At 52.2% G+C, this 68,121-nt stretch overlaps 5 protein-coding genes and 1 pseudogene across 22 annotated transcripts in view; 1 reads left to right on the top strand and 5 right to left on the bottom strand.

Moving 5' to 3' along the window:
* The window catches only part of LOC116838216 (phospholipase A2 inhibitor and Ly6/PLAUR domain-containing protein-like), a 5,271-nt gene extending 3,967 nt beyond the window's left edge, over positions 1 to 1,304 (top strand). The window contains exons 4-5 of the mRNA XM_075071184.1: positions 1 to 32; positions 928 to 1,304. The exon at positions 1 to 32 is cut by the window's left edge and continues 109 nt beyond it. Coding sequence (XP_074927285.1) covers positions 1 to 32; positions 928 to 1,142 — 247 coding nt within the window. The 3' untranslated portion in view covers positions 1,143 to 1,304. The remainder of the gene's footprint in view (positions 33 to 927) is intronic.
* Positions 1,305 to 10,510: 9,206 nt separating this feature from the next.
* Positions 10,511 to 20,929, bottom strand: LOC116838217 (phospholipase A2 inhibitor and Ly6/PLAUR domain-containing protein-like). 11 transcript variants are annotated; one of them, XM_032803272.2, is made up of 7 exons: positions 20,623 to 20,929; positions 17,158 to 17,289; positions 14,050 to 14,315; positions 13,443 to 13,559; positions 12,554 to 12,706; positions 12,035 to 12,175; positions 10,511 to 10,872 (listed from the first exon to the last, which is right to left on the bottom strand). In XM_032803272.2, exons 3-7 carry the CDS (start codon positions 14,096 to 14,098, stop codon positions 10,661 to 10,663), a joined length of 672 nt encoding a protein of 223 aa, XP_032659163.1. In that variant the 5' UTR covers positions 14,099 to 14,315; positions 17,158 to 17,289; positions 20,623 to 20,929; the 3' UTR covers positions 10,511 to 10,660. The 11 variants fall into 11 exon arrangements, with proteins under 11 accessions (XP_032659163.1, XP_074927314.1, XP_074927313.1 ...); XM_075071213.1 differs by lacking the exon at positions 20,623 to 20,929 and adding an exon at positions 20,466 to 20,483; XM_075071212.1 differs by lacking the exon at positions 20,623 to 20,929 and adding an exon at positions 18,683 to 19,462.
* A 2,123-nt stretch (positions 20,930 to 23,052) lies between these two features.
* On the bottom strand, positions 23,053 to 41,443 carry LOC116838213 (phospholipase A2 inhibitor gamma subunit B-like). Of its 4 annotated transcripts, none has more exons than XM_032803266.2 (6): positions 27,542 to 27,864; positions 27,127 to 27,255; positions 25,747 to 25,863; positions 24,454 to 24,603; positions 23,654 to 23,794; positions 23,053 to 23,388 (listed from the first exon to the last, which is right to left on the bottom strand). In XM_032803266.2, the coding sequence occupies exons 2-6, from the start codon at positions 27,173 to 27,175 to the stop codon at positions 23,177 to 23,179; spliced, it is 669 nt and encodes a 222-aa protein (XP_032659157.1). In that variant the 5' UTR covers positions 27,176 to 27,255; positions 27,542 to 27,864; the 3' UTR covers positions 23,053 to 23,176. The 4 variants fall into 4 exon arrangements, with proteins under 4 accessions (XP_032659157.1, XP_074927309.1, XP_032659158.1 ...); XM_075071208.1 differs by lacking the exon at positions 27,542 to 27,864 and adding an exon at positions 27,392 to 27,497; XM_032803267.2 differs by lacking the exons at positions 27,127 to 27,255; positions 27,542 to 27,864 and adding an exon at positions 41,330 to 41,443.
* LOC142047546 (phospholipase A2 inhibitor and Ly6/PLAUR domain-containing protein-like) lies at positions 37,550 to 40,702 on the bottom strand (annotated as a pseudogene).
* Positions 41,444 to 52,439: 10,996 nt separating the features above from the next.
* Positions 52,440 to 66,648, bottom strand: LOC116838209 (phospholipase A2 inhibitor gamma subunit B-like). 5 transcript variants are annotated; one of them, XM_032803258.2, is made up of 7 exons: positions 65,058 to 65,103; positions 57,215 to 57,343; positions 56,050 to 56,182; positions 55,411 to 55,527; positions 54,110 to 54,262; positions 53,602 to 53,742; positions 52,440 to 52,724 (listed from the first exon to the last, which is right to left on the bottom strand). In XM_032803258.2, the coding sequence occupies exons 2-7, from the start codon at positions 57,308 to 57,310 to the stop codon at positions 52,510 to 52,512; spliced, it is 855 nt and encodes a 284-aa protein (XP_032659149.1). In that variant the 5' UTR covers positions 57,311 to 57,343; positions 65,058 to 65,103; the 3' UTR covers positions 52,440 to 52,509. The 5 variants fall into 5 exon arrangements, with proteins under 5 accessions (XP_032659149.1, XP_032659151.1, XP_032659148.1 ...); XM_032803260.2 differs by having other exon boundaries at positions 56,050 to 56,177; positions 57,215 to 57,348; XM_032803257.2 differs by having other exon boundaries at positions 57,215 to 57,348.
* Positions 66,649 to 68,071: 1,423 nt separating this feature from the next.
* LOC116838210 (phospholipase A2 inhibitor and Ly6/PLAUR domain-containing protein-like) overlaps positions 68,072 to 68,121 on the bottom strand; it is a 5,492-nt gene continuing 5,442 nt past the window's right edge. Inside the window, exon 5 of the mRNA XM_075071214.1 lies at positions 68,072 to 68,121. This exon is cut by the window's right edge and continues 279 nt beyond it. The gene's annotated coding sequence lies outside the window, so the exon portion shown is untranslated.

Raw genomic sequence — 68,121 nt, forward strand, 5'->3', positions numbered from 1 at the left:
ATGTTTGGACATCGCCGGGCCCCTAAAATCTGGTAACTTCCGTTCATTTATTTTGAGGTTATTTTTCCTCTGCTGCTTTTCCCCGTGTAGGGGAGAAGCGAGACACTGGGTGGAAGCCACTAGTGAAAGGTCTCGGCTGCAGATCAGAACGCCTGGGTTCTGTTTCCAGCGCTGGCCCTCAGTGTGACCTTGGGCCAGTGTCTGCCCCTTCCTGGGCCTCTGGTTCTCCTCCATCCATTGCGTGTCTATAGTTCAGTCTAAGCTCTTTGCGGTGGGGTCTGGCTTTGTATTGGGAGCCCCTGTCATGCTGGGACTGTGCAGACCCCCAGGGAAGAAAAGGGGCCCAGGCTGTGCTGGGCACTAAAAACTCATAGGGATATATAGTCTGTGCCCCAAAGAGCCTGCAATCTCTGTAGGCTTAGTGGGGATCATTCTCCCCATTTAACAGATGGGGAAACAGAGGCACTGAGCAGTGCCATGTCTTGCCCAAGGTCACACCAGGAGGCTGTGCCAGGGCTCGGAACTGAGCCTAGTTTTGCAAAGTCCAATCATGGTGCCTTAACTTGTTATGAAGCCCTCCTTCTTAGAGATCCCACTTCTCCCACCAACAGGGAGCTGCTGCTTTGTGAGATGAGCTGTGGGGATAAAACGGGTATGAGTCAATCCAGGTGTTGTTGGCGGGATCTATGTCGGGACTGCAAGTGACTTGTTCATGGGCCCAGTGAGACTGTGTCACATTAAAGGAGAAGGGGGAGGCCATCCAGGGCCAGACGTGCTGGGGACTGCAGGAGATGGAGGCTGGGGGGGGCCTAGATGGGGGTCACAGGAGCATAGTTGAGGAAGGGGGGTGTTATTTCTTAGTCCAGTTAAAGGAATGGAGCTGCACCCTTCACCCCGATGGGCTCCTTCATCCTTCCCCCCATACAGGCGGAAGCACCGCTAAGATCATCATGAAGGGCTGCGTTACCGAGTCCGTCTGCGCCCAGGTAAATGCGGGTTCTGGGACATTCCTGGGGATCAGTGGAGATCTACCCGAGCACAGATGCACACCAGCCACCAGCGCAGCCGGCACAGCTCTGGGACCAGCCGGGCTCCTCCTTCCCGCCCTCACTGGGCTCCTCCTGCTGAAATTTTTCTCCTGATTCCTCATTCAGTGCAATGGCCACGCCGCACTCGGTAACACCCCGGCCTCCTGTGTTAGCCCCTGTCGGCAGCCGCTCTCCCCTCCCAGGGGCCCTGGGCTCCCGGCCAGATTCACTTCCCCTTTATATTGTTCCGCTTAATAAAACTAACTGGAGACCAAAGTCTTTGGAAATTTTAAATTGATTTTGTGGGGAAATTTCAATTCTAGTGGGCGAGGTCATCAAGAAGCCAAATTAGTCTGAAAGTGGCCTCTAGTGGTGAAATAAGGCTGCACAGGGCAGGAGCTACAATCCCCGAGGGGACCACAGGCTCAGTCCGGGTCCAGCAGACACAGTAAAGAACTTCCCTTTATGGTCATCGCAGCCAAGCCCAGCCCCTACTGGCCCCGGCAGCGCCCCCTACAGCAGGTCCATACCAATTACAGGCTACTTTGGAAATTGTTGGCCAAACCTGTGAGGGAGATTATGTGGCCCAGCTGGAAACAGAAGCCTGGTCTCGAAAGCCCTGACCCAAGATGTAAGCACGTGCTTAGCTTTAAGCACATGGGGGCTAAGTCATGTGCTTAACCTTAAGCACCATGCTTCAGTGCCTCGCTGAATCGGGACCTGTGGTAGCAGGACCCACCTGTTGGCTCTGCACACTTGCATTCCTGCAGAATTCGGGGCATTTCTCAGGGATAAAGAGAAGGACTTGATCCTCCCGGCAGGGTCCCTCGAAGCAACAGAGGGAGATAGAGGGGGGTGAATGGAGAGAAGTGAGGACACTTCAGGGAAGCCAATCAAATACAATTGATTAATAACAGTGTTTGAGGATGGTTCTCAGGTTCCCCCCTCAGTCTTCTTCTCACCAGACTAAACATGCTCAGTTTTTTAACCTTTCCTCACAGGTCGGGTTTTCTAAACCTTTGATCATTTCTGTTGCTCTTCTCGAGACTCTCCAGTTTGTCTCCATCTCTCCTAAAGCGCAATGCCCAGAACTGGACCCAGTTCTCCAGCTGGGGCCTCCCCAGCACCGAGCAGAGCAGGACAACGACCTTCCGTGTCTCATATACGACACACCCATTACTACACCCCAAAATGAGATTAGCCTTTTTTTTCAGCTGCATCATGTTGTTGGCTCATGTTCACTTTGTGATCCACTATCACCCTCAGATCCTTGGCAGGGGTATGACCATCTAGCCAGTGATGCCCCATTGGGTAGGTGTGCATTTAATTTTTTGCCTTCCTGAGGGTCGTACTTTGCACTTGTCTTGATTGAGTTTCATCTTGTCGAATTCAGACCAATTCTCCAATTCAGCAAGGCTGTTTTGAATCCTCATCCTACCCTCCAAAGTGCTTGCAACCCCTCCCGGCTGGGTGTCATCTGCAAAGCACACTCTCCACTCCATTACCCAAGTCATTCATGAAAATATTGGAGAGTACCAGACCCAGGGCTGACCCTGGAACCCCACTAGAGACAGTCTGCGAGTCTGCCAGTGAACCGGTGATAACTACTCTCTGAGGGGGTCTTTCGACCAGTTGTGCACCCACTTAATATAGTAATTTCATCTCATCCTCATTTGCCTGTTTGCTGGGAGGATGTCATGTGGGACTGTGTCAAAAACCTTCTTCCAATCAAGATTTCTCATGTCTGCTGCTTCCCCCCGTCCACTACGCCAGTTGATCTGTCAAGAAGGAACCCAGGTTGGTTTGACATGATTTGTTCTTGATAAATCCATGCCGGCTGTTCCTTACAACCTTTCCCCCTGACTGAAAAATGGAAAAAGAGAAGGAAGGGGAACGTCAATTTTCAGTTTTCCTTATGGCTGGAACTGAAAATATTTTCTAAACTCGTGTACGATATAGACTCTGTCCGTCCTGCCTCAACTCCTCCGGTGTTAGTGACACCCAGTGTTTCCACTCCTAATTCAGTTCCACCCACAGCAGTTTCCAATATACCAGTGGGGTCCTTCCTATGGATTTTTCCACATACCATAATTTTAACCAGGCTGCCAAGAGTCTGTACATCTGGGACGCCTTGAGGTATGAGCACAGATACCTTTAACCTGGTGAGGTTCAAGTCAATTTGTTTTAGGGATCGTATTGGTGTTACGATAACTTGTTCCCTATAATTCAGTTTTACCCCACATGGTCCATTCGATGGGTGTCTTCTTGGGGGTTTTTTTTTTTAATATCAGATTCAGTTGCAAGTACCTTAAAGTTTAATTGTACCCAAATACTTAGCCATGTATATTTACCTAACTGGGTAGGGACAGTATGAAGAAGTGATCAGACACTGATATTGTAAGTGAACTTTAGGCTGCTTCTTAATACATTTACTGCCCTGGGTTTCTCTGATTCATTCTGGGGGTTCCATTTTTCCTATATTCCTAGGATCCGCTTGCCAACGTCCATTGGTACAATCCCCTAACACTCAAAACACTCCCAGATGGGAACCAATCCCATGACTACTCTGATGTCAGTGTCCCCTCCTGGCTGCCAAGCAAAGTCAATAACCTTCAGTATTTCCCACTGGGGTTGTATTGAGGCAGTTGTACCTGCAGTGCAGGGGTAGCAGGTTTGTATAATTTTTGGTGGTGCTCAGAATGGGTCCAAGTCCCGCCCCTGCACCACCTGCCTAAGGCTCTGGGAGGGGGGTTGTGTGCTGGGTTCAGGCTCCAGGCTGGGACGGTGGGTTAGGGTGCAGGAGGGGGGTTGGCTCTGGGGGTGGGCTCTGGGAGGGGGTTTGGGTGCAGGCTTGGTGCCTATGGTGATGCGTTTTTCATGGCCGTGAATTTGGTAGGGCCCTACACATCGGGTGATGTCCAGACACCAGGAATAAATCCAAGAATAAAACGTAAGTGGGGGTGGTGGGTGGGAGGGAACTTGGTTAACACTGGGTTAAGGCTGCCTGGTGATAGGTCCTGCCCTGGCAGAGCCTCCAGTTCAGCAAAACACAAACATCTGAAAAACAGGAATTTGTGAGTTAAGATAAACGCCTGCACCAGTGACGCTCCACATCGCCCTGGGGACACCTTCTCGCCCGCTGCCTTTTCACGGCAATGGCCAGGGGCTCCCCGCACTGCCCCTACCTCCCGACACTCAGCTTCTGCCCCAACGTGTGGAAAACGTCACAGCTGCTTCGTGCCCTTTTCCGGCCCCTCCACATACCAACTCGGGAACCCACCTAACCCTCTACCTGCCAACTCCCCTGGGCCCTGCTGCAGACCCCACTCTGCTCTAAGGGGTGCACGGTCCTCCCCACTCTGCAGAACCCAGGAGTCCTGCCACTCCCCCCCCTAGTGCTCTCCTCTAACTACTTCACCCCACTGCTCCCAGGGGCGGGAATGAGACCCAGAAAACCCGCCCTTAACCCACGTGCCTTAGCAAGGCAGAAATAGAACCCAGGAGTCTGAGTCCTGCCCCCCCGCCCCTGTCCATTGTGTGACTCGCTTCCCCACATTGCCCCCTCCCCCGATTGAAAGGGGAGGTGGTTTCACTCATCCCTGTGGGTTTTGTTTCTCAGCAGGAAGGGTGGCGAATTTGCCAACATGCTTCTGGGTCCAAATTGTGACACTGGTGGGTGGGGGCAGGGCTGGCGAGGGGACTAGGAACTTACGGGCTCAACCAAACAAAAGTGCATTACATCAGCGCATGTACCAGAGCCCTGCCGCTCACCAGCCAGTGGGTCAGGGCCCGGCTCCCCGTAGGGTGCATGGGGAGGGGGCGGCCCCTGAGGATGGGATCCATCAGAGCCAGCACGCAGAGCAGACAGCCACCTAAACCAGCCAATAGGAAATGCCGAGGAGAGGGGTGTGGCTTAAGCCCCGCCCCTCACCCCAAGTTAAGCCCCTAAGTCTGGGCTGAATGTAGGCGTCCAGCTCTGCTTGGGATCCAGACCCGGGAACCCCTCTCCGGGAATCCGGGGCCTGTACCGAGTCAGCCCTTCCTTGCTAATGACGGTGCCGGAGGAGGCGCTGCCAGGAGACCCCAGCAGCTGGGGCTCAGCTGGACCCTTAAGGAGACAAGTTCAAATCCCCACTCGGCCCGAATCGGGCTGGGGTCTTCAGCCCAGATCTCTCCCTCCTACAGTCGTGCCTGGCCCCCTGGATCCAGGTGGTTGTCTCAGGAGATTTGGGGCCCCCAGGGTTAGGCAGTAGCTGAGTGGGGAGCTCTAGGATCTAAAGGCTGGATTTAAGTGCTGAAAACTTAGTCTAGCCCTGTGGGACGTTGGGTAAGTCACGTCCCCTCTCCGTGCCAGGGTAGAGAGAGGGAGGCTAATGACACAGAGGTGTCCTTGTGAAGAGGACGTTGATGAGGTGGGAGTGGAAAGGGACTAAATCTCACACTTCTGCTCCTGTGCAGCTGCAGAGTAGACCCAGAGCATTATCATGGGCTGTGTGACATCCAGCCCCTTCCCTATGAACTTTGGGATGGGAAAGACAAGAAGAACGACCTTCACCTGCTGCCGGGGGACACCTGCACACTGTCCTCCATTTCAGGTGCATCGCCCCATCTCCACCTCTTCTCCGCCATCCTCTGCTGCCCCTCGTTAACTTCCAGAGCCTGGTCCTCCCGCCCTGCAGGGGGCGCCCCATGGAATAACGCTGAGTCCCTGGGTGGGTGGAGTTTAGTGGGCGTGGCTCTAGGCTCCCACCAGGTGTGAACCCAGCTGGTCCCACCTGGGGTGGGATCCAAGGTTCCCTGTTGCAAACCCCTCCCCCATCCCTGCTGCCCCAAGCGTCCTGGGAGCCACAGCTCCCCCTGCAGGGGGCACCCAGGGCTGAGCTGTGCAGCCCCCAGCTGCTCCCCCTGTCCCGATGCCTCCTGGGGCTCGTCCCCCGAGCTGACTGCGTTTGCTCCGCTTCGTCCCAGTGCCCCCGGCTGACCCCAAACCCAACGGCCGGCGTTGCCCAGCCTGCTACGCTCCATCCTCTGAACAATGCCGCGAAGAGACCATAAATGGCACTGGAGTCACGACCCGGTGTGTCGAGATCTCCGGGACCCTAAAATCAGGTCACTTCTGTTCATTTATTCTGGGGTTATTTTCCTTCATTGTGCCCCCATTTCCCATAGGGCAGAAGCGAGATACTGTGGGGGGGCTGCTAAGTAAAGGGATCCGCTGCAGATCAGGACACCTTGGGTCAATGTCTTCCCCTCCCTGTGCCTCTGGTTCTCCTCCATCCATTGCCTGTGTATAGTTTAGCCTGTAAACTCTTTGTGGTAGGGCCTGGTTTAATCCTGGGAGCCCCTGTCATGCCAGGCACTGTGCAGAACCGCAATCAGGGATCTTTGCTGCACTGGGCACTAAAAGTCTCATAGGGAGATTTAGCCCAGACCCCAAAGAGCCTGCAGTTTCAATAGGTGTAATGGGGAACTTTCTCCCCATTTTAAAGGTGGGGAAACTGAGGCACAGAGCACTGCGGTGAGTTGTCCAAGGTCACACAGGAAGGCTGTGGCAGGGCTGGGGAACTGACCCCAGTTTTGCAGAGTCCCATCAGGGTACCTTAACGCACTACGAAGCCACCTTCCTTGAGATCCCACTCCTAGACGAAGAGGGGGGTCATACAGGCCTGATCCAATCCGGATGTCATGGGTGGGCTCTACATTGGGCTGCAAGTGACTTGTTCAAAGACATACAGTGAGTCTGTAATGCGTCTGACGAAGTGGGTATTCACCCACGAAAGCTCACGCTCCAAAACGTCTGTTAGTCTATAAGGTGCCACAGGATTCTCTGCTGCTTTTACAGATCCAGACTAACACGGCTACCCCTCTGATACTTGACAGTGAGTCTGTGTCACAGTACAGGAGACGAGGGAGGCCGTTCAGGGTCACACATGCTGGGCGGAGCGGAGCAGAAGGGGAGATGGAGGCGGTGGGGGGCCTGCACGTGGCAGAGCCGAGGAGGGGGCTGGTGGTTGTGTCCTTGTCCTGCTCAAGGAGTCGAGCTGCGCCCCTCACACCGGCCACCTCCTTATCCCCCTCGCCTGCAGGTGGAACTGCCAGTAAGACCATTATCAAGGGCTGTGCTACCGAATCCTTCTGCACCCAGATAGAAGCAGGGTCTGTGACCTTCACAGGGTTCAGTGGAGACCTAACTATGGCCAAATGCACAGCGGCCACCAGCGTGGCCAGCACAGCTCTGGGACCAGCCGGGCTCCTCCTTCCCGCCCTCGCTGGGCTCCTCCTGCTGACCATTCTCTCCTGATTCCCCACCCAGTGCAATGGCCACACCACACTCGGTAACACCCCGGCAGCCTGTGTCTGCCCCAATCTGCATCACTCTCCCCTCCCAGGGGCCCTGGGCTCCTGCCTAGATTCACTTCCCCTTTATATTGTTCTACTTAATTAAACAAACTGGAGACCAAAGACTTTGGAAATTTTTAATTGATTTTGTGGGAGGAATTTTCAACTCTAGTGGGTGAGGCCATCAATTAGTCTTAGAGTGGCCTCTAGTGGTGAAATGAGGCAACGCAGGCCAGGAGCTACAATCCCTGGGGCTGAAGCTGAAGCCTGAAAATTTAGCATTGTGATGCCACTTCCAGCCTGGGGCCCTGAGCAATTGCCCGCACCCCCCTTGCTGCCCCCTAACGCCGGCCCTGGTTTTTAGATGCAGAAAACCAGTTGTTGTGACACAGCTGGGCTGTGGAATTTTTATAGCACGTTGGGGGTGGGGGGCTCAGAATGAAAAAGGTTGAGAACCCCTATCCTATACGACACACCCATTACTACACCCCAGAAGGAGGTTTGCCTTTTTTGCAGCTGCTTCACATTGTTGGCTCCTGTTCAATTTGTGATCTACAGTCACCCCCAGATCCTTGTCAGCGGTATGACCCCCGCAGCCAGCGATGCCCTGTTAGGTAGGGGTGCATCTGATTTTTTTTGCCTTCCTGAGTGTCGGACTTTGCACTTGCCTTGACTGAGTTTCAGCTGGTTGAATGGAGACCAATCTGGCACGGCCGTTTTGAATGCTCATCCTGCCCTCCAAAGTGGAAAACCTTCCTTTCCTCGGAACAAATTACAGTAAAATGGTTCACAAACCCCACCCCCCCAACCCGTTTCTGTTTTTCCAGCCGGCTCCAGCCCCCATCTCTGCCAGTTCAAAATGTAAAAATCAGCAGAGCTTCCTGGGCTCTGAATTATTTGTCCGTTGTCCCAGGTTGTGTGGCAGGGACTGTCTCTTTCTTCTGTGGCTCTACAGTGCCTAGCGCAGCGGGGTTCTTGGCCTTGACTGGGGTGCCTGGGGGCTACCGTAATACACCTAATAAATAGCAATGACAACGTACAGCGCCTGGCACAATGGGATCCTAGCCCCAAGAATAACAATCAGATAGTTGAACTCTCTCCCCTCCAGGAAAGGTTGAGTAGCAGGTGTTTTATCAGAGAGCTGCTGTCACTTTGAGGGGAGCAGCCTTCCTGGGCGCGTCATTTATGGGGGGAACTGAACCTGTGCCCTCTGGGTCCATAAGCCCGGGCCTGAGCTAGAGGGTCTGGTTTGAGAGCAGTAATATAGCACCAGAGCTAGGTGTCCTGGCTCCCAGCCCCCATCGGATGTTGAACTGACGTTCCCCTGGGCTGTGTAACCCCCAGCCTGTGTTGCCTGTTTTCCCCACTGGCGTCTTTCTGAACCTAATCTCAGAGCATGGAGCAGCTTCCATATGAGGCGACACTCGAGCTTAGGGCTGTTCAGCTTGGCAAAGAGACGACTCGGGATGGAGAGGGGGTGATGCTGTGTATAGGAAAAATGACTGTTTGTGTCTCTGCTGCTGCCACGGTTATACAGTTGTAACACGTCTTGTCCAAAGGACGTCTGGGCTGGTGTCACTGGAACTAGTGCGATTTGCTACGTATGATTATTCCATTTACGTGCCTGGCTCAGCCTTGTGGCTGAAGTTGAGGACCCTGCACTCCTCCAGCCCTGAGGAGCCAATGGCCAACCCCTGCAATTCAGGAAACCACGTGAAGCCGTGTGATAGGCTCACGTGACCCTGGACTCCATCAGGGGCCAGTAACTTTCCATGAACAAGGACCGTGGCCTTCGTTTAGGTCAGTACATTTCTGTGCACAGAATATGAAAAGGCACTTGAGAAATCTCCATACTGTCTTTGCGTCCCTACCTCATTTCTCCGGCCTGGCTTTCTACCGCGGAAACTCTTAATACGGGCTGGCAACCCCCAAGCTGTTTGGGTGAGTCCAGAGAGACCTCTGACCACTAGCAGTTTATCCCATCCCTGCTATGATCCTGATCTATGGACACTGAAAATCGAGGAGTCCAGTGGCACCTTAAAGACTAACAGATTTATTTGGGCACAAGCTTTCGTGGGTAGGGGGATTTTTAACCCATGAAAACTTACACCCAAATAAATCTGTTAGTCTTTAAGATACCACTGGCCTCCTGGTTTTTGGTGTGGATACAGGCCCACACAATGACCCCCTGATACTTGTGGGTATATGATCCACTAACCACTTATAACTCTCCCATTATTAAACCTGTAGGTTCTAGTTACTATAAGAATCGGCAGACATGCTTACTGGGTAAGATCTGACTCATATTGAGCTGGCTAAGTGGCTAATGCATTGGGAGCGGAAGGACGCTAATTCTGGTGAAACTGGTTTTCAGGAACAATTCATCATAAAGCCTAAAAACGTATCTGGGTGGTGAGCCAGGGGCTGGCCTGCCTGCGGGGCCTGTGTTTGTGGCTTCTTGTTAACCAGTGTGGTGACACACAAGCCCATCTCTGTTACTGGCTCAGTAAGCTCTAATGATAGAAGCACCAGGCGCGTGGAGCACGTCTGTCCTAAATGTGGTATTCTCAGCCTTGACCTACTGGGGGGAAGCGTCAGGGGGGGTGTGACAGATGGGGAGAAAATCATGCCAGGCCATGGAAAAAGTGACTGAAAAACTGCTATTTCCCCTGTCCCACAACACCAAAACCAGGGGTCACCCAATGAAACGAACAAGCAGCAGGTTTCATACAAACAAGACGCTGTACTTTTCCCCTGCCACACAATTAACCTGTGGAACTCCTTGCCAGGGGATGGGCAAAAGTACAGCAGGGTTCAGAAAAGAGCTAGATACATTCCTGGAGATTAGGGCCATCCATGGCTATTGGCCAAAACGGTCAGAGACACAATGCCACACTCCGGCTGTCCCTACCCCTCCAACTGCCACAAGCTGGGAGGGGAAGACGGGGTGGGTCTCTCCAAAATCACAGGGTTCTGTGCACTGCCCATGAAGTTCTGGGGGTGCCCCTGTCGGACACCGGGCCACCTGCACCACTCACCTGACCCAGTGCGGCCATGCTTCTGTTCTTAATTGGCTTCTTGCTGACCCCACCTGTGAGAATGAAAGTTTCCTCATTGAAATAAAGAGAGAAATAACAAATCCAGACTTTGCTCTCCAGTGTGTTTTATTCAGTGCAACAATATAAAGGGGGATGTGAGTCCACCCGGGAGCCGGGAAGCCCTGCGGGAGAAAGGGGCTAACGCAGGCTGCAGGGTGTACTTCAGTGTGATGTCGCTCTTGCACCAGGTGGGAATCAGGAGAGAAGCTTCAGCAGGAGAAGCCCAGCGAGGGCTGGGAGGATCCCAGCTGGTCCTAGAGCCTCGGCCGCTGCACCGGACTCCACTGTGCATTTGGCCGTGGTTAGACTTTCATTGACCCCTGCAACGGTTCCCGAACCCACTTGTAGCTGGTCGCAGATGGACTGGGAGACGCAGCCCTTCATGACCATCTGCATTGGGTTTCGACCTGCACGGGCGAGAGGGAAGCAGGCGATTGTGGTTAGGAGAGCAGCTCTGCTCCTGGAGCTGGGCTAGGACACAATGGCCTCCCCGTCCTCAGGGCCCCACCAAGCTCCCCCCAGCCTCCATCTCCCTGTCTGCTCTGCTCCCCCCAGCCTATCTAGGCCGGGATTGCCTCCCCCGTCTCCTCTGTGGCAGACACACTGTGTGTCCTTGAGCATGTCCCTTAGCACCCACCAGGAGTATTCATAATGGATCAGGCCTGTATTAGCCCCATCACTCATCTACAAAGCAGTAGCTCAGTGCTGGTGGGAGAACTGGGATTTCTAAGCAGGGTGGCTTTGTAGTGAGTTATGGCACCATGGTGGGACTCCAGAAAACTAGGTTCAATTCCCTGCCACAGCCTTCCTGTGTGACATTGGGCAAGTCATGGCACTGCTCTGTGCCTCAGTTTCCCCATCTTTAAAAATGGGGAAGAACGATCCTTTTGTCTGTTCAGATTGCAGATTCTTTGGCAGCAGGGACTGTTTCTTATGAGCATCTGGCAGAAGAGGGGACTCTCATTTCAGGGGTCAGTCAAGTGCCTGACACAACAGGGCACCCCAGGACTAAGCCAGGCCTGCCATTAAAAGGTTAGAGACTGAACTATAGACACACAATGGAGGGAGGAGAACCAGAGGGCCCAGGGACAGGGAGATACTGGCCCAAGGTCACACCGCAGGCCAGCGCTGGGAACAGAACCCAAGTGTCCTAATCTGCAGCTGACACCTTTACCTAGCGCGGCAGTTCTCAAACATCACTGCACTGCGACTCCCTTCTGACAACAGAAATTACTAACGACCCCCGGGTGAGGGGGACTGAGGCCTGAGCTCGCCCAAGCCCCACTGCCCTGGGGAGGGGGACATGCAGGGGGGCAAAGCTGAAGCCCAAGGGCTTTATCCCTGGCACGGGGGAGAAGGGGCTGTAAAATGAGCCCCGTCACCCAGGGCTGAAGCCCTCCGGTCCCAGCGACCCCATTAAAACAGGGTCGCAACCCACTTTGGGGTCCTGCCCACAGTTTGTGAACCCCTGACCTTGTGGAATCCACACAGCGTCTCGCTTCTGCCCTATGGTGGGGTGGGGAGAGAACCAAAGGAAAAATAACCCCAGAATAAGTGAACTGAAGTTACCAGATGTTATGGTCCCAGTAGCGTCGAGACATCGGGTCTCGGATCCAGTACAATTTATGGGCACTTCTGCACACTGATCAGCATGCAACGCGTAGCAGGCTGGGCAGCGCCGGCCGTTGGGTTTGGGGTCAGCCGGGGGCACTGGGACGAAGCGGAGCAAACGCAGTCAGCTCGGGGGACGAGCCCCAGGAGGCGTCGGGGCAGGGAGAGCAGCTGGGGGCTGCACAGCTCAGCCCTGGGTTCCCCCTGCAGGGGGAGCTGTAGCTCCGGGGACGCCAGGGGCAGCAGGGGCAGGGGAGAGGTTTGCAGCAGGGAGCCCTGGACCCCCCCTGGGTGGGGCCAGCTGGGTTCACACCTGGGGGCAGCCTAGAGCCCCACCCACTAAACTCCACCCAGCCAGGGATTCGGTGTTATTCCATGGGGTGCCCCCTGCAGGGCAGGAGGACCGGGCCCAGGAAGGTAACGTGGGGCAGGAGGTGCAGGGGATGGGGGAGGCGAGGCGGAGATGGAGAGAGGTACCTGCAACTGTGGTTGTTCTGCAGGCATCTCCCACGCAGCAGGCGATGCTCGTCCTTGTCGTCATTCCATACCCAAAATTCATCGAGACGGGGCCGGCTCCACACTGGCTGGACATCACACAGCCCTTGTGAATGCTCTGGGTGTTCACTCCTGCTGCACAGGAGGAGAAGCCAGATTTATTCCCCTTCCACTCCCACCCCATTGACGCCCCTCTTCACAATGACGCCCAGGTGCCATTAGCCTTCCTCTAGCCAGGAGGAAACCAAGGCACAGAGAGGGGACGTGACTCACCCGAGGTCCCGCAGGGCTAGAGAAAGTCATTTCAGCACCTAAATCCAGCATTTAGCTCCCCCAGCTCCCCATGCAGCTGCCATTTAACCCTGGGGACTCCCCCACCCCCAACTGTTCTGCCCATAAAGCCCTTTCATTGCCAAAGTTTCCACCAGTGGGTATGTGCAGGGTCGCCAAAATCCTGACGTCATGCGTCCATTTCGCCCCTGAGCCACGGTGAGATTCCCAAACTAGGCGTTCCCCTGCCAATATCACTTGCAGGGCCTGATCCAGGAGATGCCCTCAGAGGATGCCCACCAGATCGGGCCCTGCATAAAGCCCAGCTGAGGAGGAAATGGGGGCAGAGTGGCCCCCCAGGAGCCCAGTGGGTTGGATGCTCCCTGTGGACATAGGTGATCAGGTTCCAGGGCATGTTTAACTATTTCAAACAATATGGGGCAGCTTCAACAGGGGAAACAGAGACACGCATACACTCCAGAGGCCAGGGAGCCAGGCACAACCATAGGAGGGGAGGGAGCTGGGGGGTGCCTCAGAGGAGGGACTAGTCAGAACCCAGCCTGTTCGCTGACCCGAGTTGGTTAGGGTCCATCTCACATACCCATTGTGGTTACTGTCACAGCGATGGCACAAGAGTCCTGCCCAGCTGGGCAGGGCCGCATGCTGCCCGTGCAGCTGGTTCCTTGGCCTTCGCAAACCTCACACTGCAGACAGGCCCCTGGGGAAGGAGAGAGAACATGATGTGTCTAGATTTGTCCCTTCCCTTGAATTGAACTGAGCCCAGCTGGGATCTGGCCCCACTGATACCAGAGCTATGGCCAACTGACCCCAGGTGGGTTCCTGCCAAAATGCCTTTTATATCGTCTTGAGCTCACATTACTGAAATTCAGATCTGCCTTTCAGAGCAGAGACAATCCCCTGTCAGGAAAGCCCATGGCCTCTGGCCAACTCTGAAACATGCCCAGTCAGGACATTTCAATGATTTAAAGAATAAAAATTTCCTCCGTTTGTTTCACTCGTTGTCATAGGGACTTTGTGACTTCCAGCCCTCTCCTCCTCGGACACAGACGCTCCCAGCTCAGCCCCCGTTATTCTGTGGCTGATGATCAGTTACATTAAATTAACAGTTTCACCCAGTGGGTGGCTCTGAGTTGATGGTACATTGGAGAAGTAAAATACCAGCGCCTGTAGAAACAGACCCCACTCACCCGTAGCCAGGAGAGCAGCGAGGATGCAGGCGGCAAGAGAAGCCTCCATGGTGATGGAGAAGCAGTAGGTCGGTGCTAGGGTCTGTGATGCAGCCAAATCTCCTGCCAGGGGATTTATCACAGATTGATTTTATTTCAGCCAGACAAGGGATGGCGCTTGCACGAGCCGGTTGACAGGGTGGGTGGAATCACAGAGCCATTTGCCACAGTTCTGGAGTAACGGCACCTCTGACCTGCCTTGTGGTTGGTATATTCACAGCACCCACCTGGAGAAGTCAGAGACAAACCTCAAATACTCCTGCTGGAAGGTTGCAGCCTAAGGTGACTGTTTCTGGGAATCTAGAACAATCCTACACAGCAACCACATACAAGAGTGAGACAAAGCAGGCTGCTCCCTAAGATAGTGAGAGAACTCAGCCCACTGTTTTCTAGGCTGGTTTCTTCCAGGCTGCTTCTGGTCCCATGCTTCCCCATGGAGCCCCCAAGACTGGCAGCAGGACAAGGAAACTCCACTCCCTGCCCCCATTCTTAAAGCGACAGCCTTCCATTGCAATCAGGCCTCAATACACAACGTCCAACTCCAGCTCTCAGCCATGCACAACTTTTAACAGCGGAGGGATCCCTTATCCCTCCTCCAGAGCCAAATTCCTTCATGTGCCCCCGTAACAGGGTCAGCGCCCGCCTCTCGTGCATGGCCCCTTTTCTCTGGCTGATAGTGCCTGCAAACACAGTTCTTCCTGGGGGTGGGGCACCCACCTCTCATGACTGGCCCCTTTCTCCATGTTAGGTGTGACCTGCTTTTCTTTTTCAGTCTTACAACAGGGTGGCAGCTGCCTCTTGCAAGTGCTCCCCCGGCTGCTGGCTCTCTCTGCTGGTCTTTGTAGCTCAGTCTCCAGCCGAGCCGCACACGCTGTCCCCCGCTTCTGGGATATACAGTCCTGAGTTCTTATCATGGCCCTGCTATGGGGCTGTAGCTCAGAGGTTTCTTCCCCGCGGCACTGCCTTCTTCAGCCACCCAACTGGGGCCCAGCCAGTACCTGCACCTTTTCAGCAGCCCTCCCTGGGCTCAGTCCGCAACCAGACCTGCAGTGCCCATCTCGGTTCCCTCCTCAGGTCCAGCCAGGTCCTGGGCTCAGTTCCCTGGGCTCAGCCTGCCTGCACTGACCTTTTCATGGTCCTGCTGCTGCTCTATCCAGCCAGCCTCTAGCAGCCTTCCCTGGGCTTGGTTCTGCCTGGTGAGCTACCCATCGCCTGCTGCTCATCTAGCCAGACAGACACCCAGTCCTCCCTCTTTGAGCTCCAGGCACGAACTGAACTTCTCTGAGCTGCTGCTCGTCTTATATAGAGCCCTTCTGGCCCTGGATTGGCTGCTCCATCAGCCCCTCTGATTGGCTGCTCCTCTGCTGCCACTCTAGGCTGCCTGGAGGATTTCTCTCTGCTCTGTTCTCGGGAAGGGTCAGGCAGGGCCACGAGGCCTCCAGCAAGGGACCTCCAGCCCTACCCCACCCTGCCACAGCCCCACTCTCCGGAGATCTGGGCCTGGGGGCCCCCGCAGCATCACCCCAGGTTCCCCAGGGCGAGGGGAAATCTACTGACCCTCCCCACAAGGAGGTGGGGTTTTGCTTCCCACACCACACAGCAGCGGTGCCTCCCCCACTTCCTCAGGGTCATTCATGTTGCCACAGACTATCAGGCAGACTGGGGGGAGACATTCCCTCTCCCTCCTGGTGGCAGCCACCTCTGCCCTCTGCCCCCCACCCCTGTGCACTGCACTTGGGCACTTCCCACCCTTGGAGGGTGTCATGGCATTGCCAGGGCTCTGCAGCTGCCTCAGTTTCCCCCACGTGTCTGGGCACTCAGCTGCCCTCAAGCTTTGTTCTGCCCCAGGCTGCCTGGCAAGGGCGGGGTGTGTGTGTGAGGGGGTCTAAAGGCAGGTGGGCCACAGGAAGGAGTTTACAACCCACAAACCCAGAGGAGCGGGGAGAGTTAGGAGGTAGCAGAAGGCTCCGGGGGAAAGCAGTGAGGAATGGGATGGTGCCGAACTTGGCTGCTGACTACACGGTCCCTGAGCCAGGAGCTGGCTTAGAGAGTGGTCCTGGGTCCCCCTCCCGGCTGCTGATGCTGAGCGCATTGGTCAAGAGGGAATTTGATACCCTGGAAGAGGGGGGGACACCTACAGTGACCCAGCTGGAGGGCTGAGTCGTGAAGAGGAGGCTGCGGTTCCTGAAGAGAAAGACACTGGAGGAGAATGTGACGCCTGGCAGAGCTAGTCCCCAGGATGGCCAGCTGGAGGCACCGCTAGCGGGGACTGAACCTTGTGACGGGGGAACAGAGCAGATCTCCCTGGTCCTGGCTGAAGCAGTCCAAGAACTGACCCGGGAGTAAATTTACCCCGTGCGGCAGCGGGCGACTCTCTCACCCCACCCCACCCCTCAGGCTTAGGCAGCTGTTCGCACTCGCTGGTGCTTTCCCTTTGAGACAACCCCACCACACCCATCAGGTGCCGGAACTGCAAGCCGGCTCTTGCCTTCATTACAATGTGTGTGGTGGAGGAGTGGGGCTGGGAGCCAGGACTCCCACGTTCTACCCCTGCCTCTGGGAGGGGAGTGGTGACTCATGGATAGAGCAGGGGTGGGGCCTGGGAACCAGGACTTCTGGGTTCTATCCCCAGCTCTGGAAAGGGAGTGGGAGCTAGTGGATAGTGTGGGGATGGGAGGCCAGGAGCCAGGACTCCTGGGTTCTCTCCCTGGCTGTGGGAGGAAGTGGGATCTAGTGTGTTAGAGGAGGGCAGGGCTCCAAGCCAGGACTCCTGAGTTCTATTCCTGGCTCCAGCAAGGGAGTGATTTCTAGTGGTTAGAGCAGGGGGCTAGGAGCCAGGACTGCTAGGTTCTCTCCCTGGCTCTGGGAGGGGAGTGGAGTTTAGTGGTTAGAGGTGAGGGGAGCTGGGAGACAAGACTCCTTGATTCTATCCCCAGCTCTGGAAAGGGAGTGGGAGCTAGTGGATAGCATGGGGAGGAGAGGCTGGCAGCCAGGACTCCTGGGTTCTATAACTGGCTACAACAGGGGAGTGATGTCTAGTGGTTTGAGCACCAGCAGGGTATCACTTACCAAAAGCTCCCTGGAGTAAAATGCGAATGGGGTGAAGTCGGTGGCTAGTTCTGCAGAGTGGAAAAGCTGCACCCATATCTCGCTCTGTTCTTTCTCTGTCTCTCTCTTTTTATAGATAGGCTCAGTTACATGCTGTGATGCAATATGAGAACTTCGATTTGCACACTTCTCCCGGGAGAGTCTATAAGATTCTATTCCCCTAACCGGCCCTGCCCACCCATTGGGCGTCTGTGCACACTGAGAAATCCTCCTCCCTTCCTGCTGGAAAATCAAGTTAGAGGGATGAGTGAAACCAACTCCCCTTGGAAGGCTTGGGATGCAACTTAGGATAGCTGGTCACACCAGGGACAGGGTAGCAGGACTTCTGGAAGAAACTCAGATACTACAATGATAGACCTGGTATAAAAACCTATAGAGACTAGAATAACATCTTTTACACACATTGTGCCATCTGGCACACACCTCTCAACTCAACTGTTCGGCTTTGCCTTAGCCAAAGAAAAAGAGATCTACTGGAATAAGAATTACAAAATGCTGTACAGACGATTTACGATCCCAATCTTTTCACAATAGCGTTCAGTTGTCTTGCAAAGTTTCCTGAAATAAATTGAACTGCGTGGAAAAACCAACCAACCAGCCAACGAACCAACCAAAATGCTCATCCAAACACTTTACCAAATGCAATTTAAGCTCATCGTAGGCTCAGTATTTGTAACTTGTGAAGAAAATTTTCCATTACAGGGTAAAACCTCCTCATTTACAACTGGGTGGGTTTTTTTACAATTACAAAAGTAAAAAGTGAAAAGAGCAATCATAGCTTTCTAACTACTCGCAGGGCCGAGATAACAGCATCCTCTGACACTTCAAGCTACTGTGTTCAAAAACCATGTCTGCCAAACCTCCTCTCTTTTCCTGATCTTTTTAGATGGTACCTAAAACTGCATCTTCTCCAGTGTCTTCTGCTAAACATGAGGTTTCTAGTCAAAGGTCTAATGCAATAAAAAATTACACAGAAAGAAGCTTTACAAAAATTATTTATCCTAAACCATCCAATAATAAACTCAAGAACAGATTGCAGTGATTGGTGGAGAGAGGGAGATCGAAAGATACACAAACACATCCCGAAAGCATGCAAAGAGGCAAATGAAAAATGGCTAGAACAAAGAGGCCTTGAAATCAAAGAATATCAGATACAACCACAAAGAGATTAACTGAACCACAAAAAGATCCATGAGACAAATAGAGAAGTTAAGAAAAGGAACAAACTCTATCAAAACTAATGAGTCGGAGGATGCCACAAAGCCAACAACATCCTAGGAAGATGGATGGAATATGTGACAGAATGTTTGATGATCCTGAAAAACTGGAAGATAGAGACATTGAAACTGGAGAAGAAGAAACACCGGCTATTACAATGTGGAAACTAGAAAGAGCACTAAAAAGTATAAAGTGAGGGAAAGTAGCTGGGGAGGAATGGATCATGGTTGAAATGCTACAATCCCTGAAGGACAATTCAGAAACTTACCTGCCAGAACTCCTCAATCAGATATGCACACCAGGAGAACTTCTGGAGGACTCCAAGAGGTATTCCTCTGCCGAAGTTTGATAAGGCTAGAGACTGTGAAGAACATACAACTATAAACCCAAGAAGCCACTCACTCACAGATCTGTGGAAAGTTGTTGGCACATGGACACATCCTGAGACAAGAATTAGCAGAAGCCAGCAGGGTTTCGCCCAGGAGTGGCTATGAGAGAGGCAATTTTTGCCCTGAGGATCTTATGGTAGCGTGGGAAAGAAGTACTTTGTAGAGCATGGGAAGGAATTTCATAAGCTCCAACACAAGATGATACATATTCTTGAAGAATGTAGGATTGACTTCCAAGATCTGTAATTAATAACAAGCTCGTCCTGGGGACAGAAAGCAGCAATCCGAACGAAGTGTGAACTACGTATTGCAGTATCAAAGAGGCGAACCCCATAGTTGCATTGTATCATTACAGCTATTTAGCATATATGTAGAAGTCAGAATGAGGGAACATTTGGAAGACACCAGCCAGGGCATGCAGGTCAATAGCACAGATATCAGCAATGTAAGACACGCCAAGGAACCAATTCATGGCACTGTTTCCTTTTGGGAGCAATGGCAGCAAGAAATAAGGAATGAGGATTAATGATATGATTATATCTATGATGAGGTAACTGGCTCTCTGGACATGGGGAAAGCAATGGGCATGATATATCTTGACTTTAGTGAAGCTTTCAATATGGTGCCTGCATCCGAAATAGTGGGTGTATTCACCCACGAAAGCTCATGCTCCAAAACGTCTGTTAGTCTATAAGGTGCCACAAGACTCTTTGCTGCTTTTACCTGAAGAGGGTTTCCAAATAGAATGAAGCTCGGCAGTTCTCAGAGGTGGCAGAAGACAGAACAAGGAGCAATAATCTCAAGTTGCAGTGGGGGAGGTCTAGGTTGGATATTAGGAAAAACCTTTTCACTAGGAGGGTGGCGAAGCACTGGAATGGGTTCCCCAGGGAGGTGGTGGAATCTCCATCCTTAAAGGTTTTTAAGTCTGGCTTGACAAAGCCCTGGCTGGGATGGTTTAATTGGGGTTGGTCCTGCTTTGAGCAGGGGGTTGCACTAGATACTTCCTGAGGTCTCTTCCAACCCTCATCTTCTATGTTTCTATGATAGGATGACAAAAAGTATGGTAATACGTAAAATGCACATGGAAGGCAACACTTGTGTCTTGGTGCTCAAGTGGTGAAACAAATGAATAGTTTCCCCTATTTAGGGAAGTTAATAACATCTGACTGAAGACATGAGGAAGAAACCAGGAGAAGGACACAGCTTGCAAAAACTGCATCCAACAACTTCCCACAACTTCTGTGTCATTAAAAGGGCAACATCTGCACTAGATTGCACTAGATGTGGTCGGCCCTTCTCTCCAGACATCCTTAGAAAGAACATTGAGAGATGACTCCAGAATTTGAGTTTTGGCATTACAGAAGAAGGATAAAAATTAGCTGGATAACCCAACCTATGACTGACGAGGTGACAAGAAGGATGAATTCTACAACAGCACAATCAGTTGAGACGCTTGATGAGAGAATAACAGCTTTCTGGGTACATGTCGCTCGCTGATCCCTGAGTGACTCCATTCAAAGACACCCATGGTCCAGCCGGCCGGGAGGCAAACCAGGAAGAGGTGGAAGGAGAGCCAGGTAGGTCAGAACCACCACTGGATGAGCTGGTCTCCAAAGCAGAGGGGAAGTTTTACCCCCATCCCAACGGTGGAAGAGATTGTACCATGCTGGCAGGCAGCTGAGTTGGCTTTATCCCTGCCTCCGAGTGGACCTGTGTCCGTTCTACCTCCCCCCACTCCAAAGCTTCCTCAAACAACGCTCAGCAACCCCCCCCTCCAGCCCTAATCAGAAAACTCCAAGTCAGGTTCACACCTACATACGTTTTAGCTTGCAATTCACCCCTCCGTGGGTCAGGAGCTGATCTCCTGCCACACTCTGTCCTGTCCCTGGTTCCCTGCTAAGGGTGTGGCAGAGATCTGACCTCCCAGGTCACAGACAAAGACATCCAAGAACATTCATTGGAGCCAGGGAGAGTCACATCTCCAGTGCGGGAGCAGGGGGCTTTGAAATTCCAGCCCGTTCCAACAGTAACCGTGGCTGAATTTTGACTTGCTGCTCAGTTGGGAAAGGGGGAACTGCATCAGCAAAGCCCCTGATCTCGCTGCTCTGCAGCAGCGCTGGCTGGAGGGGCCCCAGGTTCATTTGGAGACTCCAGCGTTGGTGTTCTCGGAACTGCTGGCGTCTGTCCAGCCGTTTCCAGGAAAGGGGTTTCCCCGCCCCACCCCTGCCATCTGTCAGCAGTTGTTACCTGATGCCCCACACCCTGCATTTTGCAGATAAGGAAGTGGCGGTGAGGGCTTGTTCCTGAGCAGAGACTGCGAGGGCAGTGGGCATTGTACTGTCCCCCTGGGATCCCTCGTCACAGCCATTGACCCACATTCCTCACTCCACTGCAGGGAGAGAACCCAGCAGCCACAACTCCCCTTTGGAAGTGTAGACGCAGCCCACCACCCACTCCACTCCACTTTCAAACCGCTGCACCTGCAGTGCTGTTGAGGAAATGGAAGTGGGAGCTGGCTCATACCCTTGGCTGGGCCTTAATGTGGTCGGATGCAGCAGCTGGGCTGTGGGCATTGTGCTGTGGGGAGGGGAAGGGGTGACAGCCATCAGACCCCCAGATCTTTCTGTACGGAAACTAGGAGTTCTGACTCCCAATGCCCCCTCCCCTAACCCAATACACCCCACTGCCCTCCCAGAGCCAGGGATAGAACCCAGGAGTCCTGGCTCCCACTCCCACTCCCTCCTCCCCATACCCAATACACCCCACTGCCCTCCCAGAGCTGGGGATAGAACCCAGGAGTCCTGGCTCCCAACCCCCCTCCCCTAACCCAATACACCCCACTGCCCTCCCAGAGCCAGGGATGGAACCCAGGAGTCCTGGCTCCCAGTGCCTGTTGGAGGCCAAACTGACATTCTCCTGGGCTGTGTAACCCTCAGCCTGTGATGCCTGATTTCCCGCTGGGGTCCTTCTGAGTCTAATCTTCGGGCACGGAACGGCTCCCATATGAGGCGAGACTAAACAGATTAGTGCCGTTCAGCTTGGCGAAGAGACAAGCCAGGGGGGTGTAGTGGTGTGGTGGTCGTCCCTCCCCCTCTGAGTTGGAGGAAGGCCACACCGCCCCGCTACACCGTTGGGACCACCACCGAGTATCAAAGGGGAATTAGCAAACCAGGTGTTAGCATCCCGACTGGGCTAACGGGGCTGGGCCTCCAAAAAGGGAACAGGCTCCAGCCCCGAGGCAGGAGCAGGGCCTCCCAGGAGTCCCTATGCTCCGGTCCTTGAGCTGGGCAGAGCAGCCAACTGTCTCTAGTCCCTGGGCCCATTAAGCAGGGGCAGAGCAAACACCGTAGTCAGGCGTCCCAGCTCCTGCGGGTGGCCAACAAACCCAGGCCTCTTGACCTGGAGAGGGGAGGCTGTCACCTCGGGGTGGAGTGGCAGGGGGAGCCCAGGCCCACCCAACTCCACTGGGCCCCGATCCAGGGCTCCAGCACTGGTGGAGAAGCCACCACTGAGTCAGCGGGGAATCTGGCTGCAAGACGCCAACTGTGCTTCCGGCAGCACTACAGCCAGACTGTGCCGCTTACCCCCTGCCGGTGGGAGGGGCAAGGCGGATCTGGCTCCACCCACCTAGGCACAGAGGGTGGTTCCCCCCTCTGGGTCGGGGGGGCCGCACCCCCTCATAACAGGGGGGTGCAACAGAGGGCTAGAAAATCATGCCATGGGGTGGAAAAAGTGAGCAGAGAACTGCTATTTCTCCTGTGCCACAGCACCAGAACCAGGGGTCACCCAACGAAACGAACAGGCAGCAGGTTTAACCCATCCAAGGGGCGGTGCCCTTCTGCACATTGCACAATTAACCTGTGGAACTCATGGCCAGGGGATGTGGGGATGGGCAACAGTATAAGTGGGTTCAAGAGAGAATTAGAGAAGTTCCTGGAATAAGGCCAGAAATGGCTGTTAGCCAGGATGGGCAGGGACACAACCCCCTGCTCTGGGTGTCCCTAAACCTCTGATTGCCAGAAGCCGGGAGGGAAAGATATGGCTGGGTCTCTCCAATATGGCCATGTTCTGGGCACGGCCTGTAAATTCTGGGTGTGCCACTGTCAGAGACAGAACACTGGACTAGCTGCGCCATTCACCTGACCCGGTGAGGTCGCGCTTCTGGTCTTACCTGGCTTCTCACATCCCCACTCACAAGAATTAAGTTTTTCCACATTGAAATAAACAGAGACATAACAAAGCCAAAGAGTTAGCTCTCCAGTGTGTTTTATTCAGTGCAACAACATCAAGAGGATGTGAGTCCATCCGAGAGCGGCTAACGCAGGCTGCAGGGTGGATTTCAATGCGGCGTGTCCGTTGCACCCGGTGGAGAATCAGGAAAGAAGCTTCAGCAGAAGCCCAGTGAGGGTCGGGAGGAGGAGCCCGGCCTGTCCCAGAGCCACGCCTGCCACGCCGGAGGCCTCTGTGCATTTGGCCGTGGTTAGATGTACACTGGTATCTGTGAACATCCTCGAAGCCACTTGTGCCATGATGCAGATGGACTCGGAAGCGCAGCCTTTCATGACAGTCTGCATTTCACGTCCATCTGTGGGGGGAGAGGGGAGGAGGCAATTTTTGTCAGGCTATTCAAGCTAGATTAAGACGAAACACCACCCTCCCCGCGTCAGGTCCCCACCAAGGTGCCCCCACAGCCTACATCTCCCCATCTGCTCTGGTCCCCCCCTGCCTGTCTGGGCCTGCATGGCCTCCCTCTCTCCTGTGCTCTGACACAGGCTTGCGATGTGTCCATGAACAAATCATTCACAGCCCCAATCTAGAGCCCACCCACAGAATGAATGAACAGAAGTTACCAATTGTCATGGTCCCGGTGGCATCAATACACCGGGTCTCGGCTCCAGTGCAATGTATGGTTTGCTCATTGCAGTGATCAGCGTTCAACGCGTAGCAGCCACGGCAGCGCCGGCCATTGGGTTTGGGGTCAGCCGGGGGCACTGGGACGAAGCGGAGCAAACGCAGTCAGCTCGGGGCACGAGCCCCAGGAGGTGTCGGGGCAGGGGGAGCAGCTGGGGGCTGCAGAGCTCAGCCCTGGGTGCCCCCTGCAGGGGCAGCTGTAGCTCTGGGGACGCCGGGGCAGCAAGGGTGGGGGAGGGGTTTGCAGCAGGGAGCCCTGGACCCTGTCCTGGGTGGGGTCAGCTGGATTCACACCTGGAGGCAGCCTAGAGCCCTCCCAATAAATGCCACCTGCACAGGGGCTCAAAGTTATTCAATGGGGTGCCCCCTGCAGGGTCGGAGGACTAATCCCAGGGCTCAGAGTTATTCAATGGGGCGCCCCCTGCAGGGTCGGAGGACTAATCCCAGGGCTCAGTGTTATTCAATGGGGCGCCCCCTGCAGGGTCAGAGGACTAAACCCAGGGCTCAGAGTTATTCAATGGGGTGCCCCCTGCAGGGTTGGAGGACTAATCCCAGGGCTCAGAGTTATTCAATGGGGCGCCCCCTGCAGGGTGGGAGGACTAATCCCAGGGCTCAATGTTATTCAATGGGGCGCCCCCTGCAGGATGGGAGGACCAGTCTCAGAAGTTAACATGGGGTGGGTCCAGGCAGCAGGAGGTGCCGTGGGATGAAGGATGAGATGCAGAGACGGGAGAAGTACCTGTAATATTGGTGGTCCTGCAGGCGTCTCCCACGCAGCATTTGAAGCTCATCCTTGTCATTGCGTTGCCAAAGTGTGCAGAGAAGGGACTGGCTTTACACACATCAGAGGACACACAGTTTTTGATAATTGTCTCAGTCTTGTTTCCCACTGCACAGGAGGAGAAGACAGAGATTTACGCCCATTCCACTCACACTCCATCAACAGCCCTGTGCCATTAGCCTTCCTCTACCCATGGGGAAACTGAGGCATGGGGCGGGGAAGCAACTTAGCCAAGGTCCTTCAGGGGTAGACAAAGTGATTCCAGCACCTAAGTTCAGTATTTAGATCCTCCAGCTCCCTACTCGGCTGCTGCTTAACCCTGGGGGCCACAGATGTCCTGCCCATAAAGTCCTTTCGTTGCCACAGTTCCCACCAGTGGGTACATGCAGGGCCTCCAAAATCCCATCACTGTGCGTCCTGCTCACCCCTTAGCCGCAGGGGGATTCACAGACTAGGCATTCTCCTGCTGATATCACCTGTGGGGCCTGATTCAGAGGACGCCCTCAGAGCACGCCTACCAGCTCTCGCCCCGCACAAAGCCCAGGCATGGGAGAAGATGGAAGAGTGCCTCCGTATACCCAAGATCCCAGTGGGTTAGAGGCTCCTCACTGATTTGGGAGGCTGAGAGAGACCCACCAGGAGCCAGGGAGGCAGGCGCGACTGTAGGAGGGGAGAGAACTGGGCTCCAGTTCCTGCTTTGATTCGGAACAAGTGAGCATTTGAACTTGATTCCCCCACACCCTAGCTGAGTGCCCCAGCCTCTGGGGTCTCCTCCACCACCATCTTTTGCAAGGAAGGCCTGATCCAGTTCATACGCCAGAGTCCCGGCGAGCAGTTCCTGGCTGTGGATCCCAAGCAGACCTGGGTGTCTCCATGCAGCCAGGACTTTGGGCCAAATTAAGGGGGAGAGGCAGGTTTTTGGCCACACCCCTCTCCTCAGCCTTTCCTATTGGCTGGCTTAGGCGGCTGATCACTCAGCCTGCTGCCTCTGGTGGATCCCAGCCTCAGTGGGGCCCCGGCCTCCTGGCTGGCGATTCGCCTGGGGGTTCGGCATCGCAGTGCTGAGGCGAAGGCCCCATTGTGGAGCTAGCCAGAGGGTCTGGCATAGAACCCAGGGGTCCTGGCTCCTTAACCACTGCTCAGACCCACCCACCCCACTGCATTCCAGAGCTGGGACTAGGAGAGGACCCAGGTGTCCTGGCTCCCCAGCCTGTTTGCTGACCTATGGTGGGTAGAGTCCCTTTCACCTACCCAATGTGGAGTCTGTCCAGGCGATGCCACAAAAGTCCTGCCCAGCCGTGCAGGTCTCTAGGTCGCCCCTGCATCTGATTCCTGGTCCGTTGCAAACCTCACACTGCAGACAGGCCCCTGGAGCCGGAGACAGAACATGAGCCACCTGGATTTGTCCCTCCCTCGCCTTCCCCTGGGCTCGACGGGGAAGCGCCGGGTACAGCGCCCTGGGGTCCCTCATCGACTCCAACGCAGCTGCAACCCCGTGACACCGGCTGGGCCCTGCCCCACTGACTCCAGTGCAGCTGCACCTCTCTGACAGCGGTTGGGCCCTGCCCCACTGACTCCAGTGCAGCTGCGCCCCCCTGACACCGACTGGGCCCTGCTCCACTGACTCCAGTGCTGCTGCACCCCCGTGACATTGGCTGGGCCCTGCCCCACTGACTCCAGTGCAGCTGCACCTCCCTGACACCAGTTGGGCCCTGCCCCACTGACTCCAGTGCAGCTGCGCCCCCCTGACACCGGCTGGGCCCTGCCCCACTGACTCCAGTGCAGCTGTGCCCCCCTGACACCGGCTGGGCCCTGCCCCACTGACTCCAGTGCAGCTGTGCCCCCCTGACACCGGCTGGGCCCTGCCCCACTGACTCCAGTGCAGCTGTGCCCCCCTGACACCGGCTGGGCCCTGCCCCACTGACTCCAGTGCAGCTGTGCCCCCCTGACACCGGCTGGGCCCTGCCCCACTGACTCCAGTGCAGCTGTGCCCCCCTGACACCGGCTGGGCCCTGCCCCACTGACTCCAGTGCAGCTGTGCCCCCCTGACACCAGCTGGGCCCTGCCCCACTGACTCCAGTGCAGCTGCACCCCCCTGACACCGCCTGGGGATCACATATAAATGCCCTTCAAATAGCCTTGAGCTCTTTTTATGGAAGTTCTGATCTGCTTCCTGTTACAGAATCATAGAATATCAGGATTGGAAGGGACCTCAAGAGGTATCTAGTCCAACCCCCTGCTTGAGGCAGCCCAATCCCCAATGCCAATCTCAAACCACTGAGCTATCCCTCCCCCCCTCCAGATGACAGGAGTGTCCTTGTCCTCGTTTGAAATGTCCTTGTCCTCGGCAGCTCTGAAACATGCCCAGTCACAACTCCATTCTAGTGATTTAAAGAATAAATATTTCCTCTTATTTCCACAGTTGTTTCACTCGCTGTCACCAGGACTTTGTGTCTTGCAGCCCTCTCCTCCTCGGACATTGTTGCTCAGATGCCCCCAGCTCAGCCCCCCTTATTCTGTGGCTGCTTTTCAGTTATGTTCGTTAACAGTTTCACCTGACAGGTGGCTCTGAGCTGTTGATATGTTGGAGAAGTTAGGAAATCAGCCCCTGTAGGAACAGACTCCACTCACCAGTAGCCAGGAGAGTAGCGAGGATGCAAGCGGCAAAAAAAGCCTCCATGGTGATGGGGAAAACAGTAGATCGGTGCTGGGGTCAGTGATGCAGCCAAATCTGCTGCTGGGGGATTTATCACAGATGTGCTGAAATAAGATAAGAAGAAAGATTGCATATGCCACATCCAGTTGATAGGGTGGGTGGATCCTCAGAGCTATTTCCATAGTTCTGGGGTAACCGTGTCACTGAGCCCTTCGTGGCTGGTATGTTCGCAGCGTCCACCTGGACAAGTCAGAGACAAACTGCAAATACTCCAGCTGGAAAGTTGCTGTCTTAAAAGACTTTGTTTCTGAGAATGTAGGAAAAATATCAAGAACCCAAAAGAAGAGAGACAAGGGGGACTGCTGCATATGGTAGAGAGAGAGAACTCACCCACTTTGTTCTTGGCTGGTTCTTCGCAGACGACCTGTAGTCCCACGCTTCCCTTCTGAGCTCTTTGGCTGTCTGGCAGGACTGGAAACTACCCCTGCCCCCATTCTTAAACACAGTCCTCAATACACAACGTCCGGCTTCGTGTGAAGTGGCGCGAAACCACACTCTACTTTTAATGATGGAGAGGCCGAATCTCAGGAATCCCCCTCCATCCCAAAACGATGCCAAATCTGTGTCACTAGCTCTTCCCTGGCTCCTTTAAAGGTGCATGGATTTTCAGAAAGATCCAACCATGAATGTAGAATCTGGAGCACTTGACAAATGCTCGTTTATGCAACTTCCTGGAAACCCAGACACAGAATTGCATGTGTTAGCTTAAAGTTGCAAAAAGGGACGGGGGGAAACAGCTTTCGCAATTTGTTTTTGAGGAACGAGGCATTGTTTTTGAGAAGGAGATCCTTTTTCTTTGCCTTTTGGTTTTTTTAACCCCAAAATTTCACCAAAATATTCCTCAAAAATGTTCTCCACATTTCTCATTTCCTCCCCCAATTATTTTCTTTCCAAAGTCCCTTTATCCCTCTCACCCCCAAAATTGGTTTCTGGTTTGGTTGGGGAAAAAAGGTGGAGAATTTTTTCAACAAGCCCTGATATTTTTTAGAAGAAAACATAACTGAAAGAAAAGCTTTAATTGAAAGCTAGATTTTAAAAGGTCAGAGACCTGCCATGAACCAGATGCCAAAAGTAACGTAGCTTCTATTCCTGGCCTGCTAAGGGTATGTTGGATTAAACGAGGTGCCTTGCATTCTACTCCTGGCTCCTGGAGGGGACTGGGACCTAGTGGTTAGAGCAGTGGGGCCAGGAGCAGGTCTCCCGGTCCTTTCCTTGGCTCTGGGAGGGGAGGGGAGGGAAGGGGATTCTAGTGGGTAGAAGCTGGGGCACAACTAGAATTTCTTTAAGGAAGAAGCCCAAGATTTCTCTTCACCTGACGTTAACCAAATTTTCTGCCATCCCTTAAGTTTCATTCTTGGATGTATATCTGATTCTTGGAGACTCATCCCTCTCCCGGGTGGCAGGGAACCACACCGTCTCGCTACACTTACCTTGAGTCAATAAATCCTCTAACGGTTTGCACCTTATCCCTCTGTATGTTTTGTTTTGTGGGACTTAACAAACCCTTTGATAGCTGCAGGATCAGGGGGACGGATCGTCTCACTCTCTGCTAGGTACCACGTGGAAGCAGGAATAAAGCCAATGCAGGCACCAGCCAGCATGGTACAGTCTCTTCCGCCATTGGGAAAGAAGGGTAAAACTTCCCCTCTGCTTTGGAGACCAGCCCATCTGCTGATGGTTCCAACCTAGCTGGCTCTTTTTCCACCTCTTCCTGGTTTTCCTGACATCTTGCCAAACTGTCCATGCCCTTGAATTGAGCTGATCTGCGATCACCAAGCTACGTGTCCACAGAAAGATGTTATTCTCTGTGGTACAACAGGGCTGACCACTTGTAGCGCTGCAGCAATCTAGTGCAGATGCACCATTTTAACTTCTGATGGCACAGAAGTCTTGGGAAATTGTTGGATGCATTTTTTGCAAGCTGTGTCCTTCTCCTGATTTCTTCCTCACCTCCTCAGTTGGATGTTATTAGATTCCCTAAATTGGGGAAACTATTCATTTGTTTCACCATTTGGCTGTCAAGATACAGATGTTGCCTTCCATGTGTGCTATGACTGTATTTTTTATCTTCCTATCGTTAATCTTCTTTCCCTATTTCTTGCTGCCATTGTTCCCAAAAGGAAGCATGTTCTGAAGTTCCTCAAAGTGAAATGAATTTGTTCCTTGGCATGTCTTACGTTGTTGATGTCTGCGCTATCGACCTGTATGCCCTGCTCGGTGTCTTCATAAACGTTCCCTTATTCTATCTTTTATGTATATGCTAAATAGTTGGAATTATACAATGCAACCATGGCATTTACCTCTGTAATGCTGTAATTCGCAGTTCACATTTCGTTCAGATTGCTGCTTTCTGTCCCCAGAACAAGCTTGTTACTAATTACAGATCTTGGAAGTCAATCCTACATTCTTCAAGGATATGTATCATCTTGTCATGTTGGATGTTGCCAAATCACTTTCAATAGTCCATTTACAAAGTACTTCTTTCCCATAGTAACATGGGCATGAACTAGGGGCAAAAACTGCCTCCCTCGTACTCACTCCTGGTCGAAACCCATCTGACTTCTGCTAATTCTTATCTCAAGATGTGTCCATGTGCCAACAGTTTTCCACAGATCTGTGAGTGAGTGGCTTCTTGGGTTTATAGTTCAATGTTCTTCACAGTTTCTAGCATTATCAACCTTCGGTGATGAATACAGATTGATCTCTTGGAGTCCTCCAGAAGTTCCAGGGCCTCTCAGAGGATTCAAGGGGCCTGGGGCAAAGCAATTTCGGGGGCCCCTTCCATACAAAAATTGCAATACTGTGCAATGCTATATTCTCTTGGGGGCCCCTGCGGGGCCCAGCACAAATTGCCCCACTTGCTCCGCACCCACGGGCAGCCCTGGGAAAAATAAACCTTCTCCACCTTGGCACAAACCCAGTTTTGAAAAAAATTCTTAAAAGGTATCGCTGGTTCTCAGCATCAGCTAGTGCTAAAATGCACTAAAGCTCATTAAAAGGGTTGGACAAATATTTTCCATCAAAACTTTTTCTGGATCGAAAACTAGGGGTTTTTAAAAAGCAGAAAAAAATCACGGACAATGTCTGCTTTCCTTCAAAATTTGTTGTGTTCTTTTTAATTGAAAAACTGAAATTAGTCTGCCAAACCCTGAATATAGTTTGGGGTTTCAGAAGTGTGTGGCCAAATATTTGCTGCTTGTTGTGTTTGGTTGTTTACAATAAAAAAATTCTGCTTAAAAAAAATCCAAAACTTTTGAATCACCTCAGGTTGTGGCCAAACGCCTGAGCCCATCCAGTCAGAGACTTTTCCAGGTTCTGGATACTCTGCTGGCTTCCTTGACTCATATCTTTCTCCATAACTCTGGGTTCATTTAGGTTAGAACATAAGAACAGCCATACTGGGTCAAACCAAAGGTCCTTCCAGCCCAGTATCCTGTCTACCAACAATGGCCAATGCCAAGTGCCTCAGAGGAGTGAACCTAACAGGTAATGATCAAGTGATCTCTCTCCTGCCGTCCATCTCCACTCTCTGACAAACAGAGGCTAGGGACACCATTCTTTACCCATCCTGGCTAATAGCCATTAATGGACTTAATCTCCATGCATTTATCTGTTTCCTAGAGACTGGTTCCATGGGGTCCCTCACAAACTGTAGACGGTTACTGTGGGTTTGTCTTTAGTATAACTTATGCACATACTCCACGAACTGAGTATTTGAGCTTGTTCCAGAATCTGGGATGAGCCTATGTTGTGAAAACTCAAAGGCTCAAAATAGCACATGCATGTGAATGGACACAGGGTGCTAAAATTAAATTAACCCAGGGGGTCTCAAATTAGGGGTTAGGACCCCTCAGGGGGTCACGAGGTTATTACTGGGGGTCGCGAACTATCAGCCTCCACCTCAAATTCTGCTTTCCTCCAGCATTTATAATAGTGTAAAATATATTAAAAAGTGTTTTTAATTTATAAGGGAGTGGGGGGTCTCACTCAGAAGTTTGCTGTGTGAAAGCGGTCACCATAGAGACCACTGAATTAACCCTTCTGGAGCCTCAGGTAATACAGGGGAGGGGGGTCTCCCTTCACAGGGTTGGGAAGGAGGTAGGTGGTGTAGGATATTGCTCTTCTCATGTGATTCCCTCCCCCAGTGGCTAATTTTAAATGAAGCTACCCTCCCCTGACATGAATCTCCCTATGGCTCTGAAATTGAATATATATAATTTGGCATTTGAGAAGTGAAAGGGATGGTAGCCCTAATGGAAAAGCTAACAGCTTGGCTCTTCTGCAAGCCTCAGACTGCTGAATGAGCTTTAGGGCAGGAAAGACTGTGCCTCCCAAACAGCCTGGCCCCGCCCCCTATCCAACGCCCACCCACCTCCTGTCCCCAACTGCCAGCCCCCTCTCAGAATCCCCGACCCGTCCTGCTCCTTGTCCCCTCACCATCTCCCAGAGACCCCACCCCAACCACTACCCCGGGACCCCACCCCTGCGCCCTATGCCCTGACTGCCCCAACCCCTATCCACCGCCCCGATGAGTCCTGACAGCCCCCTGAAATGCTCACAATCCAATCCCACCATTCCCTGCCCCCTGACTGCGTCCCCTATTTCTGCCCCCACCCTGTGCCCTGACTGCCCAGACCCCTATCCACCCCCTGCTGAGTCCTGACAGACCCCTGGAATGCCCACGATCCAACCCCCCCCTTCCCTGTATCCTGACCGTGCCCCCAACCTCTGCCGCCTCCCTGTGCCCTGACTGTCCCTGGGACTCCCTGCCCCTTATCCAAACCCCCGGCTCCCCCTTCTCCCGGAGCCTCAGTGCATCCAGAACCATCCCTCGACAGAGGCAGCGTGGCTTCTGGGCTTTAGTGCTGCCCCACTCAGAGCTGCATGGTCAGGGGGTGGGGCCTGAGCCTCTCCCCGCTCAGAGCCACGTGGTCAGGGGGCGGGGCCTGAGCCTCTCCCCGCTCAGAGCCACGTGGTCAGGGGGCAGAGTTGCCAGCTCCAGGCTGAGCTCAGCTCAGCTCCCTCTGCTGGGCCCAGAGCTCGCAGCCCCGCCCTCTGCCACGCGGCTCTGAGCGGGGTGGAGCTCAGGGGCCCTGCCGGAGCCACGCTGCTGCTGTCCAGGGACGCTCCTGGATGCGCTGAGGCTCCGGGAGAGGAGCGGAGATGGGGTCTGGCTGGGGCCGGGGCGGGAGCCTCAGCCATTCTCATGGGGGCCCCTGCGGATCCCGGGGCCTGGGGCAAATTGCCTCATTGCCCCACCCCTCGGGCAGCCCTGAGAAGGTCTCCTGGTGTGTATCTGATTGAGAACTTTTAGCAGGAAAGAATTTGAATTGTCCTCCAGGGATTGTAGCATTTCAACTGCAATACGTTCTTCCCAAGCTACTTTACCTCGTTTTATATTTTTTAGCTCTCTGCCTAGTTTCCACATTGTAATAGCAGGTGTTTTTATTTCTCCAGTTTCAATCTCTATATTTTCTAGTTTTTCAGGATCAAACGCTCCTTCACATATTCCATTCTTCTTTCAGGACGCTGTTTGCTTTGTAGTATAGTCTGACTCATTAGTTTTGATAGAGTTTGTTCCTCTTCTTAACTTGCTTTCCTTAACTTATTTGACTCATGGTCTTTCCATGGTGCAATGAATCTTTTTGTGGTTGTGTCTGACTTCATATTGCTTGATTTCAAGGCCTCTGTGTTCTAGCCATTTTTCATTTGCCTCTTTGCATGCTGTTGGGATGTGTTTGACTATCTTTTGATCTTCCTCTCTCCTCCAGTCTTTGCATTCTGTTCTTGCATTTACTATTGAAAAGTTTAAGATAATTCATATTATACAACTTTTTTCATGTCATTTTTATTGCATTAGAAACAACGGGTTTAGCTGGAGAAGATGCAGTTTTAGGAACCATTTGAAAAAGTCAGGAAAAGAGAGGAGGTTTGAGAGAGATGTTTTTTGAAGATAGTAGCTCGAAAGTCAAGCAGACAGGTAGGTGCTGGTGAAGGTGTCACATGGTGCCGGTATCTCGGCCCTGCCAGCAATTAGAAAGCTAAGACAGCTCTTTGCACATTTTATTTTTGTAACTGTAAAAAGCCCTGTGTAAATGAGAGGTTTTTACCCTGTAATCTAAAATTTTCTTCACAATTTACGAATACTGACCCTAAAATAGACTTTTACTGCATTTGGTGAAGTGTTTGGTGAAGGGTTTTGGGGGATTTTTGCAAGCAGATGAACGCTACTGGGAAAAGCTTGGGACCGTATATGAAAAGTTTTAGATGATTGCCAGAAATTTAATTCTTTGGAGCTGTTTCAGTGTCATGATGAATAAAATGGATATGTGCTGCAGGGGGGGAAGGAAATTGTTTTGCAGGTAGCTCTATAAAAAAATCACTACAAATGTATCAGGGGGGTAGCCGTGTTAGTCTGTATCCACAAAAACAACAAGGAGTCCGGTGGTACCTTAAAAACTAACAGATTTATTTGGGTATCAGCTTTCATGGGTAAAAAAATCCCACCTCTTCAGAGTCTTTAAGGTGCCACCGGACTCCTTGTGTTTTTTGTTACTACAAACGTAGAGACCTTGATGTATTTTCGTAATGGCACAGGCTTTTTTAACAGTCAAGCCATGGCTGGGCTTGGAGTTTCACGCAGTGCTGCTAATGGCTGCGGACCTCCTCATGCTTTCAGGTGGCACATTTAGTTACTGCTGTTAAGTGTCCCATATACGTTGTGGTAGCTTCTGCCTTCTGTAGCCAGAGTCTAAAACTGCCACCGTCTGCAGATCCTTCAGCTGAACAGAATGTTTTAAATCAAAGGTCCAGTTCCATTCAAAAAAGACCAGTTTCAGAGTAGCAGCCGTGTTAGTCTGTATCCGCAAAAAGAACAGGAGGACTTGTGGCACCTTAGAGACTAACAAATTTATTTCAGCATAAGCTTTCATGGGCTTCAGCCCACTTCATCAGATGCATATACTGGAACATGCAGCAAGAAGATATTTATACCCTTTTCATGTTCTCTTTATGTATAAATTCCAGATTCATCAGAATACACAATGTAAATAGGAGAGGAAGCGACATAGAATCATAGAATGATATAATTGTAGGACTGGAAGGGACCTCGAGAGGTCATCTAGTCCAGTTCCCTCCACTCAAGGCAGGACTAAGGATTATCTAGACCATCCCTGACAGGTGTTTGTCCAACCTGCTCTTACAAACTTCCAGTGATGGAGATTCCACAACCTCCCTGGGCAATTTATTCCAGTGCTTAACCACCCGGACAGTTAGGAAGTTTTTCCTAATGTCCAACCTAAACTGCCCTTGCTGCAATTTAAGCCCATTGCTTCTTGTCCTGTCCTCAGAGGTTAAGAAGATTAATTTTCCTCCCTCCTCCTTGTAACAACCTTTTATGTACTTGAAAACTGGTATCAAGTCCCCTCCAATATTCTCTTCTCCAAACTAAACAAACCCAATTTTTTCAATCCTCATAGGTCATGTTTTCTAGACCTTTACTCATTTGTGTTGCTCTTCTCTGGACTTTCTCCAGTTTGTCCCCATCTTTCCTGAAATGTGACACCTAGAACTGGACACAAAACTCCAGATGAGGCCTAATCAGTGTGGAGCAGAGAAGAATCACTTCTCGTGTCTTGCTTACAACACTCCTGCTAATATAGTCCAGAATGATGTTTGCTTTTTTTGCAACAGCGTCACACTGTTGACTCATATTTCACTTGTGATCCACTCTGACCCCCAGATGCCGTTCTGCAGTTCTCCTTCCTAGGCAGCCATTTCCCATTCTATGTGTGCAACTGATGGTTCCTTCTTGAGTGGAGCACTTTATATTTGTCCTTATTGAATTTCTTCCTATTTTCCTCAGACCATTTCTCCAGTTTGTCCAGACATATCCATCTTCAGGGTCTATGTTAATCACAGACCTCTAAAAAGTCAGCCCAAATTGCTTTGAATTTATCAGCCTTTCCCTCTTTCGTTAGCTGCAAGGGCAACCGTCCTATCGAGCTGGGCGGACACCAATATTTGGTGGAGAGAGACTTTCCTTTTTTGCAAAATGAATATTTTAGTGACCAAACCTGCACATTGGAACCATCCTGCCTTGTTATCAGGTCATCCTCAAACAACACTCAGCAAACACACTTCTGGCTCTACTCCAGAAACTCCACATCAGGTTCACACCCACGTACGTTTTAGCTGGTGATTCACTCCTCATTGGGCTGGAAGCTCTTCCCCTGGCATGTTCTGCCCTGCTCCGGGTTCCCTGCTAAGGGTGGGGCAGAGATCTCACCTCCCAGGTCATAGCCAAAGACATCCAAGAATATTTATTGGAGTCAGGGAGAGTCACGTCTCCAGCGCGGAAGCAGCGGGCTTTGCAATTCCACCCGGTCCAACAATAACCGCAGCTAAACTTTGACTAGCTGCTTGGGTAGGAAAGGGGGAACAGCATCAACAAAGCCCCCGACCTCGCTGCTCTGCAGCAGCATTGGTTGGAGGGCCCCCGGGTTCAGGTGGAGACACCAGCGTTGGTGTTCTCGGAGCTGCTGGCATCTCTCCAGCTGTTCCCAGGAAAGGGGTTTCCCCGCCATGGGTCAGCAGCTGTTAGCAGATGCCCAGAGCACTCGATCGTGCAGACAGGGAAGCAGAGGTGAGGGCTTGTTCCTGAGCAGCGCCTGGGCGAGGGCGGTGGGCACCATGCTGCTCCACAGGGGTCCCCCATCACAGCCATTGGCCTGCACTCCTTGCCCCACACCAGGGAGAGAACCCAGCAGCCACAACTCCCCGTTGGAAGTGTAGACGCAGCCCCCCACCCACTGCAGTGCACTGCACTGCACTTTCAAACCAGTATCATCTGTGGTGACTCTGGGGAAATGGAAGTGGGAGCCGGCTCACACCCTGGACTGGGACTCATTGTAGTCGGATGCAGCAGCCGGGCTGTGGGCACTGTGCTGTGGCGGGGGGGGGGGTGACAATCACCAGATCTCCAGACCTTTCTGTACGGAACCCAGGAGTCCTGGCTCCCAGACACCCCCACACACACTCCAACTCACTCCAGCCTCACTTTTTTTTCGACAGCTGGAGATAGAACCCAGGCATCCTGGCTCCCAGCTATTCCTGCTCTAACCACTAGACATCCCTCTCCTCCCAGAGATAGAACCCAGGAGTCCTGGCTCCCAGTCTCTGTTGGAGGCTGAAGTGATGTTCTCCTGAGCTGTGTAACCTCCAGTGTGTGTTTCCTGCTTTCCCCGCTGGGGTTTCTCTGAGCCTAATCTTAAGGCACAGAGCAGCTTCTGTATGAGGCGAGACTAAAAAGATTAGGACCATTTGGCTTGGCAAAGAGACAGCTCAGGAGAGATGCAACAGAGGGCTAGAAAATCATGCCATGGGGTGGGGAAAGTGACCAGAGAACTGCTATTTCCCCTGTCCCACAGCACCAGAACCAGGGGTCACCCAGTTTAATAAACAGGCAGAAGTAAATAAATAAATAAATAAATAAACGCACATTTCACTTATGGAACTCATTGCCAGGGGATGTGGTGATGGGCAAACGTATAAGTGGGTTGAAAAGAGAATGAGATGAGTTCCTGGAGGCTAGGTCCATCAATGGCTGTTAGCCAAGATGGGCAGGGACACAACCCCATGCTCAGGGTATGGCTACACTTGAAATTTCAAAGCGCTGCCATGGCAGCGCTTTGAAGTGTGAGTGTGGTCAGAGCGCCAGTGCTGGGAGAGAGCTCTCCCAGCGCTACACGTAAACCACATCCTCTACGGGTGTAGCTTGCAGTCCTGGGAGCCGCACTCCCAGCGCTGCGGCACTGATTACACTGAGGCTTTACAGCGCTGTATCTTGCAGCGCTCAGGGGGGTGTTTTTTCACACCCCTGAGCACAAAAGTTGCAGCGCTGTAAAGTGTGAGTGTAGCCATACCCTCAGAGTGTCCAAAATCCTCTGCCAGAAGCCGGGAGGGGAAGTCAGGGGTGGCTCTGTCGCAAATTGCCATGTGCAGGGCACTGGCCCTGAAGCTTTGGTGGTGGCCACTGTCAGACACAGGACGCCGGACTAGCTGCACCAGTCACCTGACCCGGTGCGGACGCACTTCTGTTCTTAACTGGCTTCCTGACAGCACCGGTGATGAGAATTAAATTTTTCTCCATTGAAATAAATAAATAAATTCCAAAGAATTTAGTCTCTAGTTTGTTTCATTCAGTGCAGCAATATCAAGGGGCTTGACTCCATCCGGGGAACCGAGAATCCTTGGGTGGGACAGCTCCTGACGCAGGCTGCAGAGAGTCTTTCAGTGCGGTGTGGCCATTGCACTCGGTGGGGAATCAGGAGAGAAGCTTCAGCAGCAGGAGCCCGCTTGGCCCTGGTGCCACCTCCACCGCGCCGGAGGCCGCTGTGCATTTGGCCGTGGTTAGATCAGTACTGAGCCCTGCGAAGGTCGACGAACCCAATTTTATCTGGGTGCAGATGGACTCGGAAGCGCAGCCCTTCATGACCATCTGCACTGGATTTCCACCTGCGGGGGGGAGGAGACAGGCAGTTGTCACTCCTTGAGCTGGACTAGGAGACAATGGTCCCCCCAGTCCTCAAGGCCCCTTCAGACTCCCCCACAGCCTCTATCTCGCCATCTGTCCCCCTCCCCCAGTCTGTCTGACCCTGGATGGCCTCTCCCTTCTCCTCCACTCTGATGCAGACTCGCTGTGTGTCCTTGGAGCCCTGATCTAGAGCCTACCAATGAAACCCATATTGGATCTGGCCAATATTAGCTGCACCACTCATCTAGCAAAGCTGCAGCTCAGTGCTGGTGGCAGAGGTGGGATCTCTAAGCAGGGTGGCTTCATAGTGATTGACGGCATCATGATAGGGCTCTGCAAAACTAGATTCAATTCCCAGCACTGACACAGCCTTCCTGTGTGACCTTAGGCAAATCATGGCACCACTCTGTTCCTCAGTTTCCCCATCTTTAAAAGGTGGAGAACGATCCTTATTTTGCCTCTTCTGATTGCAGCCTCTCTGCGGCTCAGGAACGGTATCCTGCTGGGAGTCCTTCAGCATCTTTCAGAAAGGGGACCCAAATCTGGGTGGGGGATCTGTGAAACACCTGTCACGACACGGGCTCTCAAGACTGAGTCAGTCCTACCATGAAGAGCTTAGAGACTAAACTATACACAGGTAATGGACAGGAGAAGAACCAGACACAAAAGGAGGGAAAGACACTGGCCCAGTGTTGGGAATAAGACCCAGGTGTCCTGATCTGCAGCCGATACCTTTCCCTAGCAGCTCCCACCCAGCGTCTCACTCTGCCCAATGGGGGATAAACCAACAAAGGAAAAATAACCCCAGAAGACATGAATGGAGGTTACCACTTGTTAGGGTCTCGACGATGTTGACACATCGGGCTTCGTCACCAGTGCACTGTATGGTCTTCTCACTGCACTGATCAGCAAACACAGCGACACAGGCTGGGCAGCACCAGCCATTGGGTTTGGGGTCAGCCGGGGGCACTGGGAAGAAGTGGAGCAAACGCAGTCAGCTCGGGAGATGAGCCCCAGGAGGCGTCGGGGCAGGGGGAGCAGCTGGGGGCTGCACAGCTCAGCCCTGGGTGCCCCCTGCAGGGGGAGCTGTAGCTCTGGGGACGCCGGGGGCAGCAGGGGTGGGGGAGGGGTTTGCAGTAGGGAGCCCTGGACCCCCCCGCCCCCGCGGATGGGGCCAGCTGGGTTCACACCCCTGGTAAGCTCCACCCACTAAGCTCCACCCAGCCAGGGACTCAGTGTTATTCCATGGGGCGCCCCTGCAGGGCAGGAGGACCAGTCTCAGGAAGTTAACATGAGGCAGGGTCCAGGCAGCAGAAGGTGCAGGGGATGGGGAGGAGAGGTGGAGATGGGGAGAGGTACCTGTAACTGTGGTTGTTCTGCAGGCGTCTCCCATGCAGCAGGCAAAGCTTGTCTGGATTCTCATTCCTTTCCCAAAATTCACAGAGAAGGGGCTGGCTTTACATTGACTCGACGGCATACAGCCCTTGAGAATGCTCTGTGTCTTAATTCCTGCTGCACAGGAGGACAAAACGGAGATTTATTCCCCTTCCACTCCCAGCCCATTGATGCCCTCTTCACAGCGACGGCCCTGTGCCATTAGCCTTCCTCTACCCAGGGGGAAACTGAGGCATGAAGAAGGGAAAGTGAGTCAGCCGCGGTCCCACAGGGCGATTTCAGCACCTAAATCCAGCATTTATAATCTCCAGTTCAGAGGTGACATATGGGACAGGGATGTGGGGCGGTAGGCCTGGTTTTCTGGCCCCCCCTTGGTCCACTCCCTGCACAGCAGCTGCTGGAGCCAGTGAGCCAGAAGCTGCTGCCAGGGGGAGGAGCAGCAGCAAACAGCAGGGACCAGGGGGGGGGGAGGTTCAGAGGGTAAGGGGGGGTATTTGGAGGGGCCCTGGCTCAAGCTATAGTGGGGGTGAAAATTTAAATTGTGCCCCCCTCCACTATCAGCAGGCACCAATTCTCCCTGCCCCAGCTCCCCACTCAGCTGCCGCATAACCCTAGCACCCCGAATCTCCTGCCCATAAAGTCCTTTCATTGCCAAAGTTTCCAACACGGGGTGCATGCAGGACCACCGAAATCCTGACACTGTGCATCCATCTCACCCCTTAGCCATGGTGGGATTCACAGACTAGGTGTTCCCCTGCAGATATCACCTGCAGGGCCAGATCCAGGGGACACCCCTGGAGCACGCCAAGTGGATCTGGCCCCACACAAAGCCCAGCCGGGGGAGGAGTTGTGAGCGGGGAGTGGCCCCTGTGAACCCAGGAGCCCAGTGGGTAAGATGCTCCATGCGGATGTGGGGGAATCAAGTTCCAGGGAATGTTTAATTATTTCAAACAATGTGGAGCGGCTTCAATGGGGAGATAGAGAGACCCTCCCAGAGCCAGGGGGCCAGGCACGACTGTAGGAGCAGGGAGGTCTGGGCTGGTTAGTCTCCTGAGAGCTCGGCATTGCATTTGAGCTCGTCCCCAGGGTCTGGCATAGAACCCAGGTGTCCTGGCTCCTTAACTACTGCTCAGACCCACCCACCCCACTGCCTTCTCGGAGCTGGGACTAGGAGAGGACCCAGGTGTCCTGGCTCCCCAGCCTGTTCCCTGACCCACGTTGCTTAGGATCCATCTCGTGCGGTTTTGGGCCCCGGCTGCAACCCTGGCCTCGCTGCGTCAGTTATGAAAGTAAAAAAAAATGCTTCAGCCCCAGCACCTCTCCCCTGATCTCACCTACCCAGTGTGGATTCTGTCAGAGCGATGCCACAGCAGTCTTCCCCAGCCGCGCAGGTCTCTAGGTTGCCCATGCAGCTGGTTCCTAGGCCAAAGCAAACCTCACACTCCAGACAGGTACCTGGAGCCGGAGAGAGAACATGAGCCACCTGGATTTCTCCCTCCCTCGCCTTCCCCTGGGCTCGGCAGGGAAGCAAGCACCAGGTACAGGGCCCTGGGGTCCCTCATCAGCATTGTCGATGGTCCCAGCTGGCTACGGACATTTCACACTGATCTGTGACTGAGTCTCCCTGGATTTTGCTGCAGATTTTAGTTCCCCAGGGGGTTTTCCCACCTCACAAACCCCAGAGAGATCCCCAGCAGGTGTGAGCTGATGTCGCTCTCCAGGGCAGTGCAGCACGGGCTGAGTCACACCTGCCATCCACTCCAGTGCAGCTGCGCCCCCCTGACACCGGCTGGGGATCACATTCACCGGCCCTTCAATGTTGCCTTGAGCTCCTGCTGCTGAAATTCAGATCTGCTGCCTGTCACACAACAGACGATCCCCATTCGAAATGCCCTTGGCCTCTGGCCAGCTCTGAAACCTGCCCAGTCACGACTCCGCTCTAGTGATTTAAACTGTAAATATTTCCTCCCATTTCCACAACTGTTTCACTCAGTGTCATGGGGACTTTGTGACTTCCAGCCGTCTCCTCCTCGGAAGTTGTCACTCAGGCACTCCCAACTCAGCCCCTGTTATTCTGTGGCTGCTTTTTGGTTACGTTCGTTAACACTTTCACCCAACAGGCGGCTCTGAGCTGTTGGTACCTTGGAGAATTTAGGAAATCAGCCCCTGTAGGAACAGACCCCACTCACCCGTAGCCAGGAGAGCAGCGAGGATGCAGGCAGCAAGAGAAGCCTCCATGGTGATGGGGAAGCAGTAGATCGGTGCTGGGGTCTCTGATGCAGCCAGATCTCCAGTTGAGGGATTTATCACAGATGGGCTGAACTGAGATCAGAAGAGATATTGGACATGCATGAGCTGGTCGACGGGGTGGGCGTATCCTCAGTTCTGAGGTAGCCAAAACCCTGACCCCTTCGTGGCTGGTGTGCTCGTGTCATCCACCCAGAGAAGTCAGAGACAAACCAGAAATGCTCCTGCTGGAAGGTTGCGGTTTAAGGTGACTGTTTCTGGGGATCCAGAACGATCACACACAAGAACCACAAACAAGAGGGAGACAAAACAGGCTGCTCAGTCTGGCAACAAGCTATAACTCAGGCCACTTTGTTCTAGGCTGTTTCACACTTCCCTGCAGAGCTCCGTAGAGTGCCAGGAGAACCAGGAAACCCCACAAACTGCCCCGCCCCCACTTTGCAATCCGTCCTTGAGACACAACGTCCAGCTCCCTGCAAAGCGGCTCTCAGCCACACTCTACTTTCAACAGCATCGGGATCCCAGGTCCCAGGCCAGGGCAACCCCTTATCCCTTGTGCAGAGCCAAATTCCTTCTGTGTCCCACTCCCCAGAGATCAGGGTCTGTGGCCCTGCACCATCACCCCAGATTCCCCAGGGGGAGGAGGAATTGTACTGATCCCTCCCCACATCACTCAGCAGTGGCACCTTCCTCACCCACTTGAGTTCATTCATGTTGCCACAGACCATCAGGCAGCCATAGGCTGGGGTAAGAAATTCCCACTCTCTCCTGACAGCAGCTACCTCTGCCCTCTTACCCCCCCGCCCCCCGGTGCACGGCGCTTGGACACTTCCCACCTTTGGTGGGAGTCGCAATATTGCCAGTGCTCTGCAGCTGCCTCAGTTTCCTCACCTGTGGTTGGGAGCTCAGCCACCCTCAGTCTCTGCTCTGCCCCATGCTCCCTGGTAAAGGGGGGACAGAGTTGATTTCCTGGTCCTAGCTGAAGCAGTCCAAGTGTCTACACAGGAGTCAGGGAGTCACCTCTGCGGTGCGGCAGCGGGCGGCTCTCTCCCCTCCCCTCCCCTCAGTATCAGGCAGTTGTTTGCACTCTCTGGGAAGGGAACTGGAGCGCAACAATATTTGCCTTTTTTATATGATCCCACTGCACCCGCCAGCTGCCCCATTCGCATGCTGGCTCTTGCCTTCATCAGCATTCATAGGGTGGAGGAGTGGGGCTGGGTTCTATCCCAGCTCTGGGACGGGAGTGGGGGTCAGAGAGGGGGCAGTGTGCAAGCCAGGACTCCTGAGTTCTCTCCCCAGCTCTGGGAGGGGAGTGGGGATCAGAGAGGTGGCAGTGTGCAAGCCAGGACTCCTGGGTTCTCTCCCCAGCTCTGGGAGGGGAGTGGGGATCAGAGAGGTGGCAGTGTGCAAGCCAGGACTCCTGGGTTCTCTCCCCAGCTCTGGGAGGGGAGTGGGGGTCAGATAGGGGGTAGTGTTCAAGCCAGGACTCCTAGGTTCTCTCCCCAGCTCTGGGAGGGGAGGGGGGTCTCAGGGTCAGAGCACCAACCAACCAGAGGGGTATCACTTACCAAACGCTCCTTAAAGTTTGCCTGGCGTGAAGCGGGTGGCTGACTCTGCAGAGTGGGAAAGCTGTGCCCATCTCTTGTTCCACCCTGTCACACCGGGGCTGTGTCTGTCTCTCTTTATAGAAGGGCTCAAGTACTTGCTGTGATGTAATACAGGAACTTACATGGGTCTGCACACTTCACCTGAGAGAGTCTATAAGTTTCTCTTCCTCTCATCAGCCCTGCCCACCCCTTGGGCATCTGTGCACACTGACAAATCCTCCTTCTTTCCTGCTGGGAAATCAAATTAGAGGAATGAGCAATACCAACTCCCCTTGGTAGGCTTGGGGTGGCAATGGGGGGTAGTGGGTCACACAAGGGATAGGGCGGCCGGACTCCTGGGTTCTGTTCCTGGTGCCATGTCGATTAAGGGCAGGACCCTTCGGTCCTACTCCTGTCCCTGGGAGAAGCAGGATCCAGAGGTGAGAGAAGTGAGGGTGGAAGTCCGGACGCCTGGGTTCTACAGACTTGAAAGTGGGTCATAGTTGAGCCATAGTAGCAGGTTTTTATGTTTGTAATTTGTATAATTTAGAATGAAGGATAAAGAATAATAATGTAGCATGTATTAAATGTATTGATGTATGATTTGACCATATTCTGCCAGCCACCCTCTCTGAAAGCAGAAAGGAATGGCCTAGTGGGCCATTGGTAAAGATGCATCAGCCAGAATCTCGTGTCTGGAGCTGATTTCAAGGCAGTAACAGACCTTTAGGGTTACCACTTTGTTGTAGGTTTAAATTTAGCATTTTGAAATAAGTAGAAGGACTCCCGGATTGTTTTCTCCTGCAATGCAATTTGATGTTCCTGTTCAAATGCCCCGTGTAAATCAATCTCGTTTTGCGCGGGAATGAGGAATGTGTGTGTTAGAAGATAAGTGTGAAGGCCATCACCGGACCAGAACTCTAGGGAGGAATCGAGAACAGACCTAAAGGCGCCAGGAGATTGCAACATGCCCCGATTGAGATGTCAGAGGAGCAGAGGTGAAAGTAAGCTGGTACGCGCCGGTACGGAGGATAGGTAAGAAAAGGAGACTGACTGAGGGAGGGAAAGAGAAGCCTGCTCCCTGCATAAGAATAGTTTAAACTCAGCTGTTCCCTGATGGTTCAGCCCCCAGGGCTAGGTTTCTGGCCTCCTTGTTAATTTCACTCACAGTAGCTGGGGGGAGGGGATCGAGGGGAGGGTGTGTTTGACCATGGCAGGGGCAGTCCCTGTCTGCCCCTGGGGATGAGGGGATCTCTCCTACTAATATACACAACAAATACAAGATTTGGCTGCACAGCTTAAATCCTGAGCTAATAAAAGCAGGTGGAAGGGGAAAACTCACTGTCACATTGTTTCTTGTCTCCTCCCTCCCCCTCCTCCAGCCAGCTGCAGACAAGGCTCTGAATTCCTCCCCATTCCCCAGCAGGGGTTTTCTAGGCTCTAGCTTGCAGTAGACTGGCTGAGATGCCTGCTATTGCTGCCTGCAAAAGAACAGTTTAAACTCAGCTGTTCCCTGTGCAGTTCAGTGCCCAGAGTTAGGAGCCGTTTCTGGCATCCTTGTTAATTTCACTCCCAGTTGTTGTTTGGTGTGTGTGACCATGGCAGGGGCAGTTCTTTTCTGCCCCGGGATGAAGGGGATCTCCTAAACACAATCAAAATCAGGAACCATTTCCAAGTTCAAATCTATCCCATTCCTCTCCCCAGCAGAGGATCATGGTTGTGATGTCCAAACTGCTTGCAGATCCTCTTTGAAATGTTACTGTTTAAAAAAAAACAACACAAAAAAACATGGAGAACATGTGGAAAGATGTCATGATGATTAGGGTTTATTTTGGGCAAAGCAATTTTGCTAAAGCAACTAAAGATTTACAGGGAAAGCAAATAGCCCATAGACAAAACCACAAAGGGATTGGAGGGGAAAACTGAATATTCAGCGAAATTATTGTGCCTCCTTTGAAAGAAATAGTAGTTTTCCATTCCAATCCACCCTCTTTCTATATTGATTTAAACACCTGAAATGTCCTTAGGACAGCGGGTGCAATCTCAGATCTCTTTTTGTTTTGTCCTGCCTGCAGAGTGCAGAGGCTGAAATTGATAAAACTTTCTTTAAATATCTTGTACATTTCATGAAGGCTATTCCAATTGTCCTTCATTCACCCCTGACTTTCCCTTCCTCTCCTCCTCCCCACCCAGGCTCCCTCCCTGGCTGGCTGGCTGTGGTTTTAGCCTTGGTTACTTACTCCTTGGCAGACCCAGCCCAGTGGCACCTCCTGGCTCTCTGCAGGCAGGAGCCCACAGGGGCCGCTTGCTGGGGTCACTGCTGGTCGGTGGAAGGCTGTAGATGCATCGTTTGTGACACATTCATACACACACACATACATACGGTATGTATGTGTACGTAGGAATGTGTGTGTCACAAACAATGCAGCTGCAGCCTGCTGCCGACTGCCCCGACCCCAGCAACCGGCCCCTACTACTGTATTTTAGTAGTATTGGAGATCCCCTCATCCAGGGGGCAGAAAAGAACTGCCCCTGCCATGGTCACACACAGCGTCCCCCCTCCCCTCAACAACTGGGAGTGAAATTAACAAAGATGCCAGAAACCTCTCTTAACCCTGGGGGCTGAACCATGAGGGAACGACTGCGTTTAAACTGTTCTTATGCAGGAGGCAGTGTCCCTGCTGCAAGCTAGAGGGAAGCCTCTGCAGCAGCTGCTGAGTGCCAGGCAGGGAGAAAGCACAGAGTCTGGCATCGGCAGCCTGGCTGGAGGAGGAGGAGGGAAGACACGGAGAAAAATGTGACAGTGAGTTTTCACTTTTTCAGGCGTATTCCAATAGTAAAGTTTTATTACAGACAGTGCTGGTAGCAGTAATAGCAGCTTTATTTTCTCTATCTATGTCATGCAAGGGGAGGGATCCGTGAAGCACGTAGGAGAGGTGGGTGGGTTGCTTGCGACTGGACCATATGCATAAGAAATGTAAATTACTTTCACCCCTGCCCAAACCCCAGGGCTCCCAGCCGCCTCTGCAGCTGGTAGCTCCAGGGTTAATTTAAAGGGCCTGGCTCCTAGCTTCAGCCAGATCCCTGAGCCCTTTAAATCCTGATTTAAAAGCCCCTGGATTTAAAGGCCCCACCTCTTCAGATAGAGGCCACGCCTCTTCCAGTTGAGGCCCCTCCCCATCCGCAGGACTCTGGAGTACCAGTAAGTCCTTTAAGTTGCTTTCACCCCTGCAGAGGAGGGCAGATTGATGACTCTAAAAGCTGGGACAGGCACCTACCAACAGGCACAAGATAGCTGTGATCACAACCAGGCTTGGGTAACTCCCTGAGAGACTGATGAGAGAACACGATCAAGGATGAGAAGGAGAATTTAAGAAAACAAGCACTCGTCAAACAACAATTGATCACAGCTTGACGATGCGACACTCATTGGTCCCAGTGAAGGAAGGTCACTATATAAACAAGGTGCTTTGGATAGTAATAGGGGCTGTTCCTATGAGGGGCTGAAAAGATTGTACTGCCCAGGCGGCTGCTAGACATTCACATTCACTGGGATCAACATTTATTTCTGCTCCTTGTAATTTCCTAGATTCATATGCTGCTGGCACCGGCTTAGCAGCCAAGGCCATGTTAGTGGCAGCCAAGTAAATAACAAAAGGCAGTGATTCATCAGGGAAATGCAGGGCTGGGGCCGCGAGAGCCTTGTGTTTCAGCAGGGTTAAAGCAGAGTGCTGCTCTTTTCCCCAGTCACAGCCTGTCTTTTCCTTTAGCAGTCTCCACAAGCGGGGGAGTGATTTCAGCATATTTATGAATGGGGGTCGAAGGAAATTGAATCCTCCTAGCAGAACTCTTAAAGAAGAGTGAGCATCAGCAGGGGCCAGCATTTCTACCAGTCCCCTGACCTTCCTCTGACCCACCTGTCTTGTCCAACCACTTTGCCCAGGTGTGTAACCGGAAGTAGCACCAATGGAGCCTTGTCTCAGGCGACTTTGTACCCTGTTTCCTGAACTAGCGCCAAAACTTTCTCCGTTACTGTTTGAGTTTGTGCCTTGGTTTCCCCCAAAATCAAAATGTCATCTACATATGAAAACACAAAAGGCCTTTCTTGTGGACTCAACCGGCCTAGCGTATCCACAACATGCTGATGAGCAGTAGCCAGCTATTGTGGTATCCCTGGGGTAACCGACAAAAGGTCCATTGTTGCTCCTTTATTGTAAAGGCAAAACTGACCTTGGGAGTCCGGATGTAGGGGGATGACAAAGAAACACTTGGCCAAATCAATAACTGAGAAATGGTTAGATGTGGCCTGCTCTGTTTGTATGACCTGTGTCACAACGACCACAATAGGAGCCATAGGAATGATGCCCGTACTGATTCTTCTGTAATTAATTGTTAGATGCCAGGATTGGCTGTCTGCCTTCAGCACTGGCCACACAGGGGTGTTAAAGGGTGATTTTGTTTTTCCAATGACCCTTTCTTGCTGTAATTCCTGGGTGGTTTGCATCAGTTGGGCCTCTGCCTCTCTTGGGTAGAAGTATTGGTTTTAAGGAGGCACAAATTCCCCAACAATCTTCACACAAGCGTTAATTTTACTGCTATCTATTGTCTTTTGAGTCCGTACTGAGGGGAATTTCAAGCGCCGCTCTTCAGCTAGTTGGGATGTAAGTACAGCTACTGGTCTCTCTCGCCCTTTTGTTAATTTGACATCCTGCCCAGATTCTCCTGAATGTGGAGGGGGAATTTCTAACTTCCCAGGGGTACCTCTAGACGTATTGATCACCACATGGTTTTTGATCGACCAGTTGGATCCCAGAATAATTTCATCAACCATGTCAGAAATCTGGATAAAATCCCCTAATGTCTTAAACCCTTGTACTGAAAAAGGGACTTAAGTCAACTCCCACCCGAGACTAGTAAGTTTCCCTTGAAAGGATTTCAAAGCTACTTGTTTTAATCTTTTTTTTCCTGCTTTTTGGGGCTGCTTTTGATTAAGGATACAGCAGCTCCTGGCAGCTTGGGACTTCAGTACCCTGTCTTCCTGTGCCAGACACACTAGCCTCCTACAAACATAGACCCAGGTCTGAACCACGTCCCCCACAAGCCACAGGCTTAACTGAAAACAGCTTAAGAAGTGTTCCTGCTTCCAGCACCCAGATACCCAGTTCCCAACCCCAAATAAATCAGTTTTACTCTGTATAAAGCTTATACAGGGTAAACTCATAAATTGTTCGCCTCTATAACACGGAGAAAGAGAGATGCACAGCTGTCCCCTCCCCCCCAGGAATTAATTACTTGCTCTGGGTTAATTAATAAGTAAAAGTCATTTTATTAAATATAAAAAGTAGGATTTAAGTGGTTCCATGTAATAGTAGATAGAACAAAATAAATTGCCAAGCAAAATAAAACAAAACCACACAAGTCTAAGCCTAATACAGTAGGAAACTAAATGCAGATAAATCTCACCCTCAGAGATTTTCCAATAAGCTTCTTTCACAGACTAGACTCCTTCCTAGTCAGGGTCCAGCAACCACTGACACCCCCTGTAGTTACTTTCTTTTGTTCCGCTTCTTTTAAGCATCTCTTGGGGCGGAGAGGCTATCTTCTGAGCCAGCTAAGACAAAATTGGAGAGGCTTCCAGGGTCTTTTATATGCTCTCTCCTGTGGGTGGAAATCCCTTTGTTCTCCTGTGCAAAATCACAGTAACAAGATGGCATCTGTAGCCACCTGGGCCAGTCATGTGTATGAATGATTCAGCTTTTTGCAGGCTGATGCCATTGTGTGGGAGGAATTTTCAGTCAGAGGCAAGACCTGAACTATGCAAACTGTCTGGCATAGCCAAAAGCCAGGAAACGCTCAGTGCGAGAGGTTTCACCAGACCCTGCATGGCCTGCTGCGGACACTCCCATCTGAAGAGCTGTGGGCCTGGCAGGAACATCTCCTTGAGCTGGGCTTGGCCGACAACGGCGACACCCATTCATGGACGGATCATGATCCTTTTTATCTCCTGGTCGGGAGAGATCCCGGGTTCTCATTAGCTATTCTGGACAGGGAGGGCCCTGAGGAGAATGAGATGACTGGGTCAAAGGTCACCATGACAGGCTGGAGACCTGATAAATGGCATTAAAGATGTACAGCGCCTAGCGCAGTGGCGTCATGGGCCATGACTGGGGTGCCTGGGGGGCTACCGTAATACACCTAATAAATAGCAATCACAATGTCTCACACCTAGCACTGGGGGGGGTCCTAGTCCCAACACTAACAATCAAATATTTGAACTCTTTCCCCCCCACAGAGGTTGAGTGGCAGGTGCTTTATCAGACCGGTGCTGCTGTCTCTTTGGACGGAGCAGCCCTCCTGAGCGTGTCCTTACTGGGTGGAATTGAACCTGCAACAGCTGGGTCCGTAAGTCCAGCCCTGAGCTAGAGGGTCTTGTGCGAGAGCAGCCGTGCAGTCCCAGACTCGGAAACCTCTGCCACAGTGCAACCACTAGAGGGGGCCGAAGCCGTGCGCTGTCTGCGACAGATGTGCAGGTCTGTGCTAGGCCAATGTCCAGCAAACTGAAAGTAAAAATTAAAGACGCTGGTAGTTAGCCGGCCTTTTTCTATGGCTCCAGACGCTGGTGCCCGAGGAAGAGATGGGAGCAGATCCTGACCAGGGTGGAAAGCAGAACGTTATGCTGGCGGCTCGTAGCGCCAAGGAAGGGCCGTGTTTGGCACAAATGCGGGAAACGGGAAGGTGGCACCAATGAACAGCGGAGGGAGTCCAGGCTGAGCTGGTTTGGCCAGGGGAAATCCAAAGACTCTCAAAGAAGCAGGGTGTTAAACTTCACAGTGGAGGCTCAGAGGCAGGTTGGAAGAGCCAAACCAAGATGGATGGACAGCACACAAAGCAGGGCCCTCCCTAGACATTTTGGTTCCTTATGCAAGCCCCCTGTAGGAGGAGGGGGCTGGCCCTGACCCCAGGCCTCCACAGGGGGACAGGAGCAGGCTTGGGGGGCAGGGGGGAAACCTCCTCCCAGCATGAGCCAGCAGGGCGGGGGGACTAGGTTGCTCCACATCCTGCTGCCCGGTGATTGCAGGGTGGCCCCGACCCCCACTCACTGGGCAGCAGGAAGTGGAGCGACCTGGCCCCAGCCTGCTCTGCTCTGCTCTGCTCCCCTGGCTCCCGCCCCCCAGTACTCACCGGGATGCAGCTCAGGGGAGGGGTGGAGTGGAGGTGGGGCTAGGGCAGAGCATGGGCAGGGCTTTGGGGAAGGGGTGGAGTGGGGATGGGGTTGAGGCAGAGCAGGGGTGGGAAGAGGTGGGGCAGGGGCTTTGGGGAAGAGGCGGAGCAGGGGCTTTGGGGAAGGGGTGGAGTCGGGGCATGGGCAGAGCAGGGGTGGGAAGAGGCGGGGTGGGGACGGAGCAGGGGCAGGGGCTTTGGGGAAGGGATGGAGTCAGGGAAGGGGCAGAGCAGGGGTGGGAAGAGGCAGGGTGGGGTTGGAGGAGGGGTGGGAAGAGGTGGGACAGAGAAGGGGCGGGAAGGGGTGGGGTGGAGCAGGGGCAGAGCAATGGCAGGAAGAGGTGGGGCTGGAGCAGAGTAGGAGCCGGAGCCGTGGAGAAGAGGCGGAGCAGGGGTGGGGGCAGCTTTCTTGGGTGGCTCAGCTGGGGGACCGGGCTGGCCACTGGAGCAATTTCCTGGTGCCCTACGCAGCTGCGTAGTTTGCGTGTGGATAAGGACGGCCCTGCACAAAAGTCTCTGATGAATGCGGACCCGCTACAAGGCAAACTGAAACTGAGTAGGGGGGCTCAGGGAGTGGGGCTAAGGTGAAACGATCGTGCCGCAGCACCCCAGAGCGTCCCATGCATCTGACCGTGATACAGGCTCTCTGGGAACGTCCCCTTCTTATTCCCCGGCCCCAGAATCCCACAGGACAGCCCCACAGCTGGGTCCCCGGCTCCAGCACGTCTCTTATGTACTGTGGCTCCTTTGACAGGTCCCAAACAGTTTGCACCCCCACTGGAGGCTGAACTGACGTTCTCCTGTGTAGCTCCCAGTCTGTGCATGCCAAGGTGGGAATTTTCTTAATGTTTTGTCTGAAGCCAGTGTGTGCCTCAGTTTACCCTGTGCGTTGCACCAATATCTAGGTGGTGGGACAGGGGTGTGTGATTGTGCAGAGATCCTTAGAGGGCAAGTGTGACTGCCAAGTCTTCTAGCTGCCTGGGCCCGGACAATGGCTGGACACTGTATCCTGGCAACATGACCGGGGCCCATCCTCGGCAAGAGCCAGCCAGAGGAGCTGGGAGCAGAGAAAGGGGGAGGCCAGGCACCTGGATGTGATGGATGGTGGGCTGCTGGGAACTGAGTGGTCTCCTGGTTTGGGAATTGGGGTGGGGGGAGCCCAGGGCTCTGGGTCCCCCCAAGATGGACTTTGCTGAACCTCCCTGGTTACTGTGCTAACAAGCTCTGTTCTACACCATATTCTCAGTGACTAATCAACCCTTCTGTGTCACCCACTAGCTGAGTCACTGCTGACAGCGACGTTGGGGGGCAGGGCCCTGTGGGGGGCGGGTAGGGCTTTCACAGGTGTGCAATTCATGCAGGCTCCCGGCGGTGAGCTCACAGTATGAACAGGGGGCTGAACGCCCCGAGGTCAGAGAATGGCCCTGGTGAGAGTCTGGCCCGAGAGGGGTCACTGCAGGAGGGGCCTGTCTGAACTTTCCGAGCCGTTCCAGAGTCCCCAGCCTGGTGCCCGGGACATGATGCTGCCTAATTTCCCACTGGGGTCATTCTAAGTCTGATCTGAGGGCACAGAACCGCTTCAATAGGATGTGAGATTAAAAATATTAGGCTTGTTCAGCTTGGCAAAGAGACAACTCAGGGGGAATGTGACAGGCGGCTAGAAAATCATGCCATGGGGTGGGGAAAGTGACCAGAGAACTGCTATTTCCCCTGTGCCACAGCACCAGGACCAGGGGTCACCCAATGAAGCAAACAGGCAGCAGGTTTCATACAAACAAGGGGCTGTGCTTTTCCCCACGATGCACAATTAACCTGTGGAACTCCTTGCCAGGGGATATGGGCATGGGCAAAAGTATAGCAGGGTCCAGAAAAGAACTAGATCAGTTCCTGGAGGATGGGGCCATCAATGGCAATTAGCCAAGATGGTCAGGGACACAACCCCTTGCTCTGGGTGTCCCTAAACCTGTAACTGCCAGAAGCCAGGAGGAGAATTTGGGGTGGGTCTCTCCTAAATAGCCATGTTCTGGGCTCTGTCCCTGAAGTTCTGGTCGTGCTGCTGGCAGAGACAGGACACTGGACTAACTGTGGCCACTCTTATGTTCTTAACAGGCTTTTTGACGGCACCACCCATGAGAATTACATTTTTCCCTGTTTAAATAAATAAATCCAGAGAGTTTGGTCTCAGGTTCGTTTTATTCAGTGCAATAGCATCCAGGGGATGTGAGTCCATCCGGGAGCTGAGAACCCCTGTGGGGCAAAGGGGCTAATGCAGGGTGTATTTGAGTGCAGTGTTGCCTGTTGCACCGGGTGGGGAATCAGGAGAGAAGCGTCAGCAGGAGGAGCCCAGCGAGAGCTGAGAAGAGGAGCCCGGCTGCTCCTGGTGCCACGCGCGCAGCAGCGGAGGCCTCTGTGCAGTGCTCTCTGGTTAGATTCAAACTGATCCCTGTGAGGGCCGACGAAGTCACATTTAAGTGGTTGCACATGGACTCAGAAACGCAGCCCTTCATGACGGTCGGTATTGGGTATCCACCTGCATGTGGGGGGGGAAGCAGGTTATTGTCAGGGGAGCAGCTCCATTCCTCAAGCTGGAGCAGGAGACAACAGACTCCCCCTCCTCAGGGCCCATCCAAACTCCCCCCCGCCACAACCTCCATCTACTCATTTTCTGTGCTCCCCCCCAGCCTGTCTGTCCCTGGATGGCCGCCCCCTCCGACTCAGACTCACTGTGTGTCCTTGACCAAGTCACTTGCAGCCCCAATCCAGAGCCCACCGACAACACCTGGATTGGATGTAGCCTGTATTAGCCCCACTGCTCATCTACAAAGCAGCAACTCAGTTCTGGTTGGATCTCTAAAACGGGTGGTTCTGTAGTGAGTTAAGGGAACATGATGGGACTGCACAAAATTAGGGTCAGCTCCCAGCCCTGCCACAGCCTCCCGGTGTGACCTTGGGCAAGTCACGGCATTGCTCAGTGCCTCAGTTTCCCCACCTCTTAAATGGGGAGAATGATCCCCACTAAGCCTACAGAGATTGCAGGCTCTTTGGGGCACAGACTATTTCTCCTTATGAGTTTTTAATGCCCAGCACAGAACAGGTCCCTTAGCTTCATTGTGTGTCTGTGCAGTGCCTGGCATGACGGGTCTCCCAGAACTAAACCAGACCCTGCCATGAAGAGTTTACAGATTAAACTAGAGACAGGCAACACATGGGAGGAGAACCAGAGGCCCAAGGAGGGGAAGACATTGGCCCAAGGTCTCACCAGAGGCCACTGCTGGGAACAGAACCCAGGTGTCCTGATCTGCAGCCGACCCCTTTCCCTAACGGCCCCCACCCAGCGTCTCGCTTCTGCACTATTGGGGGAACACAGCAAAGGAAAAGTAATCCCACAATAAATGAAGAGAAGTTACCAGTCATTATAGCCCCAACAGCGTCAATACATTGGGTCTCGGCTCCAGTGCACTGTATGGTCCCCTCACGGCATTGCTCAGTGGTCAGAGCGAAGCAGCCCGGGCAGCTCCAGCCATTGGGTTTGGTGTCAGCTGGGGGCACTGGGAAGAAGTGGAGCAAATGCAGTCAGCTCAGGGGACGAGCCCCAGGAGGCGTCGGGGCAGAGAGAGCAGCTGGGGGCTGCACAGCTCAGCCCTGGGTGCCCCCTGCAGGGGGAGCTGTAGCTCCGGGGACGCCGGGGGCAGCAGGGGCAGGGGAGGGGTTTGCAGCAGGGACCCCTGGATCCTGCCCCAGGTGGGGCCAGCTGGGTTCACACCTGGTGAGCTCCACTCACTAACCTCCACATACCCAGGGTCTCAGTGTTATTCAGGGTGAGAAAATCAGTCTCAGGAAGTTAACATGGGGCAGGTTCCAGGCATCAGAGGTGCAGGGGGACCGAGGATGAGGGGCGGAGATGGGGAGATTTACGTGTAACATTGACTGTTTTGCAGGCGTCTCCCATGCAGCAGGTGATGATCGTCCTTGATGTCACTACATTCCCAAAATTCACAGAGAAGGGGCCGGCTTTACATTGACTCGACGGCATACAGCGCTTGAGAATGCTCTGGATCTCAATTCCCACTGCACAAGAGGAGAAGACAGATTTATTTCCCTTCCACTCACACCCCACCGATGCTCTCTTCACAATGACGCCCATGGGCCATTATCCTTCCTCTACCCACAGAGAAACTGAGGCACAGGGCGGGGAAGCAACTTACCCAAGGTCCCGCAAGGCTAGACAAAACAATTCCAGCACCTAAATCCAGTGCTTAGATCCTCCAGCTCCCCACTCGGCTGACGCCTAAGCCTGGAGGCCCAGGATCTCCTGCCCGTAAAGTCCAGCAGTCACAGGAAATCTGCAGTGTTTGCAATTTGGACAGTTCCGATACTGTCCTGGTGACAGGCTGACACGCTGTGTCAGTAAAGGCAGACACCCGGAGCCTGTAAAGAAGAGGTGGCAGGAAGAATACAACCAACGGGACACAGTTGCGACGAACTGTATGAACTGAAGAGAACAAGTCTGCTCTAAGAAAGCCTCAGTTACCAAAGTTTCCAGGAGGTGGTACATGCAGAGCTGCTGAAATCCTGATGCCCTGTGTCCTGCTCACCCCTTAGCCAGCCCAGGGTGGGATTCACAAACTAAATGTTCCCCTGCCAATATCACCTGTGGGACCTGATCCAGGGGACGCCCTGGGACCATGCCCACCAGATCCAGCTCTGCACAAAGGCCAGCCAGGGAGGAGGGAGATTGCCTCCCATATACCCAAGAGACCAGTCAATATTTACAAGTGCTCTGCTAGCAAAAATGTCTGAGACGCTTTCTTAGAGCAGACATGTTCTCTTCAGTTCGTCACAAACGTGTCACAGTGGTGGTATTCCACCTAGCACCTCTTCTTCACATGGCACGAGTGTCTGCATTTACTGATGGCACATCCGACTCTCACCAGGACAGTGTTTGAACTGTCCAAGCTGCAAACACCGTGAATTCCCTGTGACTGTCCGGGCCTTTTGTTTGGGAACTGCTGCTTGCAATGCTGAGTCTAAGCCCCATTGGGAGGTAGCCCCACAGCGACTGGCGTAGAACCCCAGGAATCCTGGCTCCCAGGCATTGCCTGTTGGAACCCAGCCACCCCACTCCCATCCCAGAGGGGGGCGCAGAATAGAACCCAGGAGTCCTGGCTCCCCAGCCTGTTCCCTGACGCAGGATGGTTAGGGCCCATCTCACCTACCCATTATGACTTCAGTAAGGAAGATGCCACAAGAGTCTTGCCCAGCGGCGCAGGTCTGCATGCTGCCCGTGCAGTTCTTTCCTGGTCCAGTGCAAACCTCACACTGCAGACAGGTCCCTGGAGAAGGACAGAGAACATGAGGGTCTAGATTCATCCCTTCCTTCCACCCTCACTTTCTTTTGAATTTAATTGTGGATGTCACCCATTGACACCAATGGAGTTACGGTCCTTTGACCCCAGCTGGGGATTGTGCAGAAATGCCTTTAATATTGTCTTGAGCTCACGTTAGTGAAAATCAGATCTGCTGCCTTTCAGACAAACTCGTGGGGAAAATCCCCTTTCAGGAATATCCTGGGTTTCTGGCCAGCTCTGAAACGTGCCCAGTCAGGACACAGTTCTAGAGATTTAAAGAATAAATATTTCCTCCCATTTCCAGAATTGTTTCACTTACTGTCACAGGGACTTTGTGACTTCCAGCCCTCTCCTCCTCAGATGTTGTCACTCAGACATCCCCAGCTCAGCCCCCGTTATTCTGTGGCTGCTTTTTGGTTACATTCATTAACATTTTTACCTGACAGGCTGCTCTGAGGAGTTGGAGAAGTTAGGAAATCAGCTCCTGTAGGAACAGACCCCACTCACCCGTAGCCAGAAGAGCAGCGAGGATGCAGACAGCAAGAGAAGCCGCCATGGTGATGCGGAAGCAGTAGATCAGCAGTGGGGTCTCAAATGCAGCCAATTCTCTGGCAGGATAATTGATCACAGAAGGGCTGAACTGAGATCAGAAGAAAGATTGCACATGCATGATCCAGTCAACAGGGGTGTGGAACCACTGAGCCATTTGCCACAGTTCTGAGGTAGCCCCACTTCTAACCCTTTCGTGGCTGGTATGTTTATGGCACCCACACAGATAAGTCAGAGAGAAACCTGAAATGCTCCTGCTGGAAGGTTGAAGCATAAGATGACTCTGTTTCTGGGCATCCAGAACAATCAGCCACAAGAACATAAATAAGAGAGAGAGAAACCAGTCAGCTGCCCATGGCAGCGAGAGACAACTCAGCCCACTTTGTTCTAGGCTGGTTCTTTGCTGGCTGCATCTGGTCTCACTCTTCCCTGCAGAGCCCCCAAGACTGCCAGCAGGACCAGGAAGCCATCCTCTCTCCCCCTCACCCCTCTTAAAGTGATAGCATGCCATTGCAAACAGTCCTCAATACAAAACATCCTTTAACAGTCATATGGTGGAGGAGTGGGCCTGGGAGGCAGGACTCCTGAGTTCTATCCTTAGCTCTGGAAGGGGAGTGGGGTCTAGTGGTTACAGCAGGAAGGACTGGGAGCCAGGACTCCTGGGTTCTGCCTGCAGTTCCAGAAGGAGAGTAGGGTTTGATGGGTTAAAGCAGGATTACTGGGAGCCAGAACTCCCAGATTCTGTCCTTGGCTGCAGAAGGGGAGTAGGGTCTTGTGGTTAGAACACAAGCAGACTGGAGGGGTATTACTTACCAAATGCTCCTTAGAGTAAAGTTTGCCTGGGTGAAGTCAGTGGCTAATTCTGCAAGTGGAAAAGCTGTGCTAGGCTCTCCCTGCTTCCTGTTACACCAGGGCTGTCCCCGGCTCTCTGCCTCTTTTTATAGAAGGGCTCAGGTACCTGCTGTGATGCAATATAGAAACTTTAACGGATCTGCACGCTTTAGAGTCTGCACATTCCTGGTCCCCTCGCCAGCTCTGCACATTGGGAGTCTGTGCACACTGACAAATTCTCCTCTCTTCCTGCCGGGAAACTGAATGACGGGAATGAGTGAAAGCAACTCACCTTGGAAGGCTTGGGGTGGTGACGAGGGGTAGCCAGGCACATGTCTGAGGAAAGGAAAGGGGCAGCAGGACTCCTGCGTTCTGTTCCTGATGACATCTAGATTAAGGGCACGACTCCTGTGTCCTACTCCTGTCCTTGAGGAAGCGGGATCCAGTAGTGAGAGAAGTGGGGATGGGAGCCAGGACGCCTGGGTTCTATAGAGTGGACAGTGGGGCACAGTGGAGTAGGGTTGGGTGGGCCTTGGAAATCTGGGTTCCATAAGGATGTGGGTCTAGTGCAGGAGGAAGGGGGCCTGCAGGTTAGGAGTCCCGGGTTCCATAGAGAGGTGTGGGGGGTGTCAAGTAAGTTAAAACTGGTTGTCAGGACTCCTGGGTTCTCTCCACAACTCTGGGGAGGAAATGGGGGCTAGTGGGTTAGAGGAGGGGGCTAGGAGCAAGGACACTGGGGTTCTGTTCTCAGTCGGGAGCAGGATTTTGTGGGTTTGACTCTCAATCGTTCCAGATGACTGTTCCCCTTTCAGGACTCTGATTTGTCTTGCGTACCCCCAAGTCCCCCCTCACTTAAAAATGACTTGCTCACAAAGTCAGACATAAAAATACCAAAGCTCCACAGCCGCACTGTTACTGACACATTGCTGCCTTTCTCATTTTTGCCATATAATTATAAAATAAATCGATTGGGTTATAAATATTGTACTTGCATTTCAGTGGACAGTCTAGAAAGCAGTGTAAACACATCATTGTATGAAATTTTAGTTTGTACTGAGTTCACTGGGGCTTTTTATGTAGCCTGTTGTAAAACTAGTCAAATATCTAGATGAGTTGAAGTATCCCCCGGAAGACCTCTGGGTACCCCAGAAGTACACAGACCCTCGGTTGAGAATCACTGGGTTAGCGAAAAGGCAGCAATTTTTCAGTCAGAGTGTGCTGTGACTTTTGGTTTTTTTTATTTCTCCTTGTACAAGCAAGTAATTTTTTAAGTGAGGGCAAACTTGGGGGTACGCAAACCAAATCAGAGTCCGGAAAGTGGTACAGTCATCTGGGAAGGTTCAGAGCCACTGGGTTAGATTGGGACTTCGACCCAGGGCTCCTGGCTTCTCTTCCCAGCCCCAGCAATCACTCCGTGTCCTTGGGCAAGTCACTGGACCCATCTCTCCTTTTCATTGTAAACATTACAACATTACCAGGTTCCACCGGATCTCATAATAACCTTTGCAAAGTCCTTGGTACCTTGCAGTGCTGGGCATGGGGAGGGCTAAAGCTCTGAGGGTGTTTTTGGTTCTTTTCCCTCCTTTGTTCCATTGACACTCACGTTCAGCCCCGTTTAAACGCAGAGCGGAACAGAGGGACCTGGGCATGAAGAAGAACCAGGGTCCTGCAATGCAGTCGAGATTCTATCATGCCGGCAAAATCATTCCAGGGGTTTACATCACCTTCCTAATGATCTTGACAACAGCTCTGATTTTAAGCTAGTTGTGATTTGTAATAGCTTTGGCCGAAAACAGAACAATTTTTGGCCAGAAATGTCAAAAACAAATCAATTTTAAGGCAAAAAAAGTCAAAAACTGAAAATCGTTTAAGTTCACAAGTGAAGCATTTTCATTGACAAAGTCCTGGAAACTGAACAATTGTCAGCTGGAAACGAAACAAGTTTGGTCAAAAGTCACCCAATCTTTGGCCAGAAACGGACAAAATCTTTGGATTCAAACTTAGTTGTGATGGGAAATTTCCACATAGCTCCTCATGGAAATGTCCCTCACTGAAATGTGTTGGGTGGGTTCTTGGTCGGCCCTCTCCCAGTATGAAAAAAAAGAAGGGCAGAAGAGAAATCAGGATCTTGAGATTGACAGTCCCCAGGGCCAATGGGGAGAGGGCAGTGCTCCAGGTCAGCCTCATTGACAGGGCATTGAGGAAATCAGGACCCCAGGGACCTGTCCTCTGTGTGAGCTGGGGCTGGCTGAGCCAGGGCAGGGCAGAGCTAAGGGGAGAGCAGAAGCCTGAGCTGGGAGCTAGAACTGGAGCAGGCCGGAGCTGGGTGGCTGAGAGTCTGGGCACCCATTAGCCCCCTGCAAGCCCCCAGCAGCTCTCGCAGCCCTGGCACCAGAGGGCACTCAAAGTCCTTCCTGTGGGGAAATAGCTCCTTGGTCCCTTGCTGGTGGGATGGGAGCCAGGGGAGGGCAGGGCCTGGCCAGCCTTGGCCCAGAGAAGGGACCTGGTGAGTACTGAGCTCCAGGAGTCTCCCCCACAAAGCTGGGCAGTTTTATTTCCAGTGTCCCCGTCTGTGCTGCCCTGAGACCTTTCAGTCCCTCCTGATGGAAACCTGAGGATGTTATTGTCTGTACCTCGGCGTCTCCATCAGCAAATACAAATATTTGCTTTCTGAAATTAGTCTATGGACCCAGAGACTTTTTCACAGTTCCTGGAGGGTTCTTAATCTTACCAGATTGTTACAGCCTGGGAACAGGTCTCTTGCCTAACTTCCTTAATATCTGAGTGTGCTCTAGATATCACATTGTTTAGAGGGCAAATGTTCTTGATATCATTTAACACTTCTAGTGTCAGATTGTATTTTCATTATGGAACGTTGAGAATCATTCAGTTGGGTCACTGTACATACAGACTCAGGATTCCTCTAGTACATTATAAAACTGAACAGTTTCCACAGGCTAAAACCAGCTTTTAGATCAGTCCTTTGTAAATTCAAGTTCAATTTATAAATTGGTTTTTATGTTTTGAATCTTTACACCTTGAGTTCCTTGAACTCGAGGTGTTTTATTTGTGCTGGAGAACTATCAAATGCATCATATAAATAGATTACAATGTTTAAGACTTTATTTCTAGTTACTGAGTAACTTAAAAAGAAAATAAAACACATCACCATTGGGAAAAGGTGATAACATTGTAATCTACTGAAAATACACCTTCAGATGTTATGGAGCTGATGGGAAACCGTTGTTGGCCAATTTACTGTGATATTTTCTTTCCAATTATCACTTTTAAAGTTTTTGGTTTTTCCTTTTTTATTAAATTAGTGCCAAAATGAACTTCTCTAATTTATTAGTTATTCCATGTTTTAGAAGAATATTTGTGGGAAAACTCAACTGCTTTACTTCATAACTTTTTCCTGAGAAATGAGATACACAAATTAAAAGTGTGTATATTTGCTTGCTTATAATTCTCCAAACTAAAATAAACAAGTTTGTGGGTGTTTGAAGGTGATTGGTGTGACGTGGTGCAAATATTCTGTATAAATTTTATTTACCGGTTAAAGTTATTGGTTCTTGTATTAAGGCTCCAAAACTGATAAAGGAAATGAAATGCAAAGTAATGCCTATTGGAAAACATTATCCCAGCTATACATACAAAATGATGGGGTCTAAATTAGTTGTTACCACTCTAGAAAGAGATCTTGGAGTCACTGTGGATAGTTCTCTAAAAACATCCACTCAATGTGCAGTGGCATCAAAATGGTGACCAGAATGTTGGGAACCATTCAGAATGGGAAAGATAACAAGACAGAAAATATCATAATGCCTCTGTATAAATCACAAGTGAAGCATTTTCAGCGACAATGTCCTGGAAACTGAACAACTGTCAGCTGGAAACAAAACAAGTTTGGCCAAAAGTCACCCAATCTTTGGCCACAGACGGACAAAATCTTTAGATTCAAATTTAGTTGTGATGGGAAATTTCCACACAGCTCCTGGTGGAAATGCCCCTCACTGAAATGTGCTGGTGAGTCTTTGGTCGGCCCTCTCTCGGTACGAAAAGAAAGGGGACGGCCAGAAGAGAAATCAGGATTCTGAGACTGACAGTCCCTAGGGCCAATGGGGAGAGGGCAGTGCTCCAGGTCAGCCTGATTGATAGGGCGTTGAGGAAATCAGGAGCCCGGCGGCCTGTCCTCTGTGTGAGCTGGGGCTGGCTGAGCCAGGGCAGGGCAGAGCTAAGGGGAGAGCAGCAGCCCGAGCTGGAAGCTGGAGCTGGAGCAGGCCGGAGCTGGGAGCTGGAGTACTGGAGACCAGCCGGGCTGCTGGGGAGCCAGGGCTGAGCTACACAAGGGATACATCGGCCTTGGAGAAAGACATTAACCCTGACGGGGGACCGATGCTGGGTGAAGGGTCCTGCCCCTAGAGCCTGAGGGCGTGTGGGCACCGCCAGAGAGGGGCCAACGCGCGGTGTCACCGCAGCACGACCGGGGCCTGGGACACGTGAGAAACAGACTGTGAACTCCCCTTACGTCCCAGAGACGGCTGGTTGTGGTGTCCCTGGGCCCACAGGGCGGGGTCCTTGTTTCTTTAACCTGCTATTTTTTTCCTTATTTTCCTTACAGTTCCTGTTTAATACATTGTGTTGAGTTTGCACATAATGCAGGGCTCAGGGAAGCGTCCGGTGTGGAGAGAACACCCGGGGGAGGGGACACCCTAACCCCTGGCCAAAATGACCATGACGAGATCGGGAGATCCTTGGCCCAGCCATGCTGGGGTTACAAGGACTCTGCCGCTTGGGAGGGAGGAAGAGGAGCCCTTGAGAGCAGCTGGCCTCTGGGTGAAGGGAGCTAGAGCGAGGACTCAGATCCTGCCACCATCCGATACCACCTGGGATGCTGCAGAAGCCAAGAATGTTCCCCACAATAGTGGGACCATCCCCCCGCTTACATAATTGGTGTCACAAATAGGATCCACCCCATTGCCTTACTGGCTGGGTTCTGCTAGCACTGTCCTGCTCTGGCCACGGGCCCTGCCATGGCTGGAATTGAAGAACTACAGGCTTCAGGTTGCTGAATTATCAGAGCAGGCTGAGGCGTCCTGGGCATATTGCAGCAGTGCCATTTCAGATGGAGCAGGGGGAGCAACTTTAACCATGATTCCGGGAGCTACTTGGGCACCTGAAAACACGTTTTTTGGCAGGTAATAACTTAGAATTAGCAGACAGGAGCACACTACCTAATTCCTAGAGAAAGAAAGAAATATCTATATCTATATACAAACCCCAGTTAAAGCCACATTTTATATTTATATCTAAATTTAAAACAATCAGGAGATAACACAGCAAGATATTCCCAACCCCGAGCCTTGAGGTAAAAGCATAAATATGGCCAGACTGGGTCAGGCCAATGGTCCGTGTAGCCCACTATCCTGCCTACTGCCAGAGGATAATGCCAGGTGCCCCAGAGGGAATGAACAGAACAGGGAATCATCAAGTGATCCAACCCCTGTTGCCCAATCCCAGCTTCTGGCAAACAGAGCTACGGACTCCATCTTTGGATCTATCCTCCATGAATTGATCTAGTTCTTATTTGAACCCTGTTATAGGTCTGGCTTTCATAACATCCTCTGGCAAGAAGTTCCACAGGTTGACTGTGTATTGTGTGGAAAAAATACTTCATTTTGTTTGTTTTAAACCTGATGTCTATTAATTTCACTGGGTGACCCCTAGTTCTCATGTAACGTGAAGGAGTAAATAACACTTCCTTATTCACTTTCTCCTCACCCTTCAACATTTTATAGACCTCTATCATATTCCCACTTACTTGTATCTTTTCCAAGCTGAAGAATCCCAGTCTTTTTAATTTCTCCTCATACAGAAGCTGTTCCAACTCCCTAATCATTTCTGTTGCTCTTTTCTGTACATTTTCCAATTCCAAGATATCCTTTTTTAAGATTGTGGGCATACTATGGATTTATATAGAGGCAATATGATATTTTCTGTCTTGTTATCTATCCCTTTCTTGATAATTGCCAGGATTTGGTTTGCTTTTTTGATGGCTGCTACACATTGAGTGGATGTTCTCAAAGAACTATCCACAATGACTCCAAGATCTTTCTTGAGCGGTAACAGCTAATTTAGACCCCATCATTTTGTATGAATAGCTGGGATAATGTTTTCCAATGTGTGTTACTTTGCATTTACTTACTTTTGTCAGTTTTGGTGCCTTAATACAAGAACTAATAACTTTAACCGGTAAATAAAATTCATGCAGAATATTTGCTCAATATCATTGTCCTTACTACGTGCCACTAATCACCCTTAAACATCCTCACACTTGTTTATTTTCATTTATATTGCCTTTGGGAAAATTATAAGCAAGCAAATATACACACTTAATTTGTGTATCTCATTTCTCATGAAAAAGTTATGAAGTAAAGCAGTTAAGTTTTCCCGCAAACATTCTTCTAAAAAAAGGAATAGCTAATATATTAGAGACATTTGTTTTGGCACTAGCTTAAAAAAGAAAGGAAAAACCAAAAGCTTTAAAAGTGATAATTGGAAAGAAAATATTACAATGGATTGGCCAACACGGGTTTTCCATCTGCTCTAAGATATCTGACGGTGTATTTCCAGTAGATTATAATGTTATCACCTTTTTCCAATGGTAATGTGTTTTCTTATCTTATTAAGTTACTCAGTAACTAGAAATAAAGTCTTAAATCAATTTATACGATGCATTTGATAGTTCTCCAGCACAAATAAAACACCCTCCAGTTCAAGGAACTTAAGGTGTAAAAATTCAAAACATAAAAACCAATTTATAAATTGAACTTGAATTTACAAAGGGCTGATCTAAAAGCCTGTTTTAGCCTGTGGAAACTGTTCAGTTTTATAATGTACTATAGGAATCCTGAATATGCATCTGCAGTGACCCAACTAAATGATTCTCTAGATGCCATAATGAAAAGACAATCTGACACTAGACGTGTTAAATGTTATCAAGAAAATTTGCCCTCTAAACAATGTTATTTCTAGGGCACACTCAGATATTAAGGAAGTTAGGCAAGAGACCTGTTCCCAGGCTGTAACAATCTGGTACGATTAAGAACCCTCCAGGAACTGTGAAAAAGTCCCTGGGTCCATTAACTAATTTCAGAAAGCAAACATTTGTATTTGCTGATGGAGATGCCGAGGTACAGACAATAACATCCTCAGGTTTCCATCAGGAGTGACTGAAAGGTCTCAGGGCAGCACCGACGGTGACACTGGAAATAAAACTGCCCGGCTTTGTAGAGGAGACTCCTGGAGCTCAGCACACCCCAGGTCCCTTCTCTGGGCCAAGGCTGGCCAGGCCCTGCCCTTCCCTGGCTCCCGTCCCACCAGCGGGGGATTGAGGAGCTATTTCCCCACAGGAAGGGCTTTGAGTGCCCTCTGGTGCCGGGGCTGCGAGCGCTGCTGAGGGCTAACGGGTGCCCAGGCTCTCAGCCGCCCAGATGGAGGGGGCATGTGGGGAACGTGTTACACCAGCTCTGCTCAGGGTGGGGGTGGACAGAACCATCTGGACAGCTCTCCACTCCTGGCCACGGAGCAGCAGCAGCCCACACAGCTGGGGGATTTACATTTCCTGACATGGGCAGTGCGTGAACCCCTCGTTCAGGGGTGTTATCACTCGGCCTTGCCCTTTCCACCCAAGGCCCTGGCCCTTCTGCCCCCTCCCTCTCCAGAGCCCTGAGCCTCCCACTGAAGCCGGAGGACCCCACCCCAGCTACCCCAAGTGCGGAGCCACCGTCAGCCAGCAGCCACGTCCCACCCCGATCCCAGCTAAGGGCTGCGGGTTCCTCCGGTGAGAGCGCAGGGCAGCCGTTCCTTTTCCTGTTTGCACCCCGCTGTGGGTAGAAAACTCAGGGGGGGGAGAAACCCCCTCCACCACCCTTCCTAAGTGGTGCCCCTGCCTTGTCAGGGCTACGAGGACTGTGCCCCATGGGACAGAGGGGAAGGGGAGCCCTCCAGGGCAGGCTGGCCCCTGGGTAGAGGGAGTGGGAGCGGGGACTCCGATCCTTTCACCATCCAATTTCACCTCCACCATGCAGAAGCCAAGAAAGTTCCCCCCAAGAGTGGGACCACCCCCCGCTTACATGATTGGCACCACAAATAGATTCCTGGCCGCAGGCTCCACCCCAGGCTTTACTGGTTGGGTTCCAGTGGCACGGGCCAGCTCTGTTCAAAAGCCCTACCATGGTAGGGTGACGATACGGCCCCGTTTTCCGGGGCCAGTAGCCAGGCGAGGTCCTGTGTCCCTGGGCAAACACTTTCCCCAGGAGAGTCACGTCAGCGCTATCTCAGTGTGTCAAGATCTTTCCTCGCTACACCCATAAAACCCCTCCGTGCCTGGGGAAAGCACACGCTGACTGGAGAGGTTTGAAGTGTCTGCCTCTAAAGCCAGCTCCTTTCAGACCTGAGATTGAGGCAGCCGTGAGTCACTGCAGGAGAAATTTCCAAATGTGAGGATTGTCAAGGAGGCGCTGTTGGACAAAGTTTCTCGGTTAAAGGAGTTTGTGCCGGGGCGGGGGAACTGTGTGGCTGGAATGACACAACTACAGTGATCCTGGTATGCGGCAGATGGGTTGAAGCAATCAAACATCTCAGGGAAATCCTCAGTGCCACATGCAGAACGGAGCCTCTGCCTGCCTGGCCGTAATGTTTCAGTGCAGAGGATGTTTTCTGTCATGAACGACATGTGGCCAGCAGGATAATCCAGATCCAAGGCTGAAACACCGGAAAGCCACTCTCAGGGCCTGGACAAACTTCACTTTGCCCTGTCTTGAGTTCTTCAACCAACTGAGCAAGAACATTAAAATTCCACAACAGATGCATTCATCAGAGAAATGCAGCTATTAATTCAGTTAGCTTCTCTAGTGCTGCCAGCATCGGGAACACCAGTGAGTACAATTCCTTATGTGTGTCCAGGGCTGGGAGTTTTCCATCTATAGACGATTTCTGTCCCCTAGACATTTGGGGGGAGCTGTGAAAAATTAAGAGGGACATTTTTTTTGAATTACCGTCCATATAAACTGTATAAAATCAGCTTGTTTGTAGTTTTTTAATGCACCACTAGATGGCAAAGGTCATTTCTGTTACTGATCATTTAAATTATTTACTCCTGGGGGAATTCTGCACCCAAACAAGTTCTGCGCGCAATATTGTAAAATTTTTCAAAATTCTGCATACGTCATCTGTCAAAAGAACACAGTAGAATCCCACCAGTTTCAATTATTTTGGTAATTTACTTCAAAATACCTGTCAGCAAGTACGTCTGTTACAGTGCAGGTAACGAAAAAGTTTCAAAAAAATGTTTTTTTTGATAGATTCCTTACTGGGCACGTTAATACAGAACTCTGATAACTCATTTAAACCACAACACAGCTACGTAGTTCCTGCACCCCTCAGAAGCCTTGCAAAGGCCGGGGGGAGTCGGGGTAATAGAGGAGCTGAGGGAAGGCAGGAGCCTGGGAGTAAATCTGGAGGGTTGTCGGGTGTGGGTAGGAGAAGTGTGGATCAGGTTTTTTTGAGGGTTTTTTTTTTAGGGAGTTGAGGACTCTGCCCCATGCAGACTGTGGCAGACCCCTGGCTTCTCCCAGTTAGTCAGCCACATCTTCCTATGTCCACGTGTCCCTAAACCCCCTCCCCCATCCGTATGTGTCCCTGCACCCCTATCCAGCCACCCACTCCCTGGCAGCTGATTACCAGGGTCCATCCTCTGCACAAAGCAGCTGGAGGAGCTGGAGAACAAAAATTGACAGGAGCCCGTGACTGTCCCTGATTTTACTGAAACTAACTGTAACAAAATGGGGCTTTGGGGGGGTCCAGCACCCAGCACCGCTCCAGCTTCAGGGTTTCCTCCCCGCCACCATGGTGGCAGGGAGCTGCGGGAGCCCCCCTCCACCCACAGCGACTGGGAACAGTGGGAGCCCCCTGCCACCTGCCACGGCTTGGAGCTGTGGGGCTGGTGGCCGGGAGCTGTGGGGGGATCGTGTTGCCTGCAGTAGATCAGAGCTCTGGGGCCCCCACTGGCTGCCAGCTCCAGCCCCACTGCCCCGGGGCTGAAGCAGGAAATGTCACGGAGGTTTCTGGAAGTCACGGATTCCATTACCTCTGTAACATCATCAGAGCCTAATCACACAGCCTGTGTCACCTGCTGGCTACGTCACTGCTGACGGCGACGCTGGGGGGGCAGGGCCCTGGGGGGGGCGGGTAGGGCTTTCACAGGTGTATGATTCAGGCAGGCTCCCAGCAGGGAGCTCACAGTGTGAACAGGGGGCTGAACTCCCCGAGGTCAGAGACTAGCCCTGGTGAAAGTCTGGCCCAAGAGGGGGGTCACTGCAGGAGGGGCCTGTCTGAACTTTCCGAGCCGTTCCAGAGTCCCCAGCCTGGTGCCCGGGACATGGTGCTGCCTAATTTCCCACGGGGATCATTCTAAGCCTGATCTTAGGGCACAGAACCGCTTCCACAGGAGGCAAGATTAAAAATATTAGGGCCGTTCAGCTTGGCAAAGAAACGACTCAGGGGGGATGTGACGGAAGGCTAGAAAATCATGCCATGGGGTGGGGAAAGTGACCAGAGAACTGCTATTTCCCCTGTGCCACAGCACCAGGACCAGGGGTCACCCAATGAAGCGAACAGGCAGCAGGTTTCATACAAACAAGGGGCTGTGCTTTTCCCCACGATGCACAATTAACCTGTGGAACTCCTTGCCAGGGGATGCCGTGAAGGGCAGAAGTATAACAGGGTTCAAAAAAGAATTAGATCAGTTCCTGGAGGATGGGGACATCAATGACAATTAGCCAAGATGCTCATACACACAACCCCCTGCTCTGGGTGTCCCTAAACCTCTGTCTACCAGAAGCTGGAAGGGGAAGACAGGGCTGGGTCTCTCCAATATCACCATGTTCGGGGCATTGCCCTGGAAGTTCTGGTTGTGCCGCTGTCAGAGACAGGACACTGGAGTAGTTGTGGCCGCTCTTCTGTTCCTAACAGGTTTCTTGATGGTCCCACCCACGAGAATTGATTTTTTTCCCCTTTGAAATAAATAAATAAATAAAATCCCAGAGCGTTTGGACTCCAGTGTGTTTTATTCAGTGCAAAAACACCAAGGGGATGTGGCTCTGTCCGGGAGCCGAAAGCCTGTGAGGGGGGGAGAGC

Source organism: Chelonoidis abingdonii, chromosome 11, assembly GCF_003597395.2.
Source record: "Chelonoidis abingdonii isolate Lonesome George chromosome 11, CheloAbing_2.0, whole genome shotgun sequence".
Lineage (NCBI taxonomy): Eukaryota > Metazoa > Chordata > Testudines > Testudinidae > Chelonoidis > Chelonoidis abingdonii.

Excerpts from the sequence above, each read along its gene's own strand:
- LOC116838213 (XM_032803265.2), bottom strand. The coding sequence starts at position 25,966 with ATGAGGGACCCCAGGGCGCTGTACCCGGCGCTTCCCCGTCGAGCCCAG. Across the intron at positions 24,604-25,746 it reads CTGGACAGACTCCACATTGG|TGGGAAACAAGACTGAGACA; the intron begins GTAGGTGAAAGG and ends CCTCCTGTGCAG. Across the intron at positions 23,795-24,453 it reads CAGGACCACCAATATTACAG|TGCCCCCGGCTGACCCCAAA; the intron begins GTACTTCTCCCG and ends GCTTCGTCCCAG.
- LOC116838209 (XM_032803256.2), bottom strand. The coding sequence starts at position 65,159 with ATGGTAGGGCTTTTGAACAGAGCTGGCCCGTGCCACTGGAACCCAACC. Across the intron at positions 55,528-56,049 it reads CGCTGCTCTTCTGGCTACGG|GGACCTGTCTGCAGTGTGAG; the intron begins GTGAGTGGGGTC and ends GTCCTTCTCCAG. Across the intron at positions 54,263-55,410 it reads CCTTACTGAAGTCATAATGG|TGGGAATTGAGATCCAGAGC; the intron begins GTAGGTGAGATG and ends CCTCTTGTGCAG.
- LOC116838217 (XM_032803274.2), bottom strand. The coding sequence starts at position 14,098 with ATGGAGGCTTCTCTTGCCGCCTGCATCCTCGCTGCTCTCCTGGCTACG. Across the intron at positions 13,560-14,049 it reads CGCTGCTCTCCTGGCTACGG|GGGCCTGTCTGCAGTGTGAG; the intron begins GTGAGTGGGGTC and ends CTCCTTCCCCAG. Across the intron at positions 12,176-12,553 it reads CAGAACAACCACAGTTGCAG|TGCCCCCGGCTGACCCCAAA; the intron begins GTACCTCTCTCC and ends GCTTCGTCCCAG.